This window comes from Pseudochaenichthys georgianus, chromosome 6, assembly GCF_902827115.2.
Source record: "Pseudochaenichthys georgianus chromosome 6, fPseGeo1.2, whole genome shotgun sequence".
Classification (NCBI taxonomy): domain Eukaryota; kingdom Metazoa; phylum Chordata; class Actinopteri; order Perciformes; family Channichthyidae; genus Pseudochaenichthys; species Pseudochaenichthys georgianus.
Window position 1 is genome coordinate 22,029,330 of NC_047508.1, and position 72,089 is coordinate 22,101,418.

The 72,089-nt window shown below is 44.5% G+C and overlaps 1 long non-coding RNA gene and 1 pseudogene across 1 annotated transcript; both read left to right on the forward strand.

Annotated features, from left to right (window-relative positions):
* Positions 1–3,168: 3,168 nt before the first annotated feature.
* On the forward strand, positions 3,169–8,946 carry LOC139433990 (uncharacterized). The gene is made up of 4 exons (XR_011643390.1): positions 3,169–3,217; positions 4,675–4,846; positions 8,528–8,548; positions 8,751–8,946. It is a non-coding gene; the product is annotated as an uncharacterized lncRNA (long non-coding RNA).
* Positions 8,947–16,669: 7,723 nt separating this feature from the next.
* On the forward strand, positions 16,670–25,351 carry LOC139433991 (uncharacterized; annotated as a pseudogene).
* Positions 25,352–72,089: the final 46,738 nt, after the last annotated feature.

Consider the following 72,089-nt stretch of genomic DNA (forward strand, 5'->3'; position numbering starts at 1 on the left):
TTTCTTGAAAACATTACCCACTGTAGTATGTGACGTGTGAATAAACTCCAACTCTGTATCAACAACACTGTTGTGTAACTTTAGTTAAATACTTGTATGTGTGTAGATTAGAAATAGGTAAGATAAAGGATCTGCAGTATTTTATGAAGTATTAATCGTACAAAGGTCAGTTTTATACAAGTAGAAGTGTGTATTTACCTGGTAGTAGGCTGTCAGTAATGGCTACGCCTCTCTATTTGGACTGGTAGATCTCGGCAGACTGGCAACTTTGAAAGTAGCTCTCGGTTCAAAAAAGGTTGGGCACCCCTGCTCTAGGGACATACTGTAGTGACATGAAAAGCCATGAAGACCATACAATGTTGAGTATACGAGACAATTTATGATGCACCGTACTACTGATACACACGGTACAGTACATTTACCGTCTTATTCTGTTATTTCCTTACCTTTAAAATGTAAGTAGGCTACTCAGCATTCCTATAACTTATTAAAAAATATATCTAGTGGCATTTTCTATCTGATGCTTTTAATCAATATATGTGTCTTACTCAAACACTCAAAGAACATTAATGACATTAATTACTCATGTCATTTTAAAATCTATTGTAATATTGTGTTATCTCATGGATAGCTAATACAACTGTATTAGTAAAACATTATTTGATTGTGATCTTATCCTGACCAGATTTAAGAGTAAGACAAACAAGAGGATTGCAAATTTCAATTAATTTCTTCATCATTAGCATCCCTGAGCTTTTGTTCCACTTGATAATTAGCCAACTGACATAAGATTGTGATAATCACATGATTAAGTCATATCACAAAGTACAAGGCAATAGTAAATATTTGGACTAAAGAGTAATAATATCCTCTTGGGGCCAATCATTAGAAAGTAAAAGACAGCAATGGTGAAGTGGTGGATCAATCGCTTCATATATGAAAGCACATTAACATTTTAGTTGAAATTATAATCTAAGAGTTCAGTCAAACTCAAAGTCAGCTTTATTGTCAATAATTCTACATGTGTTATACATACAGACATTTGAAATACCGTTTCTCGCAGTCCCACAGTGTGACATATATGAAGCTCAGCGCAAGTTCTTTCAGGAAGACTGGTATACATTCACTCCGCAGCTGCTTATAATCAGCTCATCACGGGCTTTCTGTTAACCTATTACATTCACCTCAATCTCCAGCAGAATATTAAAAATAAACAGTAGTACAGCCGAGTGCAGCATGAAGGGCAACAATATATGAAAATAAATATCTGTAGCCACACTTTAAAATGGTTACTCTCCTGCAGTCAGCGTGATTTCAGGTTTTAATGCTGCCGACCACCTCCTCCCCATCCACCTCCTTTCATCATATCCAGTGCCAGGAGAGCCAATCCAAAGACCTCATCATATCCCCTCTTCATCCCATCTCCTCATCAAATCCAGATCTTCAGCATCATCACCATGTGTCTAGACCCCGGGGGGGTTCCCTATATGCTCACGGCAGCATTTCCCCCTTTAGATATACGATTTCAGGATCGGGGTCTAATCGCCAAAGACTTAACATTTATCTTATGGCATGTGTCAATAAATGTTCTTTAACAAAATGAAGTCTCTCCTGATTGAAATACATAAAACAGATACAAAAAGGGCCTACGTAGATAAAAGGGGGATAAAACTAAGTAATAGTAGAGATGGGTGTGGTAAGACACTTCACCCCAAATTGCTTCTGTGGGGATTGTCCACAGTATTGAATATGTAAGTCTCTTTGGATAAAAGCGTCTAACAAGTAACATGTCATGTTAGATTTCTCCAAAACTCCTCCCGGACCCCTTGACACAACCTTGACTTGGTGTGTAAAAAGATTGCTCATAACTCATCCACCAATAGTATATACATTTATATTGAACATACATGTAGTGAGTATTTCGGTGTGCTAGCTTTTAGGAAGAACATTTTCTGATATTCAACTAACATGTACCGGAAAAACATTTCCTCACTCCTCTTCATATTTGTGAGAGAGTGAGTGAAAAAGAGAGGGGGAGGTTGAAGCAAATTAACAGCCTATGATTAGATAAATACATCAGGAGTAAAGCTGCTGAACTGGCAGCATTAGTCAAACCAATATAAAAAGTGATGTCGAAATACAAAGCTGTTAACATCAATATGATAATTGAAATGAGAATAATGTTCACACGCGCAACTGTTAAAATTAAATTGCCTAGGAATACATCTGTAATCAGATATTCTAACCCAACAGCCAATAATTGAAAACCTCAGCAAGGAAAAATATGTGTTAGTTATATAATTTCAAGAATGAAACAAATATATTCCTGCAGTATAGTCATGTATCTATGACGTATGTCCTATTTGTTTATTCTAACATTGTTTAAACCATACACATTATGGCAATAATGAAACAGATCTTAAACTAAATTAAAAGTTCTCATTTAATTAAATACCAAAGGGGTGAGCTCATCCAACCCCCTCACATTTATGGAGCATTTTTTCGTCATCTGTTCATAAACAAGCAAAAGTATGCAGTCTCCAACTTGAGGAAACACTGTGTTACAACGTGTAATGCCAACTGGTTTGCCCTTTCAAGTGTGTGACAGGTTGGTTTTCATAATAGTTGCCTATGCAAAACACAGCCCAGGGCCTGTTCCACTAGCTCCTCACTAATTCACCATTAAACTCCTCATTTTCTTATTTATTCTGCTCCTGAGGCTCAAGTAAATTAATGGCTGCTTAATTCCAGCACAGTGCTGCTCTTTTTTTTTAATTATAATTTTTAAATTGTATAGAAAATTGTCTGTAAAATGTGTGTCACTGTCAAAAAAGGTTAAAGCGTATATATCAGGGTTAGATCAGGATTTATAAATCCCGATTTTTTTTTTTTTTTAATTGTAAAAATAATTTTCAAATGATCACATTCAAGCTAGACGTATATGCCTGCTTAGAGAAAGCATGTTGTGTTAACGCTTAATTGGCCTATTTCCTGTTTTATTGTGTGCCTCTTTTTCTATGTGGACATACAATTACCAGTCTGACATTCATACTATATACAAATAAAGATTTAGTCATGTTCCCATGTCCCCATTCATTCAGTCCCGTTTCCCTGACATATTCCTTCTGTTGATCATGTGACACAACTCACATGATATACAGGAAGTAGCATCATTTGAGTCTCTGAAGGCCATGCAACCATGCATACAACAGCTAAAGTAAGTTTTTTTCTAAATGTTATTGTTGAGACAATTCTAAGATTGACATACAGTCCTGTTACCTATACTCTTTCTTCTAAGTTATGTTTTTGATATAGGTTTGGTTTTATGTTTTAATGCAATTTGCACTGATGCCATGTGGCTGAATATGCTAATGCTATACCAACAAAATCAGTCCTGTGGCTAAGAGACATGTTGTTAAACCATATTCCATGTAGGAAGGAACCTAGACTAGATACAGTGCTGTTAATAAATAAAGAATATTATCGTATATTTTTACAAAGTTACACCTTGCAAATGGCAGTGATTCTTTTTTTTGGGATTTATTATAAAGTTAAAGAGTATTACGAAAGGAAACCATTTATTAATTCCTGTGCCTAAGATACTAAAAATATATTTTGTTTAGTATGCTTGAGATAATAACTCCCATTTAAAGCAGGTCGCAGAGTCTCCACCTGAAGCAGTGGGTGTCTTGAAACCTAATCAGCAGTGTCATTTGAAAATATTTAAAGATCACTGCCAAAAGCTGCCTAACTGCTTCCCCTACTGCTCAAACTGCTTCCCACTTACCTAAAGTCAGAATGCATATTTATTTTAGAAGCAAAGGGCAGATGAGGTCTTCTTTTTCAATGGCAAACTATATGTCTTGCAATTGCTGGCAGGAGAGGCAGAAACAAAATCCAGTTGCAGTTTCCTGAGTAGCTGTATATTCATGGCAGCTCTTAACTATACAGTGAGACATCTTGCCTCATCAATTGAGACTTCCCGACAAGAATAATGAAATCCACTGTTCAGGCATCAAGAAAACCAACAGATACATATAAACATGTAGCCCCAAAAATACAGTTGGAGTGGAAATCCGCTAGGATATAAGGAAGCTTGTATAGACTTGGAGCACACAACTCAGATGGCCAGACCAGGCTGCTTTACAAGTTTTCTGCTTAACTTAAAATACAGACACAAGCTCTAGATTCGTAAACACAAAAGCCTAAACTTTATAAAAAGGGAGAGAAGAGGCATCTCTATATGATTAATTTATGTAATGTGGCCTTATTCACAACATCCACTGCCTTGGGACTTCAAGCAGCCAGAGATGACAGTTCCACTTTTGAGGTCAGTAGCTGCCCTTCTCCTTCAGCTACTGCATCATGGCAGACAAGCTCAAAATGAGATCAAAGAAAAGTGTGTTCTCTTTCATCAATGAGAAGAAAACACTGTAAGTATACTGCATGGCAGAAGTTACAAATTGTATCATGAACTAAATAAGAAACGGCAGGTACATAAGAAAAATATGAGCTTTGCTGGAAAATGTAGCTAAAGGTGGCTCAGGTGGAAAGTATTATGCCAGAATTACACACATTCTAGTACACTTGATAAATGAAAGCTGGTTTTGGAGTATAAGGAAACGGATAAATAAAAACATATTCATAATATTCCATGTTGTTTGTTGCATGCAGGTAAAAGTATGCCCGGATCTCCAGGCCTACATCATCAGATAAAGCCAGAGAAGGATGCAATCGGAAGTAAAATCTTGAAGGAGGATGCCGGCAGCAAACTCTTCTTCCTGGCATCATAGATACTAAACTGCAGTGAGACTATAGGATTTGGCATCACTTCAAAAGAGACCAGGTAATCATCTCTATTTACGTCATTTGAAGAAAGTGGACAGAAGGTTTTAGTACTCGATGAAAAAAGCATATAAAGGGTCAAAACATCCGATTGCTCCATGTTTGAATGGATGAATGCAATTATAAATGAACATCAAGGAATAGTGAATGAGAAATGAAAGCTTTAGCGCAAGTTCAATAAGGAAGACCTAACAATGAGTCACTTACACGTCACTCTATTGCTCTCTCCCCCCTCATTAAATGCGTGGGCGTCACCCCTCAGCAGCCAATTGCTGCACATGTTAAATTCCTTAAATGCCTGCTCTTCCTTCCTGTCAGTTGTCATTTCAGGTGACCACACCGTGGTAGTACTACAATACTCCTCCTCGTGAGAAAAACAAAAACAACCGTAAGAAACAATTAGCTCAAGATGTCCAACTCGGACAATTCGGAACACGAACCTTCTCTGGAAGTCTTCGATCCCGGTTCGGCTCCCCAAAACGGCTTATCAACAGAGGCAGACTTCCTTATCGCCCGGCTCCTGCAGCAGGGCATTCCCACAGCCCCAGGCCTCACTCTCTCTCAGCTCCGAGAGCTCTCGGACCAGGTCTCCAGCATAGCTCCCCAGTCCGGGGCAGCAGCTCCAGTCAGCTCCCCAGAGAGACCAGGGCGAGGAAGTCGAGCCCTTCAGGATCCCGTCCGCCTCCAAAATCCACCCCTTCCCAGGCTCGCCAGACCGGAAGTGGCACTAACACGCCCCTTATGGAGAGTAGCGTGGCCGGCTCCCTGCAATCCTTGGCTAGCTCCATGATAGCTATCGATGCTCACCTCCAGGCCCTGGAAGACTCCGTCACAGGAGCTTCAACTTCCGTTGCACTCAGAGCAGCGCTTTCTGCCTCAGTCCCGCCGGAGTTGCCGGGTCAGGGTGTTCCACGCATTCCAGCAGTAGCTCTCCCTTATTCTCTGGCTTCGGACCTCCCAGCCCCCCCTTCAGGGAGGCCTTTTATTTCCCAAGCCGCCAACATCTCCTCACGGCTTAGGTAGAAAATTCTTGAAGGGAAGGATGTTAATCTGCTTAGCCTTATTCTGCCCTCCCCGGAGTGCGATAAAGCCATCGCCACAGGAGGAAATATCACCGCCGTCTTTAAGGCCGCAGACCCCAGGCTTATCAGAGATATCAGCTTAGGGCAATTTATGGTCGCTTTCAGCATCTTCCGTGATGTTCTCTGCTCCGTCTACCCTGAGAGAAGAGTAGAATTAGATGCGTACATGGCCATTATCGGCGACATTAACATTAGATACGGGAGATCTGTCTTCTATCAGTACAACAAAAGCTTTTCAAGCAAAGCAGCGCTCCACCTAGCACATAGCAATATCCGCCTGGATTGGTCAGTGATGGACATTGAGCTGCTCGTGATGGCCACCGGCGGCCAATCTGCTATCTCATGCAACAGCTGCGGAGCGCAGGGCCATATCGCTCCCCTCTGCCCCTCAGTGCCTTTCTCCACGCCCAGAGCCTCCCACATGCAGTATGCTGGGACCGATAGACCAAGCCGTCAGGTGCAGACTAGACACGAAGATAGGATTTGTACTAGTTTTAACGAAAATGTTAGCCTCGCAGTAGCTCTGCGCCAGACACCTCGTGGTGAAAAAACATTTTGAAATATCACCCCTCCACTCCCATTAACATCCCTCAGCTAGCAGCTGCACTATCTACTCACCCAGATTCCGTGTTTGTTGACTATCTCTATCAGGGCTCTCCCAAGGCTTCAGGGTAGGGGTCCTCTCATCTCCCACAGTGACTTTCGTAGCAAGAAACTTACAGTCAGCCGCTAAAGAACCCAACATAGTTTCCCAGCTCATCGACAAAGAACTTCTCAAAGGATATATAATCGGTCCTTTTAGCTCCTCCCCCTTCTCAGTGTTCCGTTCAAATCCCATCGGAATAGCCACACGCAAATACTCTGAAAAAAAAAAAGGCTGATTTTGTATCTGTCCGCTCCCCGCTCCGGCCCATTCTTCAGCGTCAATAGTATTATCCCTCCAGATCAGTTCTCCCTTCACCATGCCTCAGTGGATAATGCAATAAAGATTATCAAGTTCACAGGGCACGGAGCTTGGCTCTCCAAAGCGGTCATTACCAATGCCTTCAAAATCATCCCCATTCATCCGTCTCAGTGGAATTTGTTCGGTATTAAGTGGGAGTCCAAACTCTATTTCGCCGTTCGCCTGACCTTCGGGTGCAGAAGCAGCCCCTGCATTTTCAATTCCTTCTCGTAAGCGCTCTGCTGGATCCTGCTGAACATCGTCAGAATCCCCTCCGTCCTTCACCTACTGGACGACTCCTCCTCATAGACCCGCCACAGGACAGCTCAGGGATCTCACTGGCCAAGCTTAAACATTGCTTTCAGGAGTAGGTGTCCCTCTCTCCAAAGAGAAAACGTTAGGTCCCGACACACGCTTAGAGTTCTTAGGCATCATCCTCGACTCCATAGACATGAAGGCGTCTCTCCCCTCCGACAAATTGCAGCGCATCCGGGACATCACCAAGTGATACTGCGAGCAACAAGTTATCACAACACAACAGTTGCTCTCCCTTCTCGGACACCTCAACTTCGCCATGCGCGTCATCCCCCAGGGGCGCTCATTCATCTCCCGCCTCCTGGACGCAGCATCAGCGGTCGACAACCTCCATGACTGCGTTTTCTTAGACGAAGGCTGCCGCTCAGACCTACATTCTGGTCCCTCCTGCTCGCCCACTGGAACGGAGTTACTTTCTTTTACAATGACCTCGCGTGTTCCTCTGACTCAATCAGGTTTTTCACGGATGCCGCCTGGCATCCGTGGGCTTTGGGTTTTTTTTCCAGGGAGAGTGGTTCACAGGGTCATGGCCCCCGTCAATTTCTACCTCAAGCAAGTTCTCATTAAATCCGGCCTATCACCTATATCATACTCGGGACATTCCTTCAGGATAGGTGCAGCCACCTCTGCTGCTAATCAAGGTCTCTCTACCTCATCCCTACAACAACTAGGACGGTGGTCCTCCTCCGCCTTCACAACCTACATTCGCCCGGACATCAGCGCCGTACTGGCTTCCCAAAGATCTCTCAGACCCTAACTATGGTATCTATGCATATAACTGGTGGTGGTTCATAACACGTTTACACGTATACATGTCTCATTATGGTATCGGATTTCAAACTGCATTCCTGTCCTAGTCCTCGGGCCCCCGCCCACAGGGAATAATGTCTCGTCTCAGGCTGCATCTACATGTCATGGGCTACATTCTCCTGCACGCAGGTATCTAATCCCAGGCCCGTGCTCAGATGTGTCTGTGTAAAATGTATACCCTGCGACGTCAGGTGTGGACCGTGTGTCCCCGTAGACTTCGGTCTTCTGGACTGCGTGTCCCCATAGACTTCGGTCTTGTGGACTGTGGGTCCCCGTATACTTCGGTCTTGTGGACTGTGGGCCACCGTAGACTTCGGTCTCTGTTAAAAAACAAGATCCCTGCTTCGGCAGGACGTTCGACCTTCGTGGCGGCGTAGTCAAGCCCTGCTAGCCAGGCAGGCGACCCTCAGGTCGTTTTCAGATAAGACCGGCACTGATTTCGGCCGTCAGAGTCTCAGCATGACCCGTAAGCTCCGGCAGTGATTCAGGCCTCCTGCCGCATACATATGTTAATCTATTATGTCATCCACAGATCACCACAGTCACCCACAAGGTAAGAAACTCAGTTCATCTCAGTATTCTATACTTCACTGGTTTTGGGGATTTAATCGGAGCGGTTCTTTCCCTCCTGAATGATTATCCTCCAAACCGGGGCCTAATCGCCAAACACCATTCCATTCTCCTGTTGTATTATCATGGCAATCATTTCATTCATATGACGTGTAACAATAAATATGTATTCCATACAACGACAGCGTGTTCCAGTTCCTGCCAATATCCAGCAACTTCCCACAGCCATTGAAGAGGAGTGGACCAACATTCCACAGGCCACAATCAACAACCTAATCAACTCTATGCGAAGGAGATGTGTTGCACTGCGTGAGGCAAATGGTGGTCACACCAGATACTGACTGGTTTTCGGACCCCCCCAGACGCCCCCAATAAAGCAAAACTGCACGTTTCAGAGTGGCCTTTTATTGTGGCCAGCCTAAGGCACACCTGTGCAATAATCATGCTGTCTAATCAGCATCTTGATATGCCACACCTGTGAGATGGGATGGATTATCTCGGCAAAGGAGAAGTGCTCACTATCAAAGATTTTTTCAGATTTGTGAACAATATTTGAGAGAAATGGTTATTTTGTGTATATATAAAATGTTTTAGATCTTTGAGTTCATCTCATGAAAAATGGGAGCAAAAACAAAAGTGTTGCGTTTATATTTGTGTTCAGTGTATAAACCTCCCTAAAGTCAGTCTTATGTATTTAACGCTGCTTGCAGCTAATCTCTCAAATATTGGTTAATGCTTTGAAAAGATCTGCTTCAAATAACTGTTTTAATTCAAGTTTCTTGCAGAAGGGATTACATATGAACAACACATGATACTGTTATAATTGACCTTTTTATAGTCTTTTTAGTAGATTAAGAGTTGCCCGCCAGTGCAGGCAATTGATATGTCTGACTGCAGCTTGTGTTCTATAACCAGGACACGTCTGTAAGAGGATAATGGAGTAGAGTAGAGTCACAATGCAGCCACTGTCATCCTCTTGCTCTCCAGGAATACTCAAACTCTGAGCACGCACTCTTGAAAAAACCCAGTCTCCATCATAGAGCTTCTCTTGCCTATATAGAGAGCTACTTCTGGGGGGTGTGTCATGCTTGTAGTTAGCAGCAAAGAAAAACATACAGCTCCACTATGGTAGATGTGGGTAACCAGCTATAGTGCATTTCCTTGTTCTCTCTGTTTCTCTTATACTAATGCATATGCACACCTATAACAAAGAAAAAACTATAGTGTTCAGGCTTTTTCTGTGTTGGTGTTCACTGGAGGCGGCGTCGGCTGCTCTAGTGCACTGTGTCTGTGTTCCCGTGGAAACTGTGATAGTAGGATGCACTGACTGACCTTGTTCATCATGCGTTAGTTATGCATAGAACCATTGTCTTTAAAATGTGTGCATTTCAAGAGCTTTCACCCTAACTACATATTTCAGATTGTTGTACTTAATTAATAAGTCATCTCTTAATTTATTTTTTCAGCACCTTTCAGGCAACATTTCTCTCATGTGAAATTGTACATTTGGAACTTATATGGAGACTGCTAAATACATACAATGTGATACATTATAATTTGACTTTCACATTAAATCCTAACCGGATAAGACCTGTCAAAAGGTTTTGTTTGAATTTGTAAAGATTGTGCCTCAGGTCCTTGGAAGTTGCTTTCAGAGGTGAGGAACATTGACGCTCAGCCAAGGAACAACTAAGCAGTTTAGACATCAAGTCTAGTGGAATTCTTGTGTTTTTATCAGAATTTCAAGAAGTCTATTCTCCATTTAATGTAATCTCTTTAATGTTTAGAACTCTGGCTCTGAACCCTCCTAAACACTCACTGGTTTATTTTTTATTTTGGATAATAATATTTGTTTTTACCTTTACACTACTCTACATGTACCTTCTAAAGCCTGTTGTAAATGGTATGCTATGCTAGTCATATATCTATAAAACATTAAATAAGCACAAATAATAACCATGGCCATGATTACCATTGAACCCAACCTTTCTACACAGGGCTTTCAATTTGTGTGGGGGCTAGTATTGAGAAAATGTAGCATGGAATGAGCGACATCTGCTATGATATATATAGAAATGCTCAGCTCACATGAATGCTGACACATAGTGCAGCCAGAGTTTGAGCCATTGAAGCAACTTGTGAACAGGGGTACTGTTTTTCTTGTTTTTTTCAGTATCCAATCATGATTGGATCTTTGAATAATTGCAGTCATCTCACAGTAATTCAGTTGTTTGTTGACAGATTCAAAATATGTGGCTCCAGGGTTTGGTTTCAAATTGTATGGACAGCTTATGGCAGTAAAAACAATTATTGTTTTACCTCTGTGCAGCTCACAGGGCTTCTGTGACATTCAGAAGTTGACGTGATAAATTATGTGAACTACTTAGGGCTGATATAATTGGGTGGTATGACAATGCACAGCTGCATGTCATCTGTATGGAGGTGGCAATCAATGCTGTGGTCCCAGTGAAGGAGCTCTGTCCTGCAGCTATGCATATCTCAGAATCCACTGTTTATTCAATCAAAACAACTGATGATGGTTTTACATTTTTTGAGACTCTTTCAATCTGTGAAAACATTCACAGTGCTGAAAATATGTTAATTATTGGCAGGCAGAAAGAAATTCCCATATTGAATTTAGAATCTCATTGAGGCTGTGTGAGGAAACCTTGAGTAATTGATAGTCATCTAGTAAAATGGGTCATTGCCGGTAAGGAATGGTCAGTAGCTGCACATAAAGGAAATATAAACCATCGGTTTTTGTCAGGTGGTTATTGAACATATTAAAGTAAAGCTAAATCTGATTATACAGTTGTACTTTAAGGTTTCTGACTAAACATGACCTTGAATATAAATACTGAATGCTAAATGATTGATAAAAGCCAACAATACAAAGTAACTGTCTGTTATAATGTCATACACAATTTAATTATTTTCAAATTAATAGTATAGTAAAGTCAAACTGAATTTCTATTTTTCTTCAAGATGGTACGGATACAGTAAATGTGTGCCACAGTAGAGCTAAAAAAGGTTCCAGCTAAGTCAACGATACTATACATTTAACGCCATCCTTCTCTGGTTAAGTGTGTAATATGCTGCGTGTGCCCAGGGCTGGGATGGCACTCACTCTCAGCCTGAGCGTGCCATGAAGACTAAGCCATTTATTCCTCATCATTGCTTACAAATGTAAATGTCCATTTCAAATGTAACTTTAATGGGTAGTTTGAGCATGAAACTCTAGAAAACAAGACAGCAAAAGGCAGTATTGCTTTTCCCATTTTAAGTGTGAATGTGGGTTGGCCCTACTCCAGTCCACACGGTGGTGCAAATGCAGCTGAAGTGTTTGTTATATTCCAAAAAGTACCCGAAGAAGAATGACCGTTTAGCTTACTAGGGCCGTTTCTCAATGTCGAGTAAACCTCCTGCAGAGCCACTATTTCAAATGCATGTTAAATGCCCAGCATTCGGCGCCACTCGATGACGTAGTATACTTGAAATAGTGGCTCTGCAGCAGGTATACTCGACATTGAGAAACGGCCTAGATTTCCCTATCCATCAAGAGACACAAACGCATGGATGGTCTGCCATCTGAGGCAAAGCTTAGATGGCCATTATTACTGGAGGTACTCACTGAACTCTCTCACCCATACAGACCATTCAATGGTTTCACTGATCAGGGATCAGATAAATGAATTGCATTCCCAGACAGTTTATAGAACATTGGCTGGAGCAGGGATGGCCAACCAGTCAGAGGTTAAGAGCCACATTTGTTCTATGTTACTGCAAAGAGCCACATCAAACACACAGTCTCTGATACCGCTTGTTTCAGTTTTTTGTTTTCTGGAGACAAGATTTCAACCACGTCACTGATGCATTTTTGTGGCATTGGGATATATATTTTTTAAATCCTCTGGAGCAGAGAGAGGAGCTGTGGATTATTGTTATTGATTAATGCATCAGTGTTTCTTACGGCCCGTCCACACTACAGCTTCGACAGCTTCAAAAACGGTTTCCAACGCGTCTGCCCATTCACTTTGAATGGGGTGACGTCACGTTGCCTCGCTTTTCACCGAACTGAATTGTGGGTAGCATAGCGGTCCGTCTCCGGCGTCAGAAGTTGAACAATGTTCAACTTCTGACACCGGAGACGCCGGAGTAGCCAGCGCCAGCCAATCAAATCCCGTTTCTGAAAATCTGACAGCTCAAGCCCTAGCCAATCAAACCGCGTCTAAGCTGGGAGAGATATCCCGCCGTTCATTTCTATATTTCAAAAAAAGATGGAGGAGAAACTAATTATCGCCGTAGCAAATCACCCGGTTTTGTATGACCAGACCCTCTTCACCTACCGGGATACAAACCGGAAGAACCAGTCATGGAGGGAGGTGGCAGAGACAGTGGGTGAAACTGGTAGGTTTTCGCCTGTTTGGGGAGTTTATATATATATTGCTCGCATAAAATCCCCGGGGTTTTTTGCTTTGTATGTCGGGGGCGGGAGATTCATGTGATTGGTTGTTGGTCGCGTTGCTCGAATAAAATCCCCAAGCTTCAGACACGCCCAGCTCCAAGCTTCTTTTGAAGCTGTAGTGTGGACGCTCCGTTAGGGTCAAAAACACTAAACTCACAACTTAAAATGAAAGCGTTTAGTTTATTTAATAAAAGAGCACATGCTCAATGTGAAAAGTGACAGTAGTTATAGATTATTTGCAATTTGGTGCTATATATATATTTAAAAAAAAAAAATAATATATATTTTTTAAACACCTTGGATTTCAGGGGGGGGTCGCGGGGCTCCGTTGGCGGGGTGCAGCGCCCCTCCAAGACAATGGTAGGGGAAACACTGGATAATGTTTAATCAACGATAGGTTTCCCCTCGATCCCCCCAAGAATTCGTATTAAATTAATACATTTCTTAAAGACAGGCCTCGTGGTGTCCGATTCTTGCCCTCACTGTCAGAGATATAGCTAAAATACTTCCAAATTTCGCTTCTGGCGTCTTTTTTGTCAACAAGCCGAGGCGCAGCGGCAGTTGCACTCCCACTTGCACTCCCACTTGCAGCCATGCTTCTCGTTCTCATTCACTCCGTTCGATGTCTCACTATGAGATGCGCCTCAACGCGTATGCAAACAGAAGCATCAATCTCATTACGCCAATCCTGATTGGCTGGTGATCTTGACGTCAACGTCAGGGAATCCACCCACCCTTTAAGTAGCTTGCGCTACGACGCAGCGTCATTCAAACACCTCTTCTCGCTTCAGAGCACATCTCGATTTATCTGTAACCGGGCTAGCTTAACGGTCCACAGACTGAACCCAAAGCTGACATTCGGTCGACGGGCGCTTTCCGGTTACTTTTTTGCTTTGCAAGAAGACTGAGCAATATTAACACACCAGTTAATATTGTAATCTGCCTCGCCGTTTCTTTCTTTCGAAATAACGGTAAGGTTTGATTTTTTCTTCAAGCTAGTAACATACCAGTTGCTAGTGTTTTCTTCCCTCCACACCGACACCTCGGTAAAGAGGACGTTCTCTTTTCTCTCTCACACCAGAGGAGACAGAGATAAAAAAAAGAAGGTATTAACACACCAGTTAATATTCTTTAAAGAATAAAATCTACACCGTCGCCGTTTTTCCTTTCGGACTAATGGCAAGGTTGGATTTGTTCTCAGTAACGTACCTGTTACTAGCGTGTCCACTCCATGCCGACACCCCGGCGATCGAAGATGGACCCTTCTCTCCCTCACACCAGAGGAGTCAGGGACTCGGAGGCTCGGCTATGCGGCTGCGGGTTTAAGATTTCAGGCACAGACTCACACCAGGTCTGCTCGTCCTGCCTCGGGCTGGAACACGCCCGGGAGGCTATCGATAACCCCGGCTCGTGCGGGCATTGTACCCGCTTCACCATTAAGAGCCTCCGCCGACGGTTAGCACGCCAAGCTAGCTTGTCGGGACAGAACCCCCTCATGTCTGCTGATTCGCCTGGCCGGCAATCAAGACATGGTGGCGTCCGCCGCAGAGATTGAGCCCCGCGCTGTGTCAGACTGGGGTTCAACAACAGCGACAGCCGCTGAACCGGAGCCCCACGCCGTTTCAGGCTGGGACCCGGTGGCGGCAAGAGCCGCGAGAGCGGAGCCCCGCGCTGTGTCAAGCTGGGTCTCCCAATTGGACCTCACCATGGTTCCACCCGCGGAGGATGTCCTGGAGTTGGACTATATGGAGGACGAAGAGGATACCTCTGAGTTCCTCCTGTCTGACTCGGATGAGGATGACATCTTCGTTTCATCGGCTCAGGCTGCAAAGCCGGGAGCGATGTTCACTCCCCCGGGCGAGAGCACACCAGCTTCGCCCGTCCTAAGCATGGACTTGCAGGCCGTGTGTCAACGCGCCACGCGCATGCGCAGTGTCGGCCAGGGTTGTCAACCTGGGGTACCACCATGTTCAGACACTAGAGGGCCCCATAACACAACAAATAGAGACACTGAGGACAGACGACAGAGCTGTGACATCTCCGCTCGCTTTGAGAAGCGAAAAGTGGAGGATGCTCACAGATTCTGCTTGGGTTTTCAAGACAGTAACACGGGGCTACAGGCTCCAATTCGCTGTCACCCCCCCTCACTTCTTGGGCATTCTGTATTCACAGGCCCGGGGAGAGTCGGCCCATATTCTAGAGCAAGAGATTTTCTCGCTACTAGAAAAGAAGGCTATATCGATAATACCTGCCGAACAGAGTCAGAGCGGCTTTTATTCCAAGTATTTCCTCGTTCCCAAACGGGGAGGGAACGGGATTCGGCCTATACTAGATTTGAGAGCTCTGAACAAATATCTCAAAAGATACAAATTCAGAATGCTCACTCACACATCTCTGTTGCGTCTCGTGCGCCAAAAACGACTGGTTCACATCAGTCGACCTGAAAGATGCGTATTTCCACATCCCAGTATATTACCCACACAGGAAATATCTGAGGTTCGCCTTTCAGGGTGTCTGTTACGAGTACAGAGTACTTCCCTTCGGTCTGTCTCTCAGCCCGCGAGTGTTTGTACGGTGTACGGAAGCCGCGATAGCCCCGTTAAGACAACAGGGTATTCGCCTGGCAACTTATCTGGACGATTGGCTCCTTCTCGCACAGTCGGAGCATGAGGCTATTACGCAGACGAATGTCCTCGTAAAACACCTGCTCGACCTTGGTTTCGTAATAAACACAGGAAAGAGCATGTTGTCTCCAGCCCAGACTGTACTCTTCCTGGGCCTACGCCTGAATTCGGTGCCCTTTACAGCCCGCTTGTCAGCAGAGAGAGTGAAAGCCTTCAGGGCTTGTCTCGCTCATTTCCAGCCACGCAAATATGTTCTCTTCAGGTCATGTCTGCGTTTGCTGGGGCTCATGGCGTCAGCCATTCTGGTGGTACGACTGGGACGCTTACACATGAGGGAGTTTCAGCGCTGGGTAGCTGCCCTCAGATTGGACCCCGCGCGTCATGGCGCGCGGAAAGTGATGGTCACTATGAAATGCGTAATGGCACTGCGCCACTGGCTACCCCCGACTTTTCTAGTACGGGGCGTGCCTATGGGTGCTGTCCTATCGCGGAAGGTGGTCACCACAGACGCATGTCTGACGGGCTGGGGGGGTATGTCCGAAGGTCGACCTGTGAGGTCACACATAAATTATCTGGAGCTTTTAGCAGTGTTCCTCACCCTGAAACGCTTTCTGCCTTTTCTCAGAGGACATCATGTCCTCGTGAGGACAGACAACACGACCATAATATTGTATATAAACCACCAAGGGGGTTTGCGTTCTCTCCAGTTACACATGCTGGCACCCAAACTGAACTTATGGAGCTGCGGACGTCTCCTCTCTCTGAGAGCGACGCACATACCAGGAGTGATGAACCTCGGGGCGGATCTGCTGTCCAGAGGTGCACCACTATATGCAGACTGGACTCTACATCCAATGATTGTGAGTCAGCTGTGGGTGCGTTACGGCCGAGCCGCGGTAGATCTGTTCGCATCAAAAGAAAATGCTCATTGTCAGCTGTTCTTTTCAATGCACGATTTAAACGCACCGTTAGGCGTGGACGCGCCCGCACACGTTTGGCCTCCGGTCCTTCTGTACGCGTTCCCACCCCTGGCTCTGATACCCCCAACTCTGGCCAGAGTGAGAGAACAACGCCACACACTTATCCTGATAGCTCCGCACTGGCCTGCAATGTACTGGCTGGCGGAGATATATCAGCTGCTGTGCGGGCAGCCGTGGCAGCTCCCACTACGCAGGGACATAATGTCTCAGGCGGGGGGGGCAATCTTTCACCCACACCCAGAGCGCTTGGTACTATGGGCCTGGCCCGTGAGTGGTACAATCTGAATACAGTGGGGCTCCCTCAGAAGGTGATAAACACTATTCAGAGTGCAAGAGCTTCCTCCACCAGGTCTCTCTATGACTGCAAGTGAAGGGTGTTTGAGGAGTGGTGCCTTCAAAAAGGACACATCTCTTTTCAATGTCCTGTCGGGTGATTTTATCATTTCTACAGGACTTAATTGATAAACACAGAGCTTTCTCTATGATCAAAGTGTACCTGGCTGCTATTGCTGCATGCCATGTGGGCTTTGAGGGAAAGACGGCTAGCCAACATCCTTTGGTCTGCCGTTTTATGAAAGGGGCTCGCAGGCTCCTCCCTGTTTCCAGGTCACTGGTGCCCTTATGGGACTTGGCAGTGGTTTTAGATGGGCTCACTCGACCTCCATTTGAACCCCTGGAAGAAGCTGACATGAAACACCTGTCACTGAAGACAGTGCTGTTACTGGCTCTGGCATCTGCCAAGCGAGTCAGTGACATTCATGCGCTCTCTGTACATCCTTCATGCACTCAGTTTGCCCCGGGGCAAACAAGAGTGTTGCTGAAGCCCAACCCTGCCTTTATACCTAAGGTGGTTGGCTCATGTACCCCCATTGACATTGTGGCATTTCCTCCGCCGCTGTGTTACTCTGAGGAACAGCGGCCGAATTTGCTGTGTCCAGTTTGTGCTTTACGCATCTATATGGACAGGTCAAAAGAGTTTCGTTGTAATGACCAACTCTTTATATCCTGGGCTAACCCTCAGAAGGGCAAGCCCGTTACCAGGCAACGGCTCTCCCACTGGATTGTGGAAGTGATTGCTCTGGCTTATATGAGTCAGGGTTTGCAGGCACCAACGGGCCTGCGTGTTCATTCTACTCGTGGACTGGCTACATCCTGGGCTTTGTTCAAGGGTGTTTCCATCCAAGACATTTGTGCTGCAGCGAGCTGGTCCTCGCCGCTCACTTTTGTCCGCTTTTACAGGCTAGATGTCTCTGCTCCAAGTGTGGCCCGCGCAGTGCTGGGTCCCGTGTTGAGACAGAGTTCTACCTATTAAGTTCTGGTTGTTTTGGTGATTTTCGAGATAAGCATGTCTAGCAATACGGGAGTTTCAATATCCCATAGTGAGACATCGAACGGAGTGTTATGAATGAAAACTATAGGTTACTTAGGTAACCCCAGTTCTCATAGTAACATGAAGTGAGATGTCTCACCAGACGGCCCTTCTTGCTAAGGCGAAGCGAGAAGAGGTGCTTATTTTGAATGATGCTGCGTCGTAGCGCAAGCTATTTAAAGGGTGGGTGGATTCCCTGACGTTGACGTCAAGATCACCAGCCAATCAGGATTGGCGTAATGAGATTGATGCTTCTGTTTGCATACGCGTTGAGGCGCATCCCATCGTGAGACATCTCACTTCATGTTACTCTGAGGCCTGGGGTTACGTAAGTAACCTATAGTTTTCTCACATGCTCTGGCAGCTAGCTCCTGCACGAGAGAGGGGAGGCACTTGAGCGTGCTTGAGAGGGGCGGGACTGCAGGCACGGCTGCAGTGCAGGGAGTGGAAGCAGAGCGCTGAACACACACGGCTCTTATTAAAACGGCACTTTCTCACCGGAGTACTTTCCCCCGTCATTCTTAAAGTACCAATACTAATGAAACGGAGGAATCGTAAAGTTTTTAACGGGAGGGTATCGCGGTATACCTTTCAAGTATCGGTACACCGTGCAACACTAGTCAGGAGTCAGTGTCTCTCCCCCAAACTCACACATATACAATTCTATATGAACTGAAGAGCCGTATGAAACTAGGCAAAGTATTACCAACCCGTTCACGTATCTAACAGATATTCCCCACTCAGCGAGACACCCGCTGAGAAGCCAACTCTGGTTATTGGTAGCTCTATTATGAGACACGTGAATTTAGAGACCGAAGCCTCCACAGTCACATGCATTCCGGGGGCCAGAGCGGGCGACGTTGAGGCGCATCTTAAACTGCTGGCTAAAGATAAACGTAAATACAGTAGGATTGTTATTCACGTCGGTGGTAATGATGTTCGTTTACGCCAATCAGAATGCACAAAACTTAATGTGGAGTCGGTGTGTAGTTATGCTAAAACAATGTCGGACACCGTAATCTTCTCTGGTCCCCTCCCCAATCTGATCAATGATGACATGTATAGCCGCATGTCATCATTTCAGCGCTGGTTGTCTTGGTGGTGCCCAGCAAACAATGTGGGCTTCGTAAATAATTGGACAGCCTTCTGGGGAAAACCTGGTCTGATTAAGAGAGACGGCATTCACCCTACTTTGAAAGGTGCAGATCTCATTTCGGCAAACATTTCAGGGCTTTGTGGACGTAATCCATGACAAACTGGAGTTGAGACCAGGAGGCAGAGTCGCAGTCTTACACGCTTCTCTGCGCTCTCTCCTAGGCAGTCACCCATAGGAATCCCGAACCCAATAAAATACCCAATATTAGCGGTGTGTGTGTCTGCCCAAGGACAATTTAAGGTAAAACCTAATAGAGGTGTCATACATAATAACCTAATAAAAGTAAATGTAACAACTACTACAGTGCAACAAAACAGGAAGATTAAATGTGGTCTCTTAAACATAAGATCTCTAGCATCTAAAGCAATATTGGTAAATGATTTAATATCAGATTATAATATTGATATATGCTGTCTCACTGAAACTTGGTTGAGACATGAAGAATATGTCAGCATAAATGAGGCCACTCCACCCAGCCATGTCAACACTCATATTGCTCGAGGCACGGGCCGAGGAGGTGGAGTTGCAGCAATCTTTGACTCAAGTTTACTTATCAATACTAAACCAAAATGTAATTATACCTCTTTTGAAAGCCTCGTTTTTAGTCTTACGCATCCGACCTGGAAAACTTTGCAGCCAATCTTATTTGTTACAGTGTATCGTGCACCAGGTCCTTATTCAGAATTCTTATCAGAATTCTCTGAGTTTTTATCAACTTTGGTTCTTAAAACAGACAAAGTAATTATCGTAGGTGACTTTAATATTCATGTTGACGATGATAAAAATAGCCTTACTGTTGCATTTAACTCTATATTAGATTCTGTTGGTTTCTGTCAGAGTGTAAATAAACCAACCCACTGTTATAATCACACTCTCGACCTTGTTCTGACTTATGGTATTGAAATTGAGCAACTATTAGTCGAACCGCATAATCCTGCTTTATCCGACCATTTCTTAGTAACTTTTGAAGTACTGTTACTAGACTACAAAGCATTAGTCAAAAGCTCTTGCAGCAGAAACCTATCTGTTAGTGCTATAGCCACATTTAAGGAAGAGATTCAACCAATACTTAACTCGATAGCATGTCTGCATGTAGGGGAGGAAACTTATACAAAATGTACACCACCCCAAATTGATCATGTTGTTGATAGTGCTATAGATGCGCTGCGAATAAAATTAGATTCTGTTGCTCCTTTGAAAAAGAAGAAAATAAAACAACATAGATTAGCTCCATGGCATAATGCCGAAACCCGCAAAATAAAGCAAAAGTCTAGACAACTTGAAAGGATATGGCGTTCCACTAAACTTGAAGAATCTCGTTTAATTTGGCATATTACTCTCAATGAATATAAGAAAGCACTGCGTAAAGCGAGAGCAGCCTACTACTCTTCATTAATAGATGAGAATAAGAATAATGCAAGATTTCTTTTCAGCACTGTAGCCAGGCTGACAGAGAGCCACAGCTCGATTGAGCCTTCTATTCCCTTAGCACTCAGTAGTAATGATTTTATGTGCTTTTTTAACGATAAAATTGTTACTCTTAGAAACAAAATTAATGACCTCTTGCCTTCGACCAGTATAGTGTTATCAACAGCTCCCGGAATCGTAAGTTCTAATATTACACTAGATAGTAAACTAGAATGCTTTTCAGCCATTAACCTTGAACAATTGCATTCAATGATTCTCTCTTCTAAACCATCAACGTGTATGTTAGACCCAATTCCAACTAAGCTGTTGAAGGAAGTTTTTCCATTAATTAGCACTTATTTATTAAATATTATGAATATGTCTTTATTATCAGGCTATGTTCCACAATCATTCAAAGTAGCAGTGATAAAACCGCTTCTTAAAAAGCACAACCTCGATCCAGAGGTTTTAGCCAACTATAGACCTATTTCTAATCTTCCGTTCCTCTCAAAAATTCTTGAGAAAGCGGTCGCAAAACAGTTGTGTGATTACTTAAAAAACAATGATTTATTTGAAGATTTTCAGTCTGGCTTTAGAACACATCATAGCACAGAGACAGCTCTGGTTAAAGTCACAAATGATATTCTAATAGCCTCAGACAAGGGACTTGTCTCTATTCTTGTTTTGCTCGATCTTAGTGCTGCATTTGATACTATCGACCATGATATCCTATTGCAAAGACTAGAGCACTTAGTTGGCATACAGGGAACTGCTTTAGGCTGGTTTAGGTCCTATCTATCTGAACGCTCTCAGTTTGTACGTGTTAACGATGAATCTTCCACGCAAACCAAAGTTAGCCATGGAGTGCCACAGGGCTCAGTGCTCGGACCTATTTTGTTCACATTATATATGCTTCCGTTAGGCAATATTATAAGGAATCATTCTGTAAACTTTCATTGTTATGCGGATGATACTCAACTATATTTATCAATCAAGCCTGATGAAATTAATCATCTAAATAAAATTCAAGACTGCCTTAAGGACTTAAAAACGTGGATGACCTTAAACTTTTTGATGTTAAACACGACCAAAACTGAAGTTATTGTACTTGGCCCGAAGAATCTACGAAACAAATTATCTAAAGACATACTAACTATGGATGGCATTAATTTGGCCTCCAGTGAGACTGTAAGGAATCTTGGTGTTATATTTGATCAGGATTTATCCTTTAACGCCCACATAAAATCAATTTCAAAGACCGCCTACTTCCATCTACGTAACATTGCAAAAATCAGGCATATCTTGCCTCAAAACGATGCAGAGAAACTAGTCCATGCATTTGTTACTTCTAGGCTGGATTATTGTAACTCTTTATTATCAGGGAGTACCAAGAAGTCAATCAAGTCGCTTCAGCTGATTCAAAATGCTGCGGCTCGTGTACTAACCAGAGTTAGGAAAAGGGACCACATTACTCCTGTTCTGGCTGCCTTACACTGGCTCCCTATAGAACACAGGATAGAATTTAAAATTCTTCTTCTCGCCTACAAAGCCCTTAATGGGCAGGCGCCATCTTACCTTAAAGAACTCATTATACCCTACTGTCCTACTAGGGCATTGCGTTCCAAGAATGCAGGGTTGTTGGTTGTTCCTAGAATCTTTAAAAGTACAATGGGAGCCAGAGCCTTTTCTTATCAAGCTCCACATTTGTGGAATCAGCTTCCAGTTTGTGTTCGGGCGGCAGACACCCTATCCATTTTTAAGAGTGCGCTTAAGACCTTCCTTTTTGATAAAGCTTATAGTTAGGGCTGATTAGATTCAGCCCCTAGTTTTGCTGATATAGGCTTAGTTTGTCGGGGGACATCTTACTTCTTCCTTCTCTCTGTCTATACCCGTGTACACTCATTCCGATTAACCCAGTTTCCCCAAATGTCTTTCTTTTTGGTGTCTATATACGCTGGGATCCGGAGTCATGGATGATCCTGCGGTCCTGTGTCCTGGATCGCGAGCGCTGGATCTTGAGTCGTGGCTGTGGTCCTGGATCATAGGTCCTGGATGGATATCCTCGTGGATTCATCTTCCTATTATACACACATGCATTTCCAAACATTTGGACTACCTATGTTGCAAATGTATTATCTTTTCAATTTACACACGGCATCTATTGCACGTCTGTCCGTCCTGGGAGAGGGATCCCTCCTCTGTTGCTCTCCCTGAGGTTTCTCCCATTTTTCCCTTTAAACTGGGTTTTCTTTGGAAGTTTTTCCTTGTACGATGTGAGGGTCTAAGGACAGAGGGTGTCGTATTGTCATACTGATATTCTGTACACACTGTGAAGACCACTGAGACAAATGTAACATTTGTGATATTGGGCTATATAAATAAACATTGATTGATTGATTGATATTACGGCCTATAGAATCTTGGACCCCAAAGCAAAAGACTGGAGAGAGATGGTAAAAAAACAAAAAGCTTTATTCAAGCAGAAAACAGAAAAAAGACGGCAGTGGAGTCAGGAAGTTGACTGGTACTGAGTCGTCAGGGACAGGAGGCAAAAATCCAAACAAATAATCCAAAAGACGAGGGGAGCAGCGAGACACACCGGAGGGTCGAAACACAGAGGAATTATCTGGCAGGGAAGTGGTATGAGGACCGGGCTTTTATATCTACAAGTGAAGAGGTGAGTGGAAACAGGTGTGCCTCGTCTGCTCCTGGGAGGAGCCAGCCAACTCCCTGTCACACACCAGCCCTGCAGAGGAAAACAGAGAAGGCAGGGGTTGGACAGGAAAAAGCACACAAAAGCACACAACAAAAACAAAACTAAACAGAATCATAACACAAAGAGCCGCATGCGTCTCGAGAGCCGCGGGTTGGCCCCCCCTGCTGGAGTGACTCCATTTCATTTCAAACCTTTATTTATACAGATAAATCCCATTGAGATCATTGATCTCTTTTTCAAGGGAGACCTGGGGCCTATACTACGAAGCTGGTTCAACCTAACCTGGATATGTTTGAGTTAGCCGGTTGGCCTAATCCAAAACATACGCGCTCTCGCTAAACTGTACTACGACGCTGGTTATCAAGTGGATCGCTCAAGCCAGCCGTGTCCTATCTAGTTAGGTGCGTGTTCACATGAAAGGGGTGGTATTTGGAGCATTCGACCAATCACAAACATGGAGAAGCGTACTGACAGCACAGCGTCATACTTCCTGAATGAAAAGTGAACTTTAATACTAGTCAAAAATGAAGAAGTTAAACTTTAAACATCCATGACTTAAACACTTTATCCAGGATAAAAGCCACATAGCTGCACCTGCAAGGTGAATACAGCTGGAAAAAGAAAAAGTGTTTGAATGCGTACATCAACAGGTTTATGATATCACTGCCCCGTCTAAAACACGATCTGACTTCAATTACATTTGTCTCGAGTGTTTCGTCAACTTATGTGTTGCTTAAAATAATACTTCTGCATACAGTATGTGTCACTGTGAGTGTTGCACGGCCAGATACGGCTCAGCTGACTCAGATCAGGAGATATATGATACATTATGAAGTGATATGCCGCGGACTGTACTTAATGTACTCTGATCCGGTTACTTATGTTGTGGCCGATATTTAAGTAAGCTTTCTTAACGCTAATGTTATAACAGTCAGATTGCTCTGAAGTTGGAGGTGATATTCTATTCATGTTCACGTTCACACAGTCGGTGATTTTTGCCGGCCGTCTTTCCTGCGACGGCAGTTTTTCTGTATTTCCTTTCTCCTGTAATATGACTTGATCGCTTTAAACTCCGCACACTGAGCTCTGATTGGTCAGCAGGCGGTGCTTTCACAGAGTTGAGCTCTTAGCCTGCAACCTAACCTGGTCCCGACCAGGTTAGCTGCTTAGCATATATTACCATGGAGATCTAGCCTGCTAAAAAGAGAACCAGCTTCGGGTGACCGGAAAGCCGGAGTTTTCGCTGAATTTAGCCGGCTAAGCGAAAATCCTGCTTCGCAGTATACCCCCCTGCTCAAGTAGTTCCACATGAAACATACAAACATAAACAGAACAACAAAAGGACATCATACAGCATCATTTACATAATTATCCACATAAGCAGGTACCAATAGCTTCCGATTGACTAGCATCCAACCGAGCTTTAAAAACATTTAGTGGCACCAGATTGTTCAGTTTCCATTTCATTTGCAGACTATTCCAAGACAGAGGAGCTGCGCATCTAAAAGCTGTCTTCCCTAAGACAGTCCTAGCAGTTGGCACATTTAATAAAACCACTGCATTCGATCTCAGGCAGTAGCCACTTACAATTCTCCGAGAGATCAGGGAGCAGATATAAGATGGAAGTTTCCCTAACATGGCTTCGTATATAAAAATGTACCAGTGACTGAGCCTCCGTACAGTTAGTGAAAGCAAACCAGCCCTTGCATACAGGGTACAGTGATGGGTTAATGCTTTACAGTTTGTCACAAATCTTAGTGCACTGTGATACGCAGCATCTAACTTGAACAGGTAATTAGCAGGTGCATTCATATATATCAGATCCCCATAGTCCAGCACAGGTAAAAAGGTCACAGTGACTAGTCTTTTCCTGGCCTCAAGCGAGAAACAGGACTTAACCCTCAGTTTTTTTAGCAGGTTATTGACATGAAGTTTAAAAGTGAGACAATCATCAAGCCAGATACCAAGGTATTTGTAACAGGCAACAACTTCAAGTTTTGTTCCTTTGCGTAGTTACAATATCTAAAACAGGCTCTGGTGTCTTTTTTGCTTTTGAAAAGAGCATTACCTTGGTTTTATCCACATTTAAAAGAAGCTTTAATTCAGAGAGCTGAGTCTGAATAGTGTTAAAAACAGCCTGTAATTTAACAACAGCCTCTTTAATGGAGGGACCTGCGCAGTACATCACGGTATCATCCGCATAAAAATGTAAAGTAGCTTCATCCACATTATCACCTACGCTGTTAATATATATGGAGAATAAAAGTGGTCCTAAAACAGAACCTTGTGGTACACCATTAGAAACGTTTAACCACTCAGAAGACAGTCCATCAAAATGAACACATTGGGACCTTTCAGAGAGGTAGTTCACAAACCACCCCACTGCAAGGCTGGATATGCCAATACTGAGTAGCCTCTGCTTTAAGATGTGATGATCAACGGTGTCAAACGCTTTGGAAAGGTCAATAAACAGAGCTGCACAACTCTGCTTATTATCTAAAATACTAGTAATGTCATTTACCACTTTCATTGTGGCAGTGATGGTGCTGTGTTTCTTTCTGAATCCTGATGTTTAGACAGGATATCATTTATAGATAAAAACTCCTTTACTTGTTCACTCACAAGTCGTTCGAGCACCTTAGCCAGAACTGACAATTTAGAGATTGGCCTATAGTTATTTAAAATAGTTGCCTCCCCTCCTTTCAGTAAAGGCAAGACATAAGCAGACTTCCATACTTTTGGAATTACATTTGTGCTGAGGGAGAGGTTAAAAAGAGAAGTAAGAGGTGGAGCAATAAAATCTGCAGCTATCTTTAAAAAGAAAGGTTCTAAGTTGTCCGGGCCAGCCGGTTTCCTAGGATCTAACTTGGATAATGCTTCATGAACAATACCAATAGTTAAAGGAGTAAAACTGAAAGGGTTTTCCAGACCACATTGTTCAGAGTCAAGGATTGGAGCGTTCACAGAAGCAGAAGTACAGTCAGTGACAGAATCAAACATAGAGCCACAAGACATAAAATGCTTATTAAAGCAATTTAGCATAGTAGCCCTGTCTGATATAGTGCCAGATGCTGTGGTAAGGCACGGAGGTAGCTCATTTGGGATATCACCAGTGGAAATCGATTTTATGGCTTTCCAAAATTTCCTAGGATTATTCAGGTTTTCTGTGGTAACCGACAAATAGTACTTTGATTTAGCACTTTTTATTTGAGATGTGAAGCTATTTCTTAGCTGCCTAAAACGTAGCCATTCTACCTCTGAGCCTGATTTCCTAGCCTTAACCCAAGCATTATTTCTCTCATGAAGTAGACTGGACAGCTTAGCAGAAAACCAGGGATTGTTTCTTCCCTTCACTCTAAATTTACGCAGAGGTGCATGTCTATCTTTAATTTTCATAAAACCAAGATAAAAATAAGACCATGCAGTTTCTACATCAGCACACAGATTGATTTTGAACAGATCATGTAAAAAACCCTGCCCCACAAAGTGTTTTTTGTCTCTCTTTGTGATGATACGTGGTTTAACCTTAGTGTCCCTAATTGTGGCTACAACACAGTGATCACTCAGATCATTAGCAAATACTCCCACAGATGAGTATTTATGTGGAACATTTGTTAAAATTAGATCAATTAAGGAGGATTTATTTGGGGACTTAATATTTGGGCGAGTAGGACTGTCTATAATCTGGGTAAAATTCAAAGAGGTACACAGGTTTTTTAAATCCTCTGACACAGAAGTTAACCAGTCCGAATTAAAATCACCAAGCAGCACTATTTCCTTGTAGGAAAGTTGTGATAACTGTTTTGCCAATGACGATAAACAGTCCTTGACAGCCGAAGTCTGCTTTGTCCATTACTATCAGTCCATCTTTCTGTTCCTCTCTGGGTTTAGTTTTTCTGTTTTACTGGCCATAAAGTTCCCTGATATTATGTTTGTTGGATGTTTTCAGTATTCTGTCCTCTTACTAGAGTGGGATAACATATGCAGACCTTGGTATACCCCATTAACGTTCCTGAAAATATGAATCGCACCAATGCGCACCAATGCGCACCAACAACAATGACCATTTTTACAGTGATGAATTATTCAAGTATAATACTTTCAATTTAAAAGGTTCTGAATATGTGTGCATAATGCTCTTGCATAATGATACACATTGAGTGATTTGAAACTGTTTGAGCTCATTGCCAATGCAAGACTGAGGTGCAGCATAGAGATTGTATTGATTTTATTGCACATGATGATGACCGGTAAATGAGATGCTTAAAATTCCGAAGAGCAAATGTCCTGGATCTAGGCTATGTGAATTGGCTACAGAGAAGAAATATCAGGTGCAAAGAAAATACATTCATGAGTCTTACAAATGCGTTTTCTGGCAACTGGCACAGTCAAAGAAACAAGTGGATAACCCATACACCATGCTGTGCCCTAATCCTAAATGTATATCTCTCCTGGCATGTTGCTGCTATTAGATAGCTGATTGAGGGAATGACAGAAAGAGGCCAAAAAACATTAGTTAAACACGTGGAAAATCATTGATACTGCTGTACAACTGGACACGACAGAATTTATGCAACTGACTACTCTATTCATGTTGCAATGTAGGCACTGCAGTTATGTTAGTAGTAGATGGATTAATCATGAAGTGTCAACCCAGTTTCACGGCATTTCGTGTTCACCAACACGATTTTTAATCTATTGATTCGTGTTCACCAACACGATTTGCCCCTTTTTTTCGTGTTGCACAGCACGATTTTAAAAGCAATGTATTTCTACTGGTAATGTATTTCGTGCCTGCAGGCTGCAGCACGTCTTTTTCTCCGGTCGGGTCGTGGAAGACTGGAAGCTGTGTGGTTCATAAAAACATGTTCTTACTCAATATCAAGCCACGGTTATTGCTTTTATTTTAAATCGTATAATCTCGGACTTTTGTTGTCGTCTGTGAGGAAAATAAATGGGGCTCAGAGCCTCAGGATACTGAAATCTGTATTTTTAAAATCTTTTTTTCCTTCTAATTTGTTATTCTTTTCAAAATAACACACTGTTATTTACTCACCAATAACACACAATTATCCTTGCTTTTATTTACTGGTTTAATTCCATAATCTAGGGCTTTTTTGGCGTCCGTCAGGAACTGAATTTCAAAATAAATATAACCGGAAACAGACGTAGGCGATTACCCAAGATCCTCAGCTATGGTTTTAAGCTCGCTGATTGGATGTGTTAGCCGCAATGCATGCTGGGATTTGGTGTTTATATTATATGAAATCCGGAAAACATTTTAAAAATATAAAATAATACTTAATTCCGAGTGCTCTTGCTTTTCTCTTTGAAAGTCATCACATAACGGCATTGTAATACACGGTTCGGCTGCATTACATATTACAGATCTGCCGTAGTTCTTTATTTAGAGAGCCCTGATGAGAAGACCTTTGGAAAAACTGGAAGAAATGCCACCGAAACTGAATACTTGACGTGGATCATAAATATATCAACAATTAAACAACATTTTCAATTTCTCTTCACACAATACGTCTCCTTGCAGTATCAACACTAATTCGGCTGACTTTTACATTTGATCTAATTCATAGATAGGTTATATTTACACCATAACGGTGCACAGCTGATAGAAAAGGACTGTAGTTTTCAAAGATATTACTGATTTTCTTTGAATGTAAGAATGTAAATACTGAGTCTGAAATAGTATAGCAATATGCTGTAAAATGATGTGAAAGCATGCATAAAACTATACATCTTCATATGTTGTACATACACACTAATAATACAAAGGTATTATGGCTGTGTGCACCTTGTGTGCACCTCTTAGTGGTTAAAGCACGTTATTGAATTATTGTTTGTATGTGTTATATTTGATTAAAAAAATATTAAGAGTACATACTTTCATAGGGGGAAAGTATAAATATAGAAATATAGAATATAAAAAATCAAGAAGATACTATAAGTGATCTCTACAATAAAACAGTTTAGTGCAGGATGTACACAGCTATTAATAGGAGGAGGTGCAAAACAGAAAAACGGATTAACCTTTATTTAAACATTAAATATTAAATATTAAGCCTGACAAAGTAATTAACGTCTAATATATTGCTTTCCTGCAATGTTAACTATGTTGAAGCACTTATTTTAACTGATATTATACATATGGATTATACTCTTATGTATGTAGATAGAATAAGAAATGTGCAGAATATGACAGTTTAATGGTGGAGGTACACACATATTGATAGATGTCTTGTAATGCACTGTTGAGGAACCTGTGACCCAAGTTTTTCATTCATTGCATAACTACACCGTAGTTGTGTATGATATGTCAATAAACCTTTGAAAATCTTGAAAGGGATGTGCAAAATAGCCATAATATACAGTCTTTAATGAACTATTAGTAGAGAATAACGAGTAATGAATATACTTTATTACTTGTTTCCATTCATGTCAATTGCAGATACATGTTTAGTCTTCTCAAGCACCAACTATCAAATATCTCATTGTACTCAGGTGTAACTAAAGTCTGATTTAAGGGTTGTTTATATTTCACATAATTAATCAGAATCTGCAAAGTAACTCAAATAAATGCAATGGAGTAAAAATACCAGGTTAACCTCTGAATTGTAGTGGAGTAGAATTACAAAGTAGCAATGAGCTGTCATGTGGGTATATATTAATGCTGCGCATTATGGACACAAGCGATTTTCACCCATTTATTAATTATATGTTTTACATTTGATAACACCAATGTGTTTAATAATGGCAACTTCTAATTGTGGGAAAAACGAAAACGTTCAGTAGAGACGTCCCATAGAACATTTTGCGAAACACAATAGCCAGCATGTGTAGTTCTGGGGGGGTGTTCGATTCCAGTTTTGGATAGACTGGCGTGGTTTCGTTCCATTTCACACAGCTGTTTGACGCTCTGCGTAACCTTACGGGAACTGTAGTCCTAAACGATAGCTGGGGATTATGGGTAGTGTAGTGTCTTCGGCCATCCTAAACTCAGAAATGTTGACAATCACAATGATGCTTGAAATGTCCCTTATAGGCCTACGTCTGTTTCCAGTTCTTTTTATTTTGAAATTCAGTTCCTGACGGACACCAAAAAAGCCCGAGATTATGGAATTAAACCAATAAATAAAAGCAAGGATAATTGTGTGTTATTGGTGAGTAAATAACAGTGTGTTATTTTGAAAAGAATAACAAATTAGAAGGAACAAAATATTTAAAAATACAGATTTCAGTATCCTGAGGCTCTGAGCCCCATTTATTTTTCTCACAGACGGCAACAAAAGTCCGAAATGATACGATTTAAAATAAAAGCAATAATTGTGGCTTGATATTGAGTAAGAACATGTTTTATGAACCACACAGCTTCCGGTCTTCCACGACCCGACCGGAGAAAAAGACGTGCTGCAGCCTGCAGGCACGAAACACGTTACCAGTAGAAATACATTGCTTTTAAAATCGTGCTGTGCAACACGAAAAAAAGGGGCAAATCGTGATGGTGAACACGAATCAATAGATTCAAAATCGTGTTGGTGAACACGAAATGCCGTGAGACTGGGTTGGAAGTGTATATCGTCTCAAAACACTGAGAGGGAACTTTTTGAAGTTAGTTTGCAGTGGAAACATCTTGCTAGTTTTAAAGTTGATATAGCAAACATTTTACCAAACACTTTCTAAAGATACACAACTGGCATCTAAATTAGTCTTTATTTGCTTTCGTGTTTCTGTCCACTTAATGGATTTAGTCCAATATTTACATACCTTTTTAAGATTTGGTTTGGTCTGGGAAAGCAATATATGGTTTCTTAGTTGCTAAAATCTCCACTATGTTAAGCAGCTATCCGCCAAATTTGACTAGCTGGAGTTTGGTAACGCCATAATTAAGCTAAAAGTATAATTTTATATCATCTATTATCTGCATTCATCAGTACTACTCCACCCCTTTCATATTCTAGTAGGGATGTTGCACAGTAGTTACAATATCTATGCCACAGTTTAATCATGTGGCATAAAATTCAGCCTTCGGTTGCGTCCTGTTAAATCATAAAGTGCCCCTTTTTTAAATAGTTGTTTCCAGTGGCGTTTCTATATGTACAAAAGTGGTGGGGCATAAAAAACTCAGATGTCTAAATATAAGCTTCTGCAGTGAGGTTCATGGCTGGTGAGGCACTGGCACTGACTCTTCAGGTTTACAAATATAATATTTTGAGCTAAATCAAAATATAATATTATTTTCAAAAGCTTTTTTAGTCTGATGCTTCAATTAATTTTAAACAGACAGTTCAACAGAAGGATACTCAAAAAATTTAATTTTATCATTTACATATTGAATTGTTCTCTCTTAGTAAGTTCCCATTTTCAATAAAATGGTGGTCTTACCTTGACTTGAAGATGAAGTCCATTTGCCTATCCTTTTGGACAAAAATCTCTATTACTTTTTTGTAAAAGTCCTCCTTATCTTCTTGTAGTTTCAAAAGTATATCATAAATCTAAATGATGGATTTATGATTCGAAAATGATAAAAGTAGGGTAGACATGTGGATATTATCCGGCTGGACAAAACGTACATTTATCTAACAGCTACGTTTCCCACAGATCTTATTTTGAGCTATTTTCTAAAATCCTATGGAGAAATCTCATTGCTTTTTTATGGAGGGAAGCCATGCGCAGCTTACTTCCTGGTTTTAGGATGCGTCTCTCTCCTCCTCTTCACACATCACACTTTTCGCGGCACATGTACTTACAGCCAATCAGCTCTGAATTATGTGAGATGACGTATGGTGGGGATGGCAGCTCTATGCCCCTATGGTCATTATTTTTTGCCACACACATTACATAGGAAAATACTCTGAGCATGTGCATGTGCATGTGTATTTTTTCATTTATTTTTTGCATTTTGTTGTAATCATTATTTTAATACTTTCTGCTGACACTAGGTGGGGCTGTGCCACACCTGCCCCTAATGACCAGTCGCCACTGGTTGTTTCTGTGGACAAAATTCCTGAACTTGTTAACACAACATTTTCGCTCTGAAATATTTGCAGGATAGTGTTGTGACATCACAGTGCCTTTATTGGCTGAACAATTGGAACGTTAATTACATTACATTATGCACTGATGAATAGGGGTGTAACGGTATCCGTATTCGTCCCGTACCATCACGGTTCGGACGTCATGGTTCAGCACATGCAGTCACACGGCGAATACGCCTTTTTTTACGACTGGGAAAAAAGTCTGTCACTCAGGGCAGTATTACACTATATATAATCCAGGGGGCGGTATTGCGCCTAAAAGCCAGCCGCCCATAAATAACAAATGAAGAACAAAACACAACAAAACGAACACAATACATGAAGAATAAAAGTTAGTAGCTATGGCGAGTTCACACAACACACAGGAGTTAGAAGACCCACCTGCTTCTTTTAAATCAGGTGTGTGGGAACATTTCGGGTTCCCTGTGGACTACAACAATGATGGGGTGCGAGTTGTGGATCGGATGAGGACGGTGTGACGGTGTGTCGGCGTTGTTCGACAGCGGTGCGGTAGGCTAGTGGTAACACGTCAAACATGCTCAATCACATCCGAGTCAGTTTCAGTCCCCAGCGAGAGGGTTTTCTCGACGGCAGGTGACATAGTTACCGCCAACAGATCTGCCCTCACTACTGACAACGTAGACAAACTCATCTTTTTGAAGAAAAACTTGAAAATAGAGTAAAGCTTGAGTACCTTTATTTAGGCATAATGGCCTCACACACTCACAAGTTAATTACACATGTTAGACATTGCTCCTAAAGGTACAGATTTTATTTTATATTTATCATTGTATTTATTTTATATTTTGACATCAGGAGATGTTATACAGTTCTGTATTGCCTTTTATTTATTGTGATTGAAACACTTTCTTATTATTTATTTAAATATTTTCAAGACATTATTTTTACAGCTTATTTAACCTTTTTGTTTGACATCAGCCATTATAAATAATATGGCCATCTGAGTGTGTGTGTGTTACTGTTTGTGGTTTGTTTTTAACTGTGTAATACAGTTAATGATTCCAAATGTTAGAGTTCCTTATTTTCATACCAAAACCTGCACTACTGTTAAAAAAAAATGCATTTGGGACTTTTTTTTGCTTTTCCTTGTTGTACCGAACCCGTACCGAACCGTGACCCCCAAACCGAGGTATGAACCGAACTGTGACTTCTGTGAACCGTTACACCCCTACTGATGAAGGATCTTTAAATGTATTTAATTATTGTATAACATTTTGTTTAGTTACACTTATTAATTAGTATCAGTATCTGTATTACACAATGAATATCACCATTTTGTCATGCAGAGTGCGCTCTGTAGATCTTACATTAAAACTAATCCACTTGATGAAATACATCAGGCACTTGAACTGTACATACGTTCAGTTCATCACTGAGTAGTCCACTTATTAACGTATAAATTACACCTATTTTGCCCTATAGCAAAGCTCTTCTATAGTCTGCAATGTGTTGAATAACCGTGAGCCTGCTGCATTTGAAGGTCAGGTCTTAAGAGGCACAATCCTCCTAACAGTGCCAATTCATTAATCTAAGGCTCCATGCAGGAATAAAATGTATTTGGATGATGAATGTCCAGATCAAAGGGTTTGCACCCTCAGGCCTGGAATTAAACTGGTGTAAACCTCTAACTCTTCAATGTAATGTATGCTCTTTGAACAGGTGATTAGTCTTTCAAATAAATATCACTACCATACAAAAATAACAAATGCTTGGTATACATGATTTTCCTTTTTAGAGAATACAAAAGCAAAAGATTATTAAAATGATTACTGGGGGAATTATATAACATGAAATCTCCTGCTTATTTAAAACAAAACAGTTATGGAACACAAACATACTGTCACGGATGAGTGAAGGAAGCAGGACCCAAATGCAGATAACTTTTGAGAAACCCTTTATTCCAAGGATAAAGGATAAAGGATAAATGACAAATACAGAACAGAACACTCTCCGGTGAACTCCGTCACCAACAAACAATGACCCAACACTGAACACAGACAGAGACAAGACTAAATACAAGAAGGGGTAATCATGACAACGAGAAACAGCCGGGCAGGGGAGGAGAAACACAAGGACAACAGGTGAACACAATCGGGTAATCAGGGAGGGAAACAGACAGAAAGCAGACAGGCAGGAAACGGGGGTGAACACTTAACACAATAAGACAGGAAACCCAAAGACAAGAAAAACACCAACACAGACAAAACTACAAGCGTGACATAACATGTGAATTGTGACACATACAGTGACAGTGATAATACACAGAAGTATGTATCCAGCTAGCTTGTGGCCTGGTAATATGGAGTGACTCTTACAGAAAACTTAGAAAAGCAGTCATTATTTTTAAAAACCTGACATTAGCTGAATGAATAGCTAGACAGTAACATATACAACGTTCTCATGCGTAGCTTTCTAATTATAAAGAAGTTAAAACTACCCTCTAGGCCAGGGGTCGGCAAGTAAGTTTGTAAGTAAAATTGTTTCTGAGCCACTAGATGGCGGGCCGGAATATAATCAAAGGCTTATTTAAGTAATTGATTGTTAAAACATTACATTCGATTTTCAAGATGGCGCCTGTGTCTGCATGCCGCTCCCTCAGCTCTCTGCCTTTAGCTATCCTGTTTTTGTTTTATGTTTGTCAGAATGTCCCTGCTCTGCTTGTCTATGATTGCCAAGCTCTCCTCCACCTAAGATCCTCACTGAAGTTTATACTGCTGCCCAAACCTATATGCAACCGTAAATCGACTCCCCCCCCCTCTACTGCGAGATATTCCCACCTACCTGCGCCGTTTGCCCTGCATCCTGCCTCACCGAAAGCGCTTTAGACGACAGGGAAAGCGTGGTGGCGCGCTTTTCCATCAAAAAGCACACCTGACGGCTTCTTCCGTGACTTATCCACACATCAGATGTCATGGCCCTCCCGCTGCACGCCATCCGAGGGTTCGGTGGATTCGCCCTGTTTTTCCGGAGCTGCGGCCTCTGCTGGGCCCGCTGGCAGCTCCTCCTGCCCGACTGACTGCTCCCGGTCCGCGCGGCGTTCAACACGCACATCTTCGTCAGTTGAGACAGACTACACCTTCGGCTAGCCAGGAGAGAAAACTCTGCATGGCTTTGCTAAATGCTAGGTCAATAGCAAACAAGACGTTCCTGTTAAACGACTTCTTCACCTCTCATGATCTGGATTTAATGTTCCTGACGGAGACCTGGGTCCACACCGGCGAGTATGTACCGTTTTCTGAACTTCTTCCTCCCGACTGTACTTTCTTCAGCTCCCCCCGTACCACCGGCCGTGGTGGGGGTATAGGGGTATATATCGCGTTGTCTGCGTTCAATTTACCCCTTGACTGCCTCACAGTTTTCAGATGCTTTTAATACTTATCCGATTTGTAAATTAGAGGTGAACTGTGCTTTTAGTGCGGATGAGCTTATCTCTTTGTTTGATTCGACATGCACACTAATATTGGATTCCGTTGCTCCCTTTACGCTTAGACGCAACAAAGTTCTCTTAGAGCCGTGGCTCAATGATTGTACTCGCGCTTTTAGACGCGCTTGCAGGCGTGCAGAGAGAAAATGGAAAAAGGATAAACTTCATGTCTCCTTAGAAATTCTTCGTGCTTGCCTTTCCGATTATCAGACGACAGTCAAAGCAGCCAAAACAGAGTATATGTCTCTGTTAATCTCCAAAAACAGCCATAAACCTCAAGTTATTTTTAATGTCCTCAATTAGATCATTAATCCTTGTGATGCTTCTCCAATTGTGCCATCAACTACTCTCTGCGATACATTTCTTACATTTTTTATCGAAAAAGTATCCGTTCTTAGACTAGCCTATACTAGTGCTACCCCAGATCCTGCTCCCTTTCTGTGCCCTGCTGTCCTCGACCATTTTGAGCCTGTATCCCTCTCTTCTCTCTCGGATGTATTCAAGCACCTGCGGCCGACAAACTGCACCTCAGACAGCATTCCCTCTCGCCTTCTCAGAGATGTTTTCGAATCAGTTGGAGTAAGTATTTTATTACTTATAAATATCTCTCTTAGCTCAGGATGTGTCCCAGCTGCCTTCAAACATGCCGTGGTTAAGCCACTACTTAAAAAGAAAAATCTCGATCCCTCCATTCTCGCAAATTTCAGGCCCATCTCCTAGCTACCCTTTTTATCTAAAGCCCTGGAGCGAGTAGTCTACGCCCAGTTGCAGTAATTTTTAACCACGCATGGTATCCATGAACAATTTCAGTCTGGCTTTAAACCTATGCATAGTACTGAAACAGCCCTTTTAAGAGTTGTTAATGATCTGCTCTTAGCCGCCGACTCAGGTAGCCCAGCTGTCTTGGTGCTGTTAGATTTAACTGCTGCCTTTGACACTGTGGATCATAGTATACTGTTGTCACGGCTTGAACAGTCCGTAGGCATTACAGGCTCTGCCCTTGCATGGTTCAGGTCTTATTTGACGGACCGTAGCTTCTCAGTGCAGTTAGGTGTTTTCTCCTCTGCTAAAGCCCCTCTTACCTGTGGGGTTCCCCAAGGCTCGATTCTGGGCCCCATCCTTTTTCTATTGTACATACTGCCCCTAGGTTCAATTCTCACAAAACATAATATCCCCTTCCATTGTTACGCTGATGATATACAGATGTATCTGCCTCTCAATCAAATTGCCAACTCATTACAGCAGTTGAAGGACTGCTTAACAGAGATTAAATCCTGGCTGAGCCAAAACTTCCTCACCCTCAATGAGAGCAAGACCGAGGTCATCTTTTTTGGACCACAACCAACAGTCTCCCCGGTTGATATTCTGGGCTCCCTCAATACAAATATCCTCCCCTCTGTTATGAACCTTGGAGTGACCTTCAACAGCCCCTTTAAATTTGATAAGCAGGTTAGCACTGTAGTCAAGACCTGCTTTTTCAAAATACGACTATTGGCTAAGACCAAGTCGTTTTTATCTTTTAAAGACGAAAGGGTTATTAACGCCTTTGTTACCTCGAGACTGGATTACTGCAATGCTCTGTATGTGGGTATGGACCAGGCCTCAATTAGACGCCTCCAGCTAGTTCAGAATGCTGCTGCACGTCTTCTCACTGGCCATAAAAAGCGCGACCATATCACCCCAATTCTGGCTTCATTGCACTGGCTTCCAGTTCGGTTCAGAATAGATTTTAAACTCCTTTTATTTGTTTTTAAAGCCCTAAATGGGCTGGCTCCTGCCTATATAGCCGAACTCCTCCATCGCTACACCCCAGGCAGAGCCTTAAAGGTGACATGTCATGCTTTTCCGGTTATTACCCGTCCCCTTGTGTGTTATGAAGGTTTTTATGCATGTAAACGGTGTGCAGAGTCAAAACCCTCAAAGTACACCCTGTAGCGAGTAAAACACTAAAACAGAAAATACCTCCCCAAAACGCCTCGTTGGAGATACGTCACTGTCCATTTGATTCTTCCGGGTACATCATGATGTCATGTCGTCCCCGGAACGAAATGGACCAATCCGTGGAGCCGTTACATTACGTCCGCGGAGCCGTTACGTTAAGCCCCCGCTGATTGGTCCAAATTGACCAATCCACGGACTTCCTCACACACTCAGTGCAGGCAGCTCTGCTGATTTCTCCTCCCTGGCTGCAGGCTGATAACAGACAGCTGGGATCGCGGCAAAATTCTCTCTGCAGACCCATTCTCAAAGCGTTTATCAACCTTTTTCTTACTCAATATCAAGCCACACTTATTGTTTTTACTTCGGCTGTGACTTTGTGTGTGCTCAGGGTGAGTTTGGCTGTGTTTCGCTGTGTTTCGCTGTGTATCGCTAAACAAGGAAATCACGCCTCCACGGAGCTCTGCGTGATTCACAACGTCCCGACTGGTCCCGACCAATCGGAGCACACTGGGCTCACAGGGAGGGGGGGGGCAAGAGCTGCAATGAGCCGTTTAGTGGAGAGAGTGAATACTGCTGAATACACATACTTTACAGAGATGCTGTATGCGAAACCAATGTGAGTTTGGAAAATTGCACTGTATAAATCTATTCTAGTAGAACTCAACAATGGAATTATGATCAGTGGAAATGGCCATGACATGGGACCTTTAAGGTCGGCTGATCAGCTGCTGTTGATAGTGCCTAAGACCAGGCTTAAAACCCGAGGGCATCGAGCTTTTACAGCGGCTGGCCCTAGGCTCTGGAATACTTTGCCCCTCCATGGGAGGTCGGCCCAGACCCTGGGAGTACACTTAAAACTCACTTTTTCTCTCTGGCTTTTGTTTAATTATCTATTTATTCAGTTATTTATTTATTCATTTAGTTCTTTATTTTAATATTTATAACATAACATAGGATTTCATAAAGTATTTTTAAAATAGTTTATACATTATTCGAATATAGGAATAGTAGATAGGATTACTTAAAATATAGTACCTTATATTTAATATGTTTTCCCTTTAGAGACCCTTGTGGTTTATTCTTAAAAACCCTTACCCACCCCCCATTTTCCCTCTGCTGGTCTATGGCCTTGTAGAGGGTAACGGGGTACAGAGTCACTTAGATAAGCGGGGGAGTGCATCTGACGAAGAGATAGGTTGTTGTGCTCCCTATCTCTGTTTCTTATCCTATATCTAATAGAACTGCTCGGGTCTTGATAGATTGAGTGGGGAAGTTCATGAGATCTTTCTAGAGGGTTATCAAGAATAACTTTTATCCAATGACCTTTTCCCTCTCTGTCTGTGTCTGTGTATTCTCTTGTTCCGATTAACCCAGCCAAATCTTTTTTCTTGTTTTGTATCTATATCTACGCCGGGATCCGGAGTCGAGGCTGATCCTCTTGCTGTAGTCCTGTGTCTTGGATCCTCTATCCCGAGTTCTGGATTAAGTCGTGGACGTCGGGTCGTCATCTCAAAATAATCTTATATTTTTATTCTCAAAATAATTTTCCGTTCTCATGGGTCCACCACCGTTACAGCGGAATATCAGTGATAGTTTGGCCCGAGCTTGGCCCGAGCTTGGCCGGAGCACGCACACACACACACACACACACACACACACACACACACACACACACACACACACACACACACACACACACACACACACACACACACACACACACACACACACACACACACACACACACACACACACACACACATATGTGACGACCCCTCCACACCATGTGGGGTGCCGTCTGGTTCTATTTCGTATATGGCTTCGCCCTCTAAGGCTATCGCTATTGGGTTTACCCTTCTGCGCCCCCGCGCAGTACTGAAAACACTTGTAGTCCACGCCCACCCGTTAGGTGGGCCCCACCCTCGGGCCACCTTCCGGTATAAATAGGGAGGTTGCCCGGTCATCTGCTCCCTCTTTTCTTCAGCAACCAGCAGTTTACTGAAGCACGAGAAAGCAACAGCATGAGCAATAAAGAGTGTGTCCATATGTGCCCTTCGTGCAATACAGGCTACATTATGAGCTATGATTTGCATCCGATATGCGCAGCCTGTCTGGGGCCAGAGCACGCGGACGCGGCTCTCAGCCAGCAGGTCGCATGTCCTCATTGTGTGCGTCTTCCTTCATCCGACAGGAAGCAAAGGGCAGACGCTCTAGCTGCTGCGGGTGAGGAAGACGTCTGGGGTGGGCAGGAGCCCATCCAGGACAGCCTGTTTATGGAGGCGAGTGGGGGGCAGGAGTCGGACGACTCCTTCCCCGCCTCCCTCCAGGGCTCGCCATGCGGCTCTCCCCTTCCCCCTCTTCCCCGGATGGGGGAGACGGGGTCGGAGCGAGAGTCAGAGGTGGCGGTCGAGCACGTGGTCCCCTTCTCCGTGGCCACGGCGCTACCGGCATTGGGAGACATCATGCTGGAGCTGCCGGAAATAATCGGCAAGGCACCAGCATGTAGAGGCCCCCGCGTTCCACGAGTACGGGAGAGGGTGGCTCTGGACGACATGGCGGGCGTGTTTTCCCGGGTGCAGACGGGCAGGAGTGATCCGATCTGGCCGCGCTTCCCCGCCATTAGGCGGTATCAGGAAGGTGCAGCGGCGAACCCGAGGAGCTTGAGGGCTCCGGTGGCCTCCTTTGTCCCCTTCACCAAGGTGGAGGGTTTCACAGATGAGGTTTTCCCAACCACCCCCGCTCTGGAACCGAGCTTAACGGCATTTTTCGGGGTAAGACAGGCCAACTTGGTCGCCGGACGGCGCCCTATGTTGGCCGACCCCAAGGACCAGTATGTTGCCCGCCAGGCTGACCGGGCGCACCAGTGTGCGTTCCAGGCGTCAGCAGCGGCAAACAACATCGCTTTGCTGACCAACTCGGTGGTGACGTTGGTCGAGCGATCCACCACCGTGGCTCCAGAGGAGTCGGAGGAGATCGCTAAGGCGGCCAGCACGGCGCTCACGCTGTGCGCAGCCGTGGCGTTGTCCCAGGCGAGGATTACGGCATGGATGACACAGATCCAGCGTCACCTCTGGTTACAGCAGGCAGCGGTCACAGAGCCAGCCAGGAAGGTCTTACTGGACGCTCCGATAAGCTCGCACGGGCTGTTCGGGCCCCAGTTCCTGGCCATGGTTGATTCCATGAAGGCGGCTTCGGAGCAGGCGGAGGACATCCGCCAGCACGTCGGCTGGCTCCAGTCAGCGGTGAAGCAGCAGCGACACCAGCGGCAGCAGCAGCAGCCAACCCGGCCACAGCGGCAGACGGACAGACACCAGCAGCAACAGCAGCCGAGGCGTCAGAATCGTCCGTCAGCGGCGGCTGGGGCACCGACCCGCACCTCCAGGGCACCGTCCCACACCGACGGGCCCCCACCAGAGAGGGGGGGGTAAGAAGGGAGTGAGGTACTCCCGTTCGGCGTCTACTCCACGAGAGCCGCCGAAAAAAACAAAAACAAAGCCCTTGACGGTTTGGGGGGGAGTGTGATCGAAATAAAAGTTGTTTATTTCCTAACATGTGGTCTGAGTCATCAGTTACAAATGTGTGTCACATATCCCCCACCCTGGGAGCTGCCTATGACCTGTCGGTTAATAGCCAGCCGGGTTCGGTACAAAAGCCTGCGCTATTTAATCTATCGATTAATAAGCTGCGGAGCACAATAATTACACCAACTGCCTCCAATCTGATGATTAGTAGGCGGCATGGTTCGCGACAGATTTCTGATGGTTATGACTCTTCGGTTATTAAACCACAGACCTCGCGGCATTCTTCTGTCCGAGATACGCCACCTATACACGGTCATAATAAGCCCATGAGAGCAGTGTTAACGCCTCATGTGGATATTACTGCACACACCTCCATCCATCCTCTGAGCGTGTACACGTCTCATGATGCGAGGCGGAGTGATACGCAGCGTGTGGAGGCCTCCGCACAGCCCTTTCGCTCGAGGCCCACCTTGGGTTGCCTCACGGGCAGCGGCGGCGAGGGCTTTGGAGTGGCTCGTCATCATGACAACCACAACACATTTCGAACAGGCGCGCCCGCTGTCAGAGTGTTTCTCGGCGTGGCAGCGCCTGTGTTTGATGGACGGATGGATGCACAGGCTGATCAGCAGAGGGTACACCCTGCAGTTCGCCTCCACCCCCCCACAGTTCAACGGAATACAGTTGACATGCCTAACATCCCGAGAACAGTGTCTTGCGCTCCAAGCAGAGCTACGGGAACTCCTGTTGAAAGAGGCTATTTCCAGGGTTCCCCAGGAGGAAGAAAATCAGGGGTATTACTCCCGCTATTTTCTTATCCCGAAAAAGACAGGGGGAATGAGACCCATCCTCGACCTGTCAGTTTTCAACGAGGCAATAATGAAAAGAAAAAGACCTTTTCACATGCTGACGGTCAAAAAGGTGCTAGAGTGTGTTCACCAGGGAGATTGGTTCACCTCTATAGACCTGAAGGATGCTTACTTCCATGTGCCCATCATTCCGAAACACAGGAAATTCCTGAGGTTTTCATTCCAGGGAATAGCGTACCAGTACAACCGTCTGCCGTTCGGCTATTCCCTGGCTCCTCGTACTTTTTCAAAGTGTGTAGAGACGGCGCTGCAGCCGCTACACAGAGGAGGAATGAGAGTACTATTTTACCTGGACGACCTGCTGCTGCTGGCTCGCTCCAGGGAGGAAGTGGCTTTACAGACGGTACAACTCATATCGCATCTGTCAAAGCTGGGTTTCATGATCAACTGGAAAAAGAGCTGTCCTGTTCCAGCCCAGAGTATTGTTTACCTGGGGGTGGAATTGAACTCAGCCCGCATGAGAGCACGACTCTCACGGCAGAGAGTGGAAACGCTGACAGCTCTCCTTCAACGTGTCATACCACGCAGCGTGGTGATGTCACTCTCCGTGATGCGGCTGCTCGGCATGATGGCAGCAGGTCACGTGGTGATGCCCCTGGGTCTCCTACACATGAAGAGACTGCAGAGTGGTTCATCAGCCTCCGCATCGACCCCATACGACAGAAGATGCGCATGGTGGTCATCCCTCTGTCCGTGGGTTCAGACTTAACATACTGGAAAAGTCTCCACGTCCTGTCAGAGGGGGTTCCCCTGGGCAGAGTTACGTCACACATCTCGGTGTTCACAGACGCATCTCTCTCAGGGTGGGGAGGAACGTGCATGTCGCAGGCAGTGGGAGGACAGTGGCCGACTCACATGTCTTTCCACATAAATGTGCTGGAATTGATCTCCGTACGGAGAGTAATTCAGCATTTTGCCCCGTTTCTGCGGAATCAGCATGTGTTGATTCGCACAGACAACAAAGCCGCGGCGGCCTACATCGATCGCCAGGGGGGTGTACGCTCAGTGCAGCTCCTGAACACAGCCAGACGGCTGTTGATCTGGGCGCGCGCACACGTGCTCTCCATCAGAGCACTGTATCTGCCTGGAGAGCTGAACAAAGGGGCAGACCTCATGTCCAGAGGAGGTCCTCGCCAGGGGGACTGGAGCCTCCATCCCGAACTGATTGCCCAGGTTTGGAGCCGGTTCGGGAAAGCGGAGGTGGATCTGTTCGCTGCATGCGGGAACGTGCAATGCGAGCTCTGGTTCTCCCTGTCAGCACGGGACCACCCACCCCTGGGGGTGGACGTGTTCGCACATCGGCCATGGCCCAGGAGACTGCTGTTCGACTTCCCACCAGTCCCGCTGATTCCTCGGTTCCTGGACCGAGTGCAGGAAGAGCGGCTGTCAGTGATCCTGATAGCCCCGGAACGCACGGGAGCTTCCTGGTTTCCATGACAGCGTACGCTGTCAGGCAGGCCGTGGGAGATTCCGTGGGGGGGGGACGCTCTCTCACAGGTGGAGGGAGAGATCTGCAGTCACCCAGTGATAGGCCAGCCCTTATGGGCATGGCCCCTGAGTGGGAACACTTAGAGAGCTGGGGTCTCTCTCAAGATGTTGTACGCACCATTTAGGGAGCCAGGGCCGCGTCTACCAGAGCGTCCTACACAGCCAAGTGGGCAGCGTTCCAGCGTTGGTGTGTAGGGAGAAGCCTGGACCCCATTACGTGCCCCCTGCCTCACGTGCTGTCATTCCTCCAGCTGTTGTTGGACAGGAATTTGGCGTTCAGCACAATCAAGGTGTATGCGGCTGCCATATCATCTTGTCATGTGGGTTGCGGAACAGGGACGTTGTTCAGTCACCCCCTGACGAAACGGTTTCTGCAAGGGGTACGAAGACTCAGACCGGTGTTTTCGGCGCCTCAGTGGGATTTGGCTTTGGTGTTACGAGCACTATGCAAACCCCATTTTAACCTTTAGAGGAGGTTCCCCTCAACATGGTATCAGCCAAAGTAGTACTGCTTTTAGCTCTAATTGTGCCAAAACTACGCCAACCGGCTGCGGAGGGAGACTGATATTATACATATGTATTATACTCTTATAAGATGTATGTAGATATTTCATCTTCGGCCTTGTCAGGTATTGAACAATCAATAAATAAAGAACACAGAATTGTTGAATATAAAACACATAATTTGTGTGATTATACTAAATGATTTACAAATAAACACCACTGCATATTTAACTGTTACACATGCTGATGTAACGCAAATGTTCCAACTTGGGATCAATAAAGTATATCTTATCTTAAGCTGATCGATGGCTACTGCCATATTTGCAAAATGTGCCTCTGAACCTTGACAAGTGCATGTTTCAGGCTTATCAATTAATGTAATGTAATATTATCAATTAACAGGAGGGGTCACAGACATAAGACCAGCTGTTAAATAAAGCTCTTCTGACCTTAGTTGGCATGTGTGTATATATATTAATGCTGCCCATTATGGGCACAAGCAATTTTCACCCATTTATTAATTACGCGGTGGACCCGTTCAAATCCAGTTTGGACAGTCTGCCGTGGTTCCATCCCATTTCAAGTGCTGTTCGAGGCTCTGTAACCCTCTGAGCACACTCTCCAATCACAGAGCTTGAGGACTATCACGGGGTTTGTCAAACAGAGCACATGGTGTAGTCCAAACGATAGCTGGGGATTCTGGGTAGTGTAGTGTCTTCTGCCATCCTTTACTCCGAAAAAATATTTGTTTCTCCGAATCGAAGGGGAAAAATACAAAAGCATTGCACACAATTTAAACCAATCAATGTTGTGTAATTAACAAGGATAATCTGGTGTTTTTTAGTCGATGAATAGTGCAGATGTCACTGTAAAATCAATCGACAGTAAGGGGAATACTTACTTCCGGGTGTACAATTCTCCGTTATCCAATGAGAATGGACACTCACATTGCCTTTAAGGGCAGCTGACACAAACGAATGCCGTGCTTCCATGAGCGTCCATAGAAGCATATGGACATCCCGGAAAGCTGAAAATGGACGCTAAGGCCCCCCCCCCTTGCGTTGAAAATGGACGCTAAGGCCCCCCCCCCCTTGCGTTGGAAAAAGCCGACACAGGGGACTTGACATAACATCAACATAGGCCGACCTGGGAGTGAGGATGTGTTGTTCAATTAAAAGCAGCGACAAAAAGAAAAGTCTTCAGCCTGGATTTAAAAGTAGTAAGAGTTGCAGCGGACCTGCAGGTTTCTGGGAGTTTGTTCCAGATATTTGGAGCATAATAACTGAACGCTGCTTCTCCATGTTTAGTTCTGACTCTGGGGACAGAAAGCTGACCAGTCCCTGAAGACATGAGAGATCTGGATGGTTCATAATTTAGCAGGAGGTCAGAACTGTATTTTGGGCCTAAACCATTCAAAGCTTTATAAACCAGCAGCAGTATTTTGAAATCTATTCTTTGACACACAGGAAGCCAGTGTAAAGACTTCAGAACATGTGTGATGTGATCCACTTTCTTAGTGTTAGTGAGGACTCGAGCAGCGGCGTTCTGAATCAGCTGCAGCTTTCTAATAGATTTTTTAGTGAGACCTGTGAAGACACCATTGCAGTAGTCGAGTCTACTGAAGATAAAAGCATGGACAAGTTTTTCCAAATCCTGCTGTGACATTAGTCTTTTAATCCTATATTCTTTAGGTAATAGTAGGCTGATTTAGTAACTGTTTTAATGTGACTGTTGAAACTCAGGTCAGAGTCCATGACTACACCTAGATTTCTGGCTTTATCTGTTGTTTTGAACATTGCAGACTGAAGCTCAGCGCTAACTTTTATACGTTCTGCCTTGGCTCCAAAAACCATTACCTCAGTTGTATCTTTGTTTAATTGGAGAAAGTTCTGACACATCCAGTCATTGATTTGTTCAATGCACTTACTCAGTGTTTGAATTGGAGCATAGTCTCCTGGTGAAATTGTTATGTAAATGTATGTGTCATCCGCCTAGCTATGGTAACTTATTTTGTTGTTCTTCATTATCTGAGCCAGTGGTAGCATATAGATGTTAAAGAGAAGAGGCCCCAAGATGGAGCCTTGAGGTACCCCACATGTCATATTTGTCAACTCAGATGTGTATTTACCTATAGAAACAAAGTTGTTTCTGTCCTTTAAGTAGGATTCAGGATTGTAAGCGATTAGGCTTGATTAAAAGGCTTGCTTTGGCCATTTCAGTCATTTCAATGACTGAATAAGATGCATTTGTTTTAGAAATTAACTGACTTGCTCATAAAACATTGCATTATTCCAACAGCACTTCAGACTGCTAACAGGCCAGTTGAAAGTTGTAGAAATGGCCACTATTTCACTAGCAGGAACCACGCCACAACAATGTGATGTTTGTAAGTGTATTGAAGTAACATGTGAATGATATGAGGGGGGTGAAGAGATGATCTGGGAGGACGAGCTGTGGTCCGTGCAGTGGGAGACTCAGAGTGGGGGTTCCGTCTCTGGCATGATCTGCGTGGGCTGATTACGGGCCCCCAGACAATACCTGGGATTAAAATGTTAGTATACACAGTATATAAATATGCACCGTTTAAATATAAATGTTGACGGGCAGAGGATGTTGGGATGTAGGGATGAGGGATATAGGGATGAGGGATGTAGGGATGAAGGGATGTAGGGATGAGGGATGTGGGGATGAGGGATGTTGGGATGAAGGGATGTAGGGATGAGGGATGAAGGGATGAGGGATGTTGGGATGAGGGATGTTGGGATGAGGGATGTTGGGATGTAGGGATGAGAGATGTTGGGATGAGGGATGTTGGGATGAAGGGATGTAGGGATGAGGGATGTTGGGATGTTGGGATGAAGAGATGAGGGATGAGGGATGGAGGGATGGAGGGATGTGGAGGGAGGGAAGAAGGGATGGATGGATGTATCGCTCGGTGTGAGTCGGAAGGGGAACTGTATGGGTAGAAGGGAGAGGGAGGGTGGGTTAAAGGATTGAGACAAGCAGTGGCCAGAAGTTTTGCCGGCTATAAATAGTGGTGGCCGTGGTTCGAGGCGGAGTTTTAGGCGTGGCCATGCTCCTGAACCTATGTTAACAATTTAACCTCATTTCACTAGCAGGAACCACGCCACAGCAATGTGATGTTTGTAAGTTTATTGAAGTAACATGTGAATGATATGAGGGGGGTGAAGAGATGATCTGGGAGGACGAGCTGTGGTCCGTGCAGTGGGAGACTCAGAGTGGGGGTTCCGTCTCCGGCATGATCTGCGTGGGCTGATTACGGGCCCCCAAAAGAGTCGGATTAAAGCAGCTGACTTACAGATGTAGCGCTTCATATCAGACGCCTACCCGTGCGGGTCCGTGATCGGCACGGGGTGGGTCCCTGCTGAAAAGGAAACCCCCCCGCAGGACTTGATACGCCCCCTTGATAAATAAATGTAATTTTAATTAAACCAGCTGCAATGGATCATGGATCCACCAGGGGGAGCCGTGAAAAGCTGCCACACTGGAACTCATGTGAAATAAACAGCTGATAGATCTACAGGTATCTGATCGGATATTTGTTAAGATCCATATGTCACGGATAGGATCATATTCTGTGCTAAATAAGAGACATGTAATCATTTACAAAACATCACCATGTTTTTATTTAACAAAATAATGTTGTTTAATTCACGTAGGCCTAGGTGTAAGTACAAAACATCGCTATGTTTTTTCATCAGGAATTGCAGCCCGGCTCAAACATACAGCGATGTCCTCTCACAGTACCATGGAAAAGTGAAAGTGACCAGAGAGGAGTGATGATTGGTTAACGTGGGGTAACATTTCAGGGTAAGCCAATCAGAGACAGAGTTGGGCGGGTCTTGCCTTATGGGGAAAATACACAGACACACAAACACTTGTTAACACACACACATACACAGCAATGCCCACCACCAGCACACACACTATGGCAGATGCAAGTATCAGCGAGAGCAGCAGCGCATTTACAACTTGGAGATATAACCACTATTTTCAATTTGTGGGGATAAAGGACGCACAAAATATTATGGTCAAATGTAAACTGTGTGCAGGACAGAAAGCATTGTCCACATTGAATAACAGCAATGCCAATCTCCTGGAGCACCTAACTAATGTACATGAGGCTATAAAACTAGTCGCCAAAGACCCCACCGTCTCAACCACCGGCAGTGACCCAGATGGAGCAACACCATCTAAACAGCCAAAAAACGATTTTTTGAAATCGCCACATGTCACCCAGAGTCAACTAAACAGATTGATTGCTGAAAATAGTTTGTTTGTCTTTATTGTCTATATTTATTTATTATTTATCTAATTGTTACTGCCAATAGAGTGTAGTTCTTGTTTAATTGTTACACTGCCAAAATAGTGTAGTTGTTGTTAATGTGTACACTGTGGTGATTGACATTATTCACCCACGGATCTATGGGTTGAGGTATTGTTCTGCACGGACATTTTAGTGAACCGGACTTCCTGTTTCCGCCGGTCTTCGCTTCCCGGGAATGAAGTTGTGTACAATGGTTTTCTGATGCTAAATAAAAGTCTAGCTTGTACCTTTGATACCCCGCCTCCGACTCCCATCTCTCGGCACCACAACACTGCCAAAAGCGTGTAGTTTTTCAAATAAAATCAAGTTTTATTTATATAGCACATTTATAAACGATTTTTGGTCGAGCCAAAGTGCTGTACATATAATAAAAATAGCCTACAGTAGAGACACTTTACAGCAAATACAACAGCACAGATTGTTTTAGTTTTTATTTCATATTGCACTACTTAGAACTTGATTGTTGAGGCTACAATAAAGATGCCTGCTTTATTGTTATTGCACAGATTACAGATTGCAGTTTAGCTTCTAACGGTGCAACAAGCAGTAAAGTGAAAAGTAATGTACACAATCTACAGAATAAAATATAGAATGAATTGAATGATAAATAAACAGTGAGCTTGGGTATGAATACACAGCAGCTGTTGTGACTCGACAGATATGTTAGGTTTAGTTATGTTTTTATTTTGAAAGTAATCTTTCCTGTCATTTCAGATCCCACAGTTCCTGTCTTTGTGTGTTTCCCGCCAGTGAGATTGCTTGGCCCTGCCCTGATTGTTTTCACCTGTGCCCATCCCCCTCACCTATATATAGCCCTGGTGGTTTTCTGTTCCTTTGTCAGTTCGTTATGTTTCATGTCGTGAGCACCCAGGCCTTTTGACTCCTGATACCTACCTTGGGATTTAGACCTTTTGTCAAGTGAGTTTTTGTGTTGCTGTACAACTTTGTTTTGGCTTTTTATCTACTTTCTATTTTTTGTGAAAGTACGATTTAATTTGTGATTAAAGAACATTCTATTTTTGGACATCTGTCTCCGAATCCTGCTTTTGGGTCCTGCGTCCTGTATCTCGGTTCATAACAGTACGAACTGACCAAAATATGGACCCAGCGGATTCAGAGACAGTGAAGATAGCTCTGCGAGCTCAAGGAACAAGACTACACCAGCATGAGGAGCAGCTGGGCGCAATCAACCTGGGGGTGAGGGAACTGACCGGCCGTCAGGAAAACTTTCAAGCCTCAGTCAATACTCAGGTGAATCACCTTGCCGAACAGCTGCACCGTGTCCTCGCTCACCTGGAAGCTGGTTCCTTCCCTCAGCACCCTGCTGTTGCTCACACACCTATTGTTCCAGCTGACCATGTGCCACTCCATGCTCCACCGCCTCGTCTGGCATCTCCAGAGCGATTCTCCGGAGATTCCGGTGACTGCCGCCCTTTCATTGTTCATTGTGATCTCCATTATAAATATAACCCTGCTGCATTCCCCACTGATCACTCCAAAGTGGCCTTCATGGTGAGCCACTTAACGGGGAGAGCAGCGGCCTGGGCTACGTCCGAATGGGCGAGAGATTCATCTACCTGTAATTCGCTGGATGTATTTACAGACACTCTCAACAAGGTGTTTAATCGCACGGCTCCTGGAAGGGAGGCAGCCAGAGCACTGATGCAGATTAAGCAGAGTCAGCGCAGAGTATCGGACTATGCCATTGAGTTCAGGACCCTTGCAGCAGATAGTGGCTGGAATTCTGCAGCACTGCTTGACGCCTTTTTGTCTGGTCTTTCGGAGTCCATTAAAGACCAGTTAATACCTTTGGACCTCCCAGAAGACTTGGATTCTGTCATTGCACTGGCAGTTTGAATAGACAATAGACTGGCCGAAAGACAAAAAGAAATGTTCAAGAGTGTGGCACGTCTGCCTCGACACCAAGGGGACACACCAAGCCATCGTCCCGCCTGGAGACCTCCTACCGATACTCCTCCTGAGAGAAGAGTGCTCCCTAGTGTTTTAGAGGAGCCCATGCAGTTGGGTCGGGCTAAGTTGACTCCGGAAGAACGTCTTCGGCGCATTCAGGAGGGCAGGTGTTTTTACTGTGGGGAGCAGGGGCACCTCCTGGCTTCATGTACAGCAAAAGATCGGGCTCAACAGGGACGAGGAGGACCCTGGTGAGCCGACTGTCATCTGGATTCCCTCCTCGTACCTTGACACAGGTACAAGTAAAAATAGACAGACATGTTTTAACTCAGGGGGTTCTCATAGACTCTGGTGCGGATGAAAGTTTAATGGATTGGGGGTTGGCCAAGAAGTGGAACTGTGGGGTAATTCTTTTGACGCAACCGTTAAAGGCCTCTGCTCTGGATGGTCGGTTATTGTTTACCGTTACCCACTGTACTATGCCCATTGAAGTAACCGTAAATGCAACACATACTGAACACATGACTTTCCATTTATTTGACTCAGCATCCACTTATTCTTGGTTACCCATGGTTAGTCAAGCACAACCCACACATAGACTGGAGATCTGGGAGAGTTAAGGGATGGGGAGAGGACTGCAAGCATTTCTGTTTGAGAGACAATAAGACTGATGACAACACTCCCCGTGCAAGAAGGATTGCATGTACAGAAATGACTGAGGCTATCCAAGTACAGGAGCAAGATTTCCCTGACAAGTCCAAGGTGCCCAGTTGCTATTGGGACCTAAAGGAGGTTTTTAGTAAAGCCCGAGCCACTGCCCTGCCACCACATAGGCCTAATGACTGTGCAATAAACTTGGTACCTGGCTCCCCAATTCCAAAGGGTCGCCTCTACTCTCTTTCCGGACCCGAAAGGGAGGCCATGAACAATTATATTGAGACCTCCTTGCAGGCCGGACTCATTCGCCCTTCCTCGTCACCGGCGGGAGCGGGCTTCTTTTTCGTAGACAAAAAAGATGGATCACTCCGGCCCTGTATAGACTACAGCCCTCTGAACGCAATCACCATCAAAAACAGGTACCCTCTCCCACTCATCTCCTCCGCCTTTGAACTTTTGCAAGACGCCAACATTTTCACCAAACTGGATTTAAGGAATGCTTATCATTTGGTGAGAATCAGGGAGGGGGACGAATGGAAGACTGGATTTAACACACCTAGTGGACACTATGAGTACCTAGTGATGCCTTTTGGCTTGACAAACGCACCGGCAGTATTTCAGGCCCTCATAAATGAGGTGTTGGGGGACTTCCTGAATAAGTTTGTGTTTGTATATCTTGATGACATTTTGATTTTTTCTCCTGACAACATAACCCACCAGCAGCATGTCCGTCAAGTCCTCGACCGCCTGCTACAGAACCAACTTTATGTTAAAGCAGAGAAGTGCGAGTTCCATGTCCAAACCACATCGTTCCTGGGTTTCATCATTGCCCCCGGTCAACTAAAGATGGACCCTGCCAAGGTCAGTGCCGTGGCCGAGTGGCCAGTTCCTGTCAACAGGAAAAAACTACAGCAGTTTCTGGGGTTTGCACATTTTTATAGACGTTTCATCAGAAATTTCAGTTCTGTTGCTTCCCCGCTACATGTACTTACCTCTCCTCATGTCCCGTTTGAATGGAACTCCAAAGCTGCTAATGCTTTTCAAGCTCTAAAGGAGATGTTCACCTCTGCTCCCATCCTCACCATCCCAGATCCACTTCGAAAGTTCGTGGTAGAGGTGGATGCCTCTAACCTCGGCGTGGGGGCAGTTCTCTCTCAGCGGGCTGCAAAGGATAATAAGCTCCATCCCTGTGCTTTTCTCTCCGTAAGTTGTCCTCAGCGGAAAGGAACTACGACGTGGGAAATCGTGAACTACTGGCAGTGAAACAAGCCTTGGAGGAGTGGAGACATTAGCTAGAGGGGGCCGCTCAGCCGTTCCTGGTATGGACAGACCATAAGAACCTCGAATACATGAAAAAGGCTAAGAGACTGAATTCACGCCAGGCTAGATGGACACTTTTTTCAGTCGTTTTGATTTTACCTTGTCATTTAGACCTGGCTCCCAGAACACCAAGCCAGATGCCTTGTCCCGTCTGTTTGACCCTGAGCCTGCTGCCAAGGAACCAGAACCCATCCTACCACTGAACCGTGTGGTAGGAGCGGTAACTTGGCAGATAGAAAAAGAGGTGCAGCAAGCAAATGTTGAGAGTCCAGCACCTAGTGAGTGTCCGCCTAATAGGCTGTTTGTTACAGTGCCCTTACGCTCCAAGATCATTCACTGGGCTCACACGTCCTTGCTCACTTGTCATCCTGGGATTAGAGGAACCATGTTCGCACTTAAGCAGCGTTTCTGGTGGCCGTCCATGGCTAAAGATGTTGGTGAATATGTGAATGCCTGTCCTGTTTGTGCTTGCAGCAAAACCTCTTCCATGCCTCGGGCTGGGTTGCTGCAGCCGTTGCCCATTCCCCAACGGCCCTGGTCTGACATATCCATGGACTTTGTTACTGGACTCCCGGTGTCTCAAGGTAAGACCACTGTACTAACAGTGGTAGATCGTTTTTCGAAAATGACTCATTTTATTCCATTGACCAGGCTACCCTCGGCCAAGGAAACGGCGGAAATTATGATGGTCAATGTGTTCCGGATACATGGATTTCCCAGGGATATTGTGTCAGGCCCACAGTTTGTTTCCAAGTTCTGGAAGGAGTTCTGCAGTCTCATTGGAGCCACCGCTAGCCTCTCCTCTGGGTATCACCCCCAGTCCAACGGACAAACGGAGAGATTAAATCAAGTGTTGGAGACATGTCTGAGGTGCTTGGTGGCTCAGAATCCCTCATCATGGAGCAAGCATCTAACCTGGGTGGAATACGCCCACAATTCTCTTCCTACCTCTGCCACTGGTATGACTCCCTTCCAGTGCGTCTTTGGCTACCAACCACCCGTGTTTGCTGAGACTGAAAAGGAGGTCTTGGTCCCGTCTGCACATGCCCTGGTCAGACGTTGCCATCGCATCTGGGCGGCTGCCCGTCGAACCCTTCTAAGGAGTTCTTCTTCAATGAAAAGGGGGGCTGACCGACACCGCCGGCCAGCTCCAGTGTACCAGCCTGAGCAGAAGGTGTGGTTGTCCACGAAAGATCTACCCCTCCATGTCTCTTCAAGAAAATTAGCCCCCAGGTTTGTTGGTCCCTTTCCAATAACGAAGATCGTGAACCCTGTGTCTGTGCGCCTGCGACTCCCCAGATCCCTGCGGGTCCACCCTACATTCCACGTTGGGAAGATCAAGCCTGTCAAGGAAAGCAGTTTGGTGCCCACAACTAAACCTCCGCCACCCCCCAGAATGGTTGATGGTGGCCTTGTTTATACAGTAAAGAAACTGCTGGCAGTCCGGAGAAGGGGACGTGGCAGGCAGTTCCTCATTGACTGGAAAGGCTATGGAGCAGAGAATAGGATGTGGATCCCGTCTCGCTACGTTGTGGATCAGGAGTTGATCAGGGATTTCGACAGGCAACATCCTAATCTGCCTGGGCCGTCAGGAGACGTCCCTAGAGGGGGGGGGTAATGTTGTGACTCGACAGATATGTTAGGTTTAGTTATGTTTTTATTTTGAAAGTAATCTTTCCTGTCATTTCAGATCCCACAGTTCCTGTCTTTGTGTGTTTCCTGCCAGTGAGATTGCTTGGCCCTGCCCTGATTGTTTTCACCTGTGCCCATCCCCCTCACCTATATATATATATATATATATATATATATATATATATATATATATATATATATATATATATATATAGCTAGCTAGCCCTGGTGTTTCTCTGTTCCTTTGTCAGTTCGTTATGTTTCATGTCGTGAGCACCCAGGCCTTTTGACTCCTGATACCTACCTTGGGATTTAGACCTTTTGTCAAGTGAGTTTTTGTGTTGCTGTACAACTTTGTTTTGGCTTTTTATCTACTTTCTATTTTTTGTGAAAGTACGATTTAATTTGTTATTAAAGAACATTCTATTTTTGGACATCTGTCTCCGAATCCTGCTTTTGGGTCCTGCGTCCTGTATCTCGGTTCATAACAGCAGCCTGTGAGCAGTATTATGTGTATGAATATGCTAAGATATATAAAGTATGAAAACGGTAAGCAATGCAAGTATAGTATAAAATATATGGATATTAATTTCATGATAAACATTGTGGAACAATAATGAACAATGTGAATGGAAGTGGCGACGTAAAACTGACACAAAACAACAACAAACAAAAATATTTTGAGAAGCCCCCACCCCCCATGTTGCCTGTGCTGTATGCTGCAAACTCTTTGTTTAAAACTAATTGGCCATCGGAATGTGTGGAGTAAGTCTCCCAAGCACATTCCACAGCTCTCCCCCCCACCCCCCCTCCCTCCTGTGATCTTCCAACCCCCAGTCTGTAGGTTTGTGTTTGCATATTTCAGTGTTAATTTTGGCAGCTGTTTTTGATTTAGTCTTAGTCTTTAGACGAAAATGGTTATTAGTTTTAGTCATTCCTATCCTTCGTAGTTTTAGTCTAGTTTTAGTCGCCGAAAACTCAAAACGTTTTAGTCAACTTCAGTCAAAATGTGTCTCTATACTCTCTGAACGCTCCGTCCCCGGCAGATCTCTGTTTCCGCTGCAGCATGTCTGTTAGGCCCCGCCCCCTGCACACAGAGAGACACAGGGAGATCGCTCTTCTGGAGTGAAGAGAGCGGAAATAATGATATTGCAAGTTAGAAACTTAAGATGCATTTTGACAGACAAGATGGACACTTGGGGGAAAATATGCTGCATTTTGAATGTCCGATAGTCCACCATTAACACCTTAGTCCCGTCTCGTCAACGCAAACTAAATATACATTTCGTCATAGTTTTCGTTATCAAGAATCTATTTTTAGCTTGTCATCGTCTCGTCTTAGTCATGTAAAAAAGGTTGACGAACATTTTTCGTCATAGTTTTCGTTGACGAAATTAACACTGGCATACGTCGCACTTTCTGTTGTTTCTATCGCGCATTGCCGGTACGTAAGGGTCTGTGCCGGAAATATCAAACATTTAATAAAAGTGAAAAACAATGAACAAGACTTAATGTATTCATCATAATTAATTATATTTATTTCATTTGGATGTAGGATTTTTGACTTTGTTTAGAGCAGTGATCTTCTCTGCAGCAGAGAGCTAAGCGCTGTCAGACCGGACCTAACCCTGAAAAGTATTATCATCTGAAAGTAATCATTATGTTATTAACCCTTTGGAGTCCTGGGCTAATTTGACCGTTTGATTACCTCACCCCCTCCCTGGTAAATACATCCTGTTGAGCAGAATCTACAGTTTCCAGTATTTTCCGTTTCGTAAAATGATAAATACGGCGAAGATATTAAAATATGTGCTTCCATTATTCATACTTCTGAAATATATCTGTATTAACTTTATATCATCGTATGTCCGTGTTTATTGGGTCTTTTTGCATGAAACAGACTGGCATATAGTTTCAAGCCAGTACTTTCGACAGAAATACACATATACATCCTGTTGAGCAGGATCTACAGTTTCCAGTATTTTCCGTTTCGTAAAATGATCAAATACGGCGAAGATATTCAAATATGTGCTTCCATTTTTCATACTTTTGAAATGTATTAACTTTATATCATCGTATCTCCGTGTTTACTGGGTCTTTTTGACTGGGATATAGTTTCAAGCCAGTACGTTCGACAGAAACACACGGCAATGTTGTCCGGACTGTTGTTTTTATGCGGCACCGGCTTGAACAGGTCATGTGATCTGATCACGCCGGCGTGACGGTCGACTCCAAAGGGTTAATATTAAATACATATAAGTATTTTTAAAACTTGTATTTAGAAATACTCTGTTGTAATTATTGATGCATGTGTTCATCCATTCAATGTGGCATCTGCTATAATGGGGTTAATGTATGATATTACTTAATAATACAATACATTATAATATATGATATGATAATTACATTTTAGTTGTATTCATGTCTTATTTCATAGTTTCTCATTATTATTATTTTTATGGCTCATCTTATTTTTGATTTTATTAATCTGTGTGAATCTGTGCTATCCTGTTTTTCACTCTCACCCTGTTGCTGTTTGAACTACTGAATTTCCCCACGGATTAATAAAGGTCCATCTTATCTTATCTTAATGTATAAGTTCATTTACTTCAATATACTGTACTGTGTAAAAACACCCCAACAATATTACAAGAAATATACTGCATAAAGCAAACTATATACTTTATTTGATCTAAAATATTGATGTTTCTACAACACCCAGTTGTCTTTGTGTATTTTGTGAATGAAGCGCCATCTTATGGTTAAATCCTGTAATTGAACAAATGGGGAAATTGGGCAACGCCCTCTAGCAATTTGGCGACACCCCCAGCCACTGGCATCCGCTGGGCTTTTGACTGGGACACACCCATTTGAGTCTGATCTGGAGTGCTACATCTGTAAGCGTGTGCGTGTCTGAGATCATTAAGATTGTTGCGGATGTAAGCGTGATACGCTTGGGATGACGAGCGGCCGAGGGCCTAGATGGTTGGATAAGAGATGCCCAGTCTAGCTGCTGTGGACGCTGCGCCAATGCGGAAGGAATGGCTCGAAATAATATTCTGAGCATATCCCCAAAGTAAGCAACACGTTGTGTAAGTGTTTCTGGAACCAGAAACGTGTGGCCGTTTTCCCTGTTTCGGTTAGATAGAATGGGTGTTGAGGCGTTGCGTATGCATCGTACCTTGCACTGAAGTATTTGGTTAGTGGCTCGTATGGCTGGGATACGAGTTCAGGCGGAAGATGTGGATGGGGAAAGAAATTCCCAGCTGATCCGTTTTATTCCGGAGTGTGAATATGAGAGTCGTTTGCCGTGGAGGGCTAACAGCTGCCGTTTCGTGCATCTGTCTGCCTGTAAGTAGTTTGACAAGAGGAGAGTGATGCGCTGTACTTTTTCTGAGGAGCCCGGAAAGACATTGAGTCCAGGGTGATGCCTAGAAACTCAATGGAGGTTGGAGGCCCTGAGGTTTTCTCCTCAGACAGAGGAATGCCAAGGTCTTCAAAATATTTGTATGAGTGTGCTCAGCCCGTGGCAGGGGGGTGAGGATGGTGGAGTGACTGTGAGAAAGAAGTCGAGAAGATGGAGCACATGGGGGATTCTGTGGTTGTTTGGGGACTATCGAATGGCCTATCATGAATCCTTCTTTGACTTCTTTGGCCAGTAAGGTGTCGAAGGTGTGAGGTTCTGTTAAAGCGGACTGAAGGTTGTGGCAGATGTGAGATGTGTCAGGCAGTATTGCTATGCCTGGGTGGAAACCATGGGTGAAGCCATTGGTGAGAAAGTAAACGGATCTGGATGATTCGCTGAGGCGGTAGCTAAGTTGCTTATATTGACGGGTGTGCTGAGGTGCCGTGCTAGTCAATCTGCTGATGTAGTTGGGTTGTGGGGGCAGGTGCTCCTGGCATGAGCGCCGCCGCAGAAAGAGCAGATGTGCATGAGGCGGCAGCTAGAAAAAGAGCAGCCTAGGTCATTGAAATTGTTGCACACCGTCCTGCCTCCCTGCGGGTGATAGACAGTTAAAGTCTGAGGCGTTGCATGATGGAGAGGAAAGTGAGTGAGGTGTTTGAGATGAAGGAGAGCTGACTAAGCATGCTAAGGCCGGGTGGGCGGGGGGCTCCGCATAATTGGCAAGGGAAGGATGCGCGTGCTGCGAAGATGCGGCAGTAACGCTCGGAGTCCGGAGCACCCCGGTATGTTCCCTGGTTGAACGGCTTGATGCGGCCTGCGGCTTGGCTAGCGAAGTTTATTTTATTATTTGTATTATTTTTCCGGAGCGAGACCGGAGACCGGAGCATCTGCTCACTGCGAGGGTCGGAGAGAGAGAGACCGGAGCGTCTGCTCACTGCAAAGTTCAGAGAGAGAGAGACCCGAGCGTCTGCTCACTACGAGGGTCAGAGAGAGAGAGACCGGAACGTCTACTCACTGCGAGGGTCGGAGAGAGAGAGACCGGAGCATCTGCTCACTGCGAGGGTCAGAGACAGAGAGACCGGAGCATCTGCTCACTGCGAGGGTCAGAGACAGAGAGACCGGAGCATCTGCTCACTGCGAGGGTCAGAGACAGAGAGACCGGAGCATCTGCTCGCTGTGAGGGTCGGAGAGAGAGACCGGAGCATCTGCTCACTGCGAGGGTCAGAGAGAGAGAGACCAGAGCATCTGCTCGCTACGGGGGTCAGAGAGAGAGACCGGGGCGTCTGCTCACTGCGAGGGTCAGAGAGAGAGACCGGAGCATCTGCTCGCTGCGAGGGTCAGAGACTGGAGCGTCTGCTCGTTGCGAGGGTCAGAGAGAGAGAGACTGGAGCGTCTGCTCACGGCGAGGGTCGGAGAGAGAGAGACCGGAGCGTCTGCTCACTGCGAGGGTCAGAGACAGAGAGACCGGAGCATCTGCTCACTGCAAAGTTCAGAGAGAGAGAGACCAGGGCATCTGCTCGCTGCAAGGGTCAGAGAGAGAGAGACCGGAGCGTCTGCTCACTGCAAAGTTCAGAGAGAGAGAGACCAGGGCATCTGCTCGCTGCAAGAGTCAGAGAGAGAGACCGGAGCATCTGCTCACTACGAGGGTCAGAGAGAGATAGACCGGAACGTCTACTCTCTGCGAGGGTCAGAGAGAGAGAGACCGGAACGTCTACTCACTGAGACGGTCGGAGCGAGAGAGACCGGAGCATCTGCTCTCTGCGGGGGTCAGAGAGAGAGAGACCGGAGCGTCTGCCCACTGCGAGGGTCAGAGAGAGAGAGAGACCGGAGCATCTGCTCACTGCGAGGGTCGGAGAGAGAGAGACCGGAGCGTCTGCTCACTGCAAAGTTCAGAGAGAGAGACCCGAGCGTCTGATCACTACGAGGGTCAGAGAGAGAGAGACCGGAACGTCTACTCACTGCGAGGGTCGGAGAGAGAGAGACCGGAGCATCTGCTCACTGCGGGGGTCAGAGAGAGAGAGACCGGAGCGTCTGCTCACTGCGAGGGTCAGAGACAGAGAGACCGGAGCATCTGCTCGCTGTGAGGGTCGGAGAGAGAGACCGGAGCGTCTGCTCACTGCGAGGGTCAGAGAGAGAGAGACCGGAGCATCTGCTCGCTGCGGGGGTCAGAGAGAGAGACTGGGACGTCTGCTCGCTGCGAGGGTCAGAGAGAGAGACCGGAGCGTCTGCTCGCTGCGAGGGTCAGAGAGGGAGAGACCGGAGCGTCTGCTCGCTGCAAGGGTCAGAGAGAGAGAGACCGGAGCGTCTGCTCGCTGCGAGGGTCAGAGAGAGAGAGACCGGAGCGTCTGCTCACTGCGAGGGTCAGAGAGAGAGAGACCGGAGCGTCTGCTCACTGCGAGGGTCAGAGAGGGAGAGACCGGAGCATCTGCTCACTGCGAGGGTCGAGAGAGCGAGACCAGAGCATTTGCTCACTGCGAGGGTCAGAGAGAGGGAGACCGGAGCGTTTGCTCACTGGGTGAGGCGCTGTTGCTACGGGGTTAGCTGCTAGAGGAGGAAGGTAAGCAGAATCTGCGTTGCTGTGGACTGCTGAAGGTAGGAAAGAAGAAGAAGAAGGGATGGAGGGATGAAGGGATGTATGTGCAAGGGGATTTTCGTGAAGCCTGTGAGCAGGCACAGAGGGCAATACGACCTGGCCCCCACCAGGGGGTGCTGGTGAGTCGGGCTGTGTCCGAGGAGGAGGACGGAGGCCTGTGACGTCACAACCCGTGATGCGCGTGCGCCGCGCGGTGGTTGGCTCTGGAGCAGGAAGAGCTGTGTGTGTCGTTGTTCTTGCCGTTGTGCTGCTATAGGCTTTGTAGAGGTTGAACAGTCTAGCCTTGTTGTCATTTCGGTGAAAGTGGATGCCGTTTTATTTCGGGAAACGTTGGAGTTGAATGACTGTCCACCTCCTGAGTTCCGGCTCCGTCTCGGAGCGCGGCTCCGTCCGAGAAGCATGTCGAGTGCGCCGCTGCGAATGGCCGGGGGCTGCTAATGAGGCAGGCGGCCGTTGGTGGGGAGATTGGAGCTGGCTGTCCCCGGTTGTTTGCCCTCGCTGGCGGAGTAGACGAAGCCTGGGACCTGTCTGGAGTTGGAGGTGTCTCGTTGGGGGGGCTTGAGTGGGAGCAGTGGCGGCTGGTGTGTGGGACACTGATTGCCGAGCGCACGCGGCTCCATTCGGATGCTTGGCTTAGATCCAACTGCTGAAACCTGGATGGCGGGTAGCCGATGTCGAAGAGATCTTCGTCTGACTCCGGTGAGTTGATCAGCAGTTCGGAATCCTTGGTAAGTTGAATGTTCTCGTGGTAGCGTTTAGCTTGTTTGAACCGTGACGACGCGCGGCGTGAATCATGGTCTGGCTGTCAGTCTTTGAAAGGATGGAGACAAGCAGTGGCCGGAAGTTTTGCCGGATATAAATAGTGGTGGCCGTGGTTCGAGGCGGAGTTTTAGGCGTGGCCATGCTCCTGAACCTATGTTAACAATTTAACCTCATGTGTGGTGCTTGAATATTTTCCAAACGGCTTAACAATACTTTTGCCTCAACTGCAGTTTTCAGTATTTCTCAGGATAGTGGAACTACTCTTGCATGACATCATTGTTGGCCTCAGTAGTTTGTTTGTTTATTTATTTATAACAATGAAGCCCTATATTTTTACAACCCCCAGAGACATACTGAACAACACATGCGATAACCCATCGAGTCATACATCACCTACTACAAATATCCAAACAACCACAGACGATACAAGCTCTTGTAAATGTTGCAGTCAATGCACTCCCTACTCGTGTACTACATTTTCTCCATACTACTACACCTTAGAAAAAGAAAGACAACTTACAAAATAAAAACACTCCAGAATATGATGCATTACTAGCAAGTGCACCCAAAAAGGGACATTTATATTTTATCATGAATTTGCAAGAAAACGGAATAGTTTGCTTTCCTTTGACTCTAAGACCTAGCATAAACAACCAACAATACTAAGATATAACATGGGTTGAATTAACAGGGGAATTAACTAATTAGAATTACTTTGATCCGCTGATCATCAATTAAATAAACATTTACCAGTAATTATGGCCCACTGCTGCAATTGAAGTTGATTTTAAATGATTAGGTTGTATCTTGTCATTTATTTGATATTCTGTACAAAACTGTGAAGTCCACTGAGACAAATGTAACATTTGTGATATTGGGCTATATAAATAAACATTGATTGATTGATATTTTAACATTCTAGAGATGTATACATGCATGCTTTACTATCTTTTTAGTCATATTATGTGAAGAGATAATATGACTACAAGTGAAACTTGTATTGATCATATATTTACTAATTTTAGCCATGTATGTTCACAGGCAATATCAATTCCAGTAGGGTGTACTGATCATAATTTAATAATTATTGTGAGAAAGATAAAGGTGCCAAAAGCAGGACCAAAAGTAATTGTGAGGAGATAAATGAAATATTTTTGTGAAGAGTCATTTATACAGGATGTTCAACAGATATGCTGGAAACATGTTTTTGAGAAAGTCGATCCAGATAATGCTCTTGATGTCTTTAATTTGTTATTTATGCAGGTGATTGATGCACCACTTAGAAAGCAAACAGTTAGGAACTTTAGAGCACCCTGGTTAGATGAGGAATTAAGGGATCTAATGAGACAAAGAGATGATTTAAAAGATGTAGCTCTCTTATCAAGTTATGAGTCAGATGGGAACATTTATAGAAGGTTATGGAATTATGTTACAGCATTAAATACAAATAAAAAACAATTGCATTGTGGAAATACAATTAAAGATATAAAGGATGACAAGAAAAAACTGTGGAGTTTAGTAAATGGCATGATGGGCCATAAGCCAAAATCCACCTCAACATATCTTGAGGTGGAAGGGAACTATAAACAGTAACTCCACATTTCTAATAAATGATTTAATTATGAAAAATAAGAAGTGTACATTTAAAATAGAAAAAGTGACAATTACAGATGTTGAATGTCTACTAGGTAAATGTAATGATAAACCACCAGGAGTGGATAATCTAGTTGGTACATTTCTTAGATATGTTGCTAATTTTGTTGCAGAGCCTATCTGCCATATTATACATTTGAGTATTGAAAAATGTATTTGCCCACAGGCATGGAAAATAGCAAAAATTATTCCAAAAATCCAGCTGGACCATTTTCTGGTATAAGTTTGTTATCAGCGTTAGCAAAGATAATGGAGAAAATAATTTTCAATCGAATACAAAAATACTTTGAAGGTAACAGACTTAACACTGTATCAACATGCTTACAGACCTGGTCATTTGACATGCACCGACAAATGACATATGACAGATGACTGGAAGAGCGAACTAGATAATAGGAAGTTAGTGGATTGATTTTTGATTTTAATTCTGCTTTTGATGTCATTGACCATTCTTTGTTGTTACACAAGCTGGAACAATATGGTTTTAATTTTGATATGAGGTGGTTCGAAAGTTACCTGACAAATCAAAGTCAAACTGTTTTTTGTAATGGAAGTCTCTCAAAGATGAAGACAGTCACTTGTGGAGTACCTCAGGGTAGTTGTTTGGGACCACTTTTATTTTTCGATCTTTACAAATGACCTACCATTAGTGTTAGAAAAAGCTAAAATTGTAATGTATGCAGATGACTCAACAATATATTATGCAGCATCAACTACAAGAGAGTTAATAATAATAATAATAATAATAATACATTTAATTTATATAGCGCTTCTCATCTGCCAAGACAAATCTCGAAGCGCTTGAGTTGACAAATGTTATGAAAAAATATCCGAGTGGGTCATAAATAATAAGTTGGTTCTTAATGCGGGAAAAACTAAATCTTTATTAATAGGATCAAATCATCAGTTAAATGTGAACCAAAATTGCAACTACATTTAAACCATATTCAAATTGAACAGGTCAAGGAGACACAATTGCTAGGTATAACCCTGGATCATAAATTATCTTGGTCTAAACAAATTGATAATGTTGTATGTGAAATGGGAATGGGTGTGTCACTTAATAATTGTAAAATATTTGCCAATAGATGTCAGTAGACAAGTTATGGATGCTTTGGTTCTGTCGCAGCTTGATTATTGTTTGGTTATATGGTTTAGTGCTGCAGAAAAATATGTAAACAAACTACAAGTAGCACAAAATAAGGCAGCATGATGTGCACTGCAGTGCTCCTACAGAACCTGAGTAACTGAAATGCTGGAGACACTGAAATGGTTAAGTGTCAGACAGAGGTCAACTTATATTTTGTTAAATGTTGTCAGAAATATTACAGTGACTCACTCACCACATATATTATCACAAAGGTTTATAGCGCAATATGCTCAACATAACTATCAAACACCACATACAATAGAAGGAAGGTTTGTATTACCCAAATCTAAATCAAATATGGGACAGAAAACAGTCATGTACTGAGCCATGGTCAGCTGGAACTCTTTACCGGTCCACATTATTCAGGAAAATTCTCAGGTTGCTAAAAAATTATTTAAGTATTATGAAGTACATTTGAACTGTGCCTGTGGCTATGTATGCATATATTATTATGTACACTTATTTACTTTTGTTTGGCCTTAGGATGGCGATAATTGGATGACCATTTTAGTTTTTACTTCATACTGTAAATTGCATGAAATGATGAGCCGTTTTGTTTTAATTTTGTTGTATGTTTATGTATGTTTTGTGTGTGTGAGGACCCCAGGAAGAATAGCCAATGCTAGTGCTAATGGGGATCCTAATAAAGACAAGACATAATACTTCTCAAAAGGGCAATAGGAGCAGGCAGAAACTCGAGATCCGTAAACAGGCAGGCAGGGATCAAAAACCGGGCAGGACAAAAATCTAGGCTAGAGCACAACACTCACTGGAGAGCTTGGCGGAAACGACAAGACAATCTGGCAAAGGACAAGTGATAGTGAGGTGGTATAAATACTGTGGAGTGACGAGGGAATGAGTAACAGGTGAGGGAAGTGAGCTGATTACAAGGGCCTGGAGGAAGGCGTGGAGCCACCAAACAAACAATAATATAAGTGTCTAACTTGTGACAGAACCCCCCCCTCTATGGACGGCTCCTGACGTCCCACGTGATGGATCGGGATGAGCCTGGTGAAAGTTAGTAATGAGAGATGGGTCAAAGATACTGCGATCGGGCACCCATGAACGCTCTTCAGGACCATAACCCTCCCAGTATACCAGGTACTGCAACCCTCTACCACGTCGCCGGGACTTGATGAGGCGACGGACAGTGTAAACAGTCTCCCCGTCGATAGTCCGGGGTGATGGTGGGCGTCTAGAGGGGGGCTGAAGAGGGTTCACATTAACTGGTTTGATCTTGGACACATGGAAGGTAGGATGAATCCTCATAGAAGGGGGCAGACGCAGCTGCAGGATTGATGACCCTAGATATGGGAAATGGGCCTACAAAATGGGGAGACAACTTCTTTGACTGAACTCTGAGAGGGAGATCCCGTGTGGAGAGCCAGACACGTTGCCCTGGGGTGTACTGTGGAGCTGGCTTGCGATGGCGTTTCGCGGTCCGTTGATAATGGTCGGAAGAGCGCAGGAGCGGGCCTTTAACCACATGCGTCAACATCGGCTTACAAACGCCTGTGCAGATGGGATGCTGGCCTCACGTTCCTGTTCAGGGAAAAGGGGTGGCTGGTATCCGCGGGAGCATTGGAATGGAGAAAGACCAGTAGCAGAACTAGGAATGGTGTTTGGGCATACTCAACCCATAGAAGCTGCCTCGACCAGGAGGAGGGAGTGGAGGAGGCTAGACAGCGTAAGGCAGTCTTCATCTCCTGGTTCATTCGCTCTGCTTGACCATTGGACTGGGGATGAAATCCGGACGAGAGACTGACACTGGCTCCCAGCAGCCTGCAAAACTCGGACCAAAAACGAGAAGTAAATTGTGGTCCCCGATCAGACACAACGTCACTGGGGAGACCATGCAGCCTGAACACATGTTGTAGCATGATTTCAGCCGTTTCCTTGGCAGTAGGTAATTTGGTTAATGGAATAAGCAGGGCAGACTTGGAAAACCGGTCTATGACTATGAGTATGACTGTGTTACCATCTGAGGGTGGTAGTCCAGTGACAAAATCCAAGGAGATGTGAGACCAGGGACGATGAGGGATCTGTATGAAAGAGAAAAATCAAAGCGTGTGAAAAACAGAGCCCACCTGGCTTGACGAGAGTTCAGCCGCTTAGCTGAACGGATGTACTCCACATTTTTGTGGTCAGTCCAGACCACAAAAGGCTGCTCTGCTCCCTCCAACCAGTGTCTCCTTTCTTCCAGGGCAAGTTTCACTGCCAACAGTTCTCGATTTCCAATGTCATCATTTCTTTCTGCTGGGGACAGCTTCCGAGAGAAGAAGGCACACGGGTGCTTCTTCTGATCCTCGGCCGACCGTTGAGAAAGAACTGCCCCAACTCCAGTGTCCGACGCATCTACCTCTACAGTAAACTGCCGAGTAGAATCTGGAAAAATCTAAATAGGAGCAGAGCTGAAGCGTGACTTTAACTCACCAAAAGCCCCTTCGGCCACCGAGGACCACCGGAAGGGAATGTTCTGAGAGGTGAGAGCTGTGAGAGGGGCTGCCACCAAACTGTAGTTTCGAATGAACCTCCGGTAGAAGTTGGCAAAACCCAGAAAGCGTTGGAGCTCCTTGCGTGTTGAAGGGCGTGGCCAGTCAGTCACCGCCTTGGTCTTTTCAGGATCCATCTTGATGTTTCCGGTGGAGACCACAAATCCCAGGAAAGGGACTTCTGTGGTGTGGAACACACACTTCTCGGCCTTGACAAAGAGGTGGTTCTCCATGAGCCTCTGGAGGACTAGGCGAACATAGACCACATGCTCCAGTTTTGACTTGGAAAAAATCTAAATGTCATCCAGGTATACAAAAACACAGATATTGAGTAGATCCCGCAGAACATTATTCACCAACCCCTGGAAGACTGCAGGTGCATTGGTGAGTCCAAAAGGCATGACTAAATACTCATAATGTCCACTAGGAGTGTTAAATCCCGTCTTCCACTCGTCCCCCTCCCTGATTCTCACCAAATGGTACGCGTTACGTAGGTCCAGCTTGGTAAAAATAGTAGCGCCTTGTAACAGTTCAAATGCAGAGGAAAGAAGTGGAAGGGGGTACCTGTTCTTGACAGTGATGTTATTGAGTCCTCTGTTGTCAATGCATGGGCGGAGAGTCTTATCCTTCTTACCCACGAAGAAAAAACCTGCACCAGCAGGAGATGATGAAGGCCGGATAAGCCCTGCATCCAAAGAGTCATTGATATACTTCTCCATTGACTTAGTTTCAGGTGCCGATAAAGAAAAAAGTCGACCTCTAGGAGGAGAAGTACCAGGTAACCGGTCAATAGGACAGTCATTAGCACGATGAGGCGGGAGTGAGGTGGCCCGAACCTTGTTAAAGGCCTCTTTAAGGTCCCAGTAATCCTTGGGAACACCGGAAAGGTCTTGACACTCAGAGATAATCGGCTGACTGGAATCAATTGAGGAACTAGATCTTAAGCAGACAGCATGACAATGAGCACTCCACTCTCTAATAGTCCCTGAAGCCCAATCTATATGAGGATTATGCCTCCTTAACCAAGGAAACCCCAAAATGACAGGCTGATGTGTTGCATGGATAAGGTGAAAAGAGAGTGTTTCGCTGTGATTACCTGACATGCTCATTTGAACTGGAGTTGAACGGTGTGTCACTCTGCAGAGAAGATGACCATCTAGAGCTGTAGCATTGATGGGCTTCTCCAAAACCTCCCGACCAAGTCCCATCTGAAAGGCCAGTGTTATGTCCAAAAGACTGGCATCAGCACCAGAGTCAATAAGAACTGCCACAGTGTGCATTTTCCCCGAAATTCATAATTCGGCTCACCAGTGCCCTCTGGATGACTGGTGAGCCCTGCCTTTTACAGGACAAAAGAAGGCAAGATGACCATCCTGGCCGCAGTAAAGACAGCAGTTGTCCCGGAGGCGGTGCTGTCGTTCTGCCTCGGAGAGCCGGGTCCGCCCCAGCTGCATTGGTTCAGAAGAGTTAGAAAATCCTCCTCTCACCTGTTCAGTAGCATGCGCTGACGGGAGAGGCGGAGCCTGAGGGGCGACGGAGAAAACCCTCTCTCTCCTCCGCTCCCGCAGACGGCAGTCAATGCGGATGGAGAGAGCCACCAGCTCATCTAAATCAGCAGGAAGGTCCCGAGCTGCCAGTTCGTCTTTAAGGTGATCCGACAGACCGTTGTAGAAGGCATCGAGAAGTGAAGAAGCATTCCAGTTACTCTCGGCGAAAGTATGATACGAAACGCGATGGAGTAATCGGACACAGATCTCCCTCCTTGCGCCAGGTTAAACAGTCCCAGAGTGACCTCTCTTCCGGGTGTGGCGTGATCAAAGACTTTACGCAGTTCATCGGAGAATAAGCTTACAGACGAGCAAGCAGAGGATTGTCTCTCCCATTCGGCGGTACCCCAGTCTTTAGCTTTGCCGTGAGAAGAGAGACAATATACGCCACCCGGGATCTTTCTGTTGGGAAGGCGGAAGGCTGAAGCTCGAAGGCGAGGGAACATTGGACCAGGAATGGTCCGCACGAACCAGGGGCTCCAGAGTAGCGTTCCGGAGGAGGCAGGCGTGCATCCGATGCCGGAGGACTCTGGATTCGAACAGCGGAAGCTGGAGTTAGTTCCTGACTTTGGACCGTAGCAGGAAGGTTCTGAAGATGATCACGGAGATTCACAAAGGTCCGTTCGTGACGAGCGGCCATCTCCTGCATAGCTTCAGCCATGAAGGTAAGCTGCTGCTCGTGGCGTTGTAACATGATATCGTGCGTCGGCGGTTCTGTCGCTGAGTCGGCTGGGTTCATGTTGGCCAGATTGTACTGTCACGATCACAGGTACAGATCAGAACCCAATAGCACGACTCGGATACAACCAGTGTATAGCAATGTTCAGTTTATTCAGGTCAGGGACAGGCAGGGTCAAAACTAGGAAATCCGTCAGACAGGCAACCAAAGCCAGACATGGAGCAGGCAGGAACTCGAGATCCGTAAACAGGCAGGCAGGGATCAAAAACCGGGCAGGACAAAAATCTAGGCTAGAGCACAACACTCACTGGAGAGCTTGGCGGAAACGACAAGACAATCTGGCAAAGGACAAGTGATAGTGAGGTGGTATAAATACTGTGGAGTGATGAGGGAATGAGTAACAGGTGAGGGGAAGGGCTGGGAAGACCAGGTGAGGGAAGTGAGCTGATTACAAGGGCCTGGAGGAAGGCGGGATCTGAAATGACAGGAGAGTTTAGATGAACCACCAAACAAACAATAATATAAGTGTCTAACTTGTGACAGGCCATATGGTTCCTGCAAGGACATTTGAAGCTCACACAGGGTTGGCTAATGAAGACACAGAGACATGTTTTCTTTTTTATATTATTGCTGAAAGCACAGGTAAGTGTCACAAATGGCAAGATGCTAAAGTGTGAAGAGAGTGTTGTAGAAGACAGTCTTTAACATGGCTTTTATGAGGAATGTTTTGTCTTGTTCTGTGCTGGACTGAAGCTGATTGAAGTAATCTGTAATGGCTGCACAATAAAGTATGTACTCGGCTGTAAATAGCAGCAAGTGTTAGTCCCTTCCTATACCTTTAGAAAATGAGAATATGTTCCATGTTTACAAGATCCTCATTTCACCCTGGTTGTTTGCTTAGTCAAAAACAGGATTTGCATGTTTTAGGAAGTAGAGATGAAAAATCTGGATTATGCTGAGTTAAGCCTATTAATGTTGAAAGCTATAGATTTGTAATACGATGGATGGGCTAAGCTTTACCTTCAGCCTGTTTCTGTGAGATTGTAATGGTAATCTAAACAAGACACTTCAGGTGATTACGAGCATAAACTAAGCATCTCTTCATACAAACACAGTGCAAGCATAGAGAACCCTGCATACTTCCAGCTTGTTAAGCGTAAATATGATGACTAGATCTCATTGGGTGGTTACGTTTCACTCTTCAAATTGTTTTTTTGTTGTGAATACCTATATAATAATCATTGTTTTAAATATCTGTAACCTTTTTGGTGGTTTAGCAGTTATGTTTGACAGCAGCTTCATTTGTGTTTACTTGTGTCACTGAAGCTAGTGACACCAGAGACGAGGCGGGGCTTATTTCCATGTAGATACCTGGTTACGAACATCTTATCAGTAAGGAAATTATTATGTAAAAAGTGGAGCTATGGTTTAGGACAGGGGTACTCAAATACAAATCTTAAAGGTCCAAAATAAATGTTTCAATAAGACAAAGGTCCATTTATTACGGTCATTCAAACAATTGCAACAAGATTCTTAACACGAGGTTGCAAAAACAAAAATAATCTGTATGCAGCAGTTTTCATTGTTATTGTGTCTGTGCTTGATCCCTCAGAGTCGCAGTGTAAGAGCGGCAGTTATGAATAAAGGCAGCTGCACTCTTTTTCATTCAGCATTCCCATTATTGCTTTATAAATGTATTGCCTCCTTGTGTGTCCACTGAGGTTGGTCAGGCCCAACACATCTTCAACAAACTCCCCCTTTGCCTCATCATAAAAACGTACAAACACCAGCAACTGAGCATTGTCAGCGGTGTCAGTGGACTCATCCACAGCTAAGGAAATGCACTGTGCATTTTTTATTCCATCACAAAGCTGATTAATCAAATCACCAGCCAGTATTTATGTTCTTCTGGTTGCTGTGGAATCTGAGAGGGGGATTTGCTTGATTTGACCTGTTATTTCCTCTTTTTGTTTGCCTTCAACATGGTCTCCATCACTTCAGTCATGCATTATTTTATACTTCAGTTATTATCCAGTGGAATGTCCTTACCTATTGGCCTAGTTAAATCAAAGTGGTTACTTTTTTTTGGCTGGGCAGTGTAGTTTTACACACCGTCTTATTTGACTTTCTCAGGACTTCAAACTGTTTTTTGGGGGCAGACCCCCTCAAAGAAAAAAAAATATTTACACACGTATGGTCATCATCTTAATAGTTTTGTATGCTCATCCGTGAGCAGAGCATCAAGTTGACGTGTATTACAGCTGAATGCGGCGATTACCATTTTGTTCAGCAAAACGCCTCACAAACGTATTAAGATCAACAGCTTTAGTTTTGATTCAATGCTGAGTACAGCCAAACTGACAGTCTCTTCTCTGTCAGTGTAGACCGCAAATACCTCATTCCTTCAGCGCTTGGGTCCGAATGCTTCTCGTTTTTCGCCGTCCCTTTCAAATGCAATTGCCGCCAATCATATGTCCACGCTCGCGCCAGGACCGGGGGAGGGGTTACATGAGGTGCATCTTGTGCTGCATTCGCTTGCACTCGGACATTAGAGACTTTCTCTCATAAATGTCCGATGAGCGCTGTTTGCAGTCTATGGACATAGCGGATCATTTTGACTCGTTGCGTTGTGGCGATGTCTCGCAGATAACACAGATAGTACATATGAAAAGTATAATTTGCTCAGAGTCCAGAGACAGTTGTGGTTCGGTCCGGATTCGGACCGGAGTCCGTACTTTGAGGATGCCTGGTTTAGGACTTCCACTTATCGGAAGGTGAGTGGTTCGATCCCTGGCCCCTTCGGGGAACATGTTGAAGTGCTCTTTGGCAAGATACTGAACCGTGCAAATGTTTCTCTCCTGATAAGCAGGGTGCACAATGTATGGAAGCCTCTGCTCTTTTGGGTAGCAAAGACTAGAAAGGCACTATATAAAAGAGCTATATAAAAGTCCATTACCATTTGTATCTGCTCAAGCTGAACTAAAGTGGCTTGCCACACTGATAAGCAGCAACAAACCAAATGATTATCTACCCCAACCTTTTTTTAGCAAGCAACATTCATCTATGAGGCGAATATTGTATAGAATAAAATCCTAATGTACAGAGAAGAGTCATCATAACGTCTAACTATGAATGACCGAGTTGGATTGTCAAATGGCTTTGGAGCTTTATAAAAACCTGGTTCCCTATTGTGCTTTCTCAGGGAAAGGGCTGCCACAACACATGGCAGCCAAGATGAAGATGACAAGTTAAAAAGCTATTCCTCTCCTACCTTAGGAATGGGAATAACAGTGTACTGATTTAGAAAGTGTCAGAAATCCAGCAACAGATGCCATTGAAGTGAGACGATTATTGGCAGTTCCAATCTTCTCCAGATACCCATACCTCTTGGTGGTAATCTCTGCAGATGGTGTATACGAGGCTTTTGAGAACCAGCTTTTGTATAATAGCTAGATCTGTAGTATGAGTTTGTATATGCCAAAAAAAAGTTGGGACACTGAGTGTAGAACTGGGTTTTTATATTTCTATTTTGTGTTTCCATACCGTATCTTTTTCTTTCATTTGTTACATTCTCAGGGGCCGTGACATGTACAGTATACATATTCATGTATAGATCCTTGCATCACAAAAGATGTACAGATATAATAATAAGACCTCTCACATTTGCCCCTGTTGAAGGCCTGATTTGAAACCTTGGGCTTTGATTCAGATTGATGCTTTTTCAATAAATATTGGAACAGTCTGTGTTTGTGCTTGTTGAGAGTCCCAATGCCAAAAGTACAGTTATATCATTGTTGAGGTTCTTCTTCAATTGTTTCTAATGCAATAGGAACCATACACAT